This window comes from Arachis hypogaea, chromosome 15, assembly GCF_003086295.3.
Source record: "Arachis hypogaea cultivar Tifrunner chromosome 15, arahy.Tifrunner.gnm2.J5K5, whole genome shotgun sequence".
Classification (NCBI taxonomy): domain Eukaryota; kingdom Viridiplantae; phylum Streptophyta; class Magnoliopsida; order Fabales; family Fabaceae; genus Arachis; species Arachis hypogaea.
The window spans coordinates 150,074,956-150,147,044 of NC_092050.1; the positions used below are offsets into that span (position 1 = coordinate 150,074,956).

Consider the following 72,089-nt stretch of genomic DNA (forward strand, 5'->3'; position numbering starts at 1 on the left):
GTGGAATATGAGTTGATTCGGAGGAGCGAGGAGTATTTCTCGGTCTGCTACTTGAGGCATCCAAAGGAGAATTTTGGGCAGCTTGCAATAAGGCTGCTACCTCTTCCTCACTCATTCCAGAGTTGACTTGGTGCACCAATACCTTTCATAAACTACATACACCGTCCATCTTCTTCTCTAATGATTCAACCTTGTTGTTGTATTCAACTTTGACATGTCGAATCTCCTCATCCTTTTTAAGAGAGCTTTTTGTAATCGAAGCCCCATAACAACAAACTCGACCTGGTTGGTCATTTCCTAACACTCCTACAAATGCATCCTCATCATTTTTTCCTACCTCTATGCGGGTTTGAAGTTCAGCCTGTCAAAAGTGAGGAGCAATAAAATACAAAGCCGCATTAACTCAATATTAATAGAAATCACTATAGAATTTATATTGTACAAATCCAAATACAAATACAAACAACTCACAATTGTGCTTTGCATTTTAGCATCAATTTCTTTTCCTTTTTTACTTGTGCGAGTTGCTATAAAAACTTCAACTCGTGATGGTTCTTCACTGTTCTCTTTAGAGTCGCGCTAGAGTACATATAAAAAAATTTACATGAAGCATACTAACTAGAAAACTACAACCTGAATATAAATGAGAAATCACAAAAAAATAAGTTATATTACCAGCTGCTTGCGCACTATTCCAAAATTTGTGGAACCTATCCGGTGAAGACATGTTTGCTTTGACCTATTTTCAGCATTCTTAGTAGACACAGCCTAAATATAAACATGAAAAAGAGATGTTATTATTCTTAATAAACATATTTTCTTGTTTTTTCAAAATCACACTACCTTTTTTCCAAAACACCAAGTTTAATCACATAAAGAACTAAAAGACAATATTACCTTAACAGTCGAAAGACTCCAATACCGAATTAGTTTGCGAAATTGAACCTCAGGAATCTCTAACGATCGGTTCTTTATCATTTCTTTCTTTGTGTTGTACTTCAAGAAATGTTCCTTTTTTATTTCGCCTTTGTATTTTTTCCATGCACGACAAAATCCGTTCATTATCCACGGCTTTGAAGTTATTGGAAGAATGATTTTTTGCTAAACAAGACAACAAATTAGAATGTCAAAGGTTAGCATAAATAAAGTAACAAATAAATCTTAAAAAAATTATCTATAACAAATTAATAACAAATTAATAGATGTATTTAAATTAATAGACGTATTTAAATTCGCATGAACCAACCTTAAATATTGTCTTAATCCGTACAACACCAGCACCAAAGTAGTAGCGCAACAGAAGCAGAATTAGAAAGGTAGCAGCGGCAGCGAATAGCGATTCGGCAGCAGATAATCAGTACCACAGCAACATCAAAGCAATACCACAGGAGCAGCAGAATAAAAGAAGTGGTAGTAGTAGTGGATAGATAACTATCAAAAGCCTGTTGGAAAGCATAAAATTAAAATGCTCTTGAGAATTAAATTTTTTTCTTACTTTAAAACATAAAAAATACATGAATATAAACTCTTTTGAGAATTTTAATTCTCATCTTCAACTAGGGTGAGAGTGGCCCCTGACACTTGTCAGCCTATTTTTTTTTACCGAAAAAAATAGCCATCGTAGCATGTAGCAACCAACCAGCAATTAACACATTTTTTGATTATTTTTCGCTGTTATATAAACTGTTTTATGAATTACTAGTACTATTTCAATTTTGACTTAAAACTGGCAAGTATGTCTCAACTTTAATTTCTCTGAGATTAAAATATATCTAGGCTGTGATTTTTCAATAATCTAATTTTAGGTCTCCTGATAAGTATACTTTAAATACAATCATTCTCAAGCCATAAGGTAATCATAATAATAATAAACTTCTACCTAAGAAGAACTGTATTAATTAAACATGACTCCATCAAATACAAACAGCAAAGCATGAAAAATTATGCAACTCTCTTTTTCTGATCACAGCAATCATCTTGGAAAGACATGAGCAAGCAACTCAAAATCAGAGTGTTAATCCTGTAGTGCTCTTTTTTCACTTTCTTCTACATTCTGCAAGGAAAACATTTGAACATATATGGGCACAGATTCAGTACGCAAGAGATATTTGTGTACCGAAACGCCAAAAATTTGTTTGGCACACCGATCAGTCATAAAGTATCAAATAAAAATATTTGTTTTTTTCGAGTTTTTTTGGCAATTCTTTATAAAATAAAGGATCAGTTTTTTTAATTTTTTAAGTGAATATATTTAACTTAATTATTAAAGTTAGTTATACTCCGTATTTAATTAACTATTACTATCGTTTCTCTCTTCTTCCAGGTTCTCTTCCTCCCTTTTCTCTGCCGTCGGAAGCACCGCCCCTTCCATTATTTCTCCGTTCGCCGACAACGACCGAAACCTCCCCACCGCCTCTCCTACTCGCTCTATCGTCGCGCTGCCAACTCCTTCTCCCCACTCAATCATGGTGGCTTCGGCAGCGTCTTATCCGGCACGTCCGATTCAGGCCGCGGCCGCTGCTACCAGTCTTCTGGGCCGTGGAGAGGAAGAAACAGAAACAGCGAAACTCCTCCTACGATGGATCCACGGATTTTCGGGAGCAGGTGTTCTCGAACGGCGACGTTTACCAGGGGGAGATAAGGAAGGGGAAGTGTTGGGGGAGTGGGGTTTATTATTATAGTATGAGTGGAAGGTATGAAGGGGATTGGGTGGATGGGAAGTACGAGGGTTTTGGGGTGGAGACATGGCAAGAGGGGGCAGGTATAAAGGGTAGTTTAAGATGGGATTGAGTTACGGTTTCGGGGTTTATAAATTCTACACTGGGGATGTTTATGCCGGGAAGTGGTCGAGTGGGCAGAGCCATGGCTGTGGAGTTCATACTTGTGATGATGGGAGCACGCAAATATGTTGGGGAGTTCAAGTGGGGGATTAAGCATGGTCTTGGACACTACCATTTCAAAAAATTTCTTGAAAGAGTTGAAGGTGACATTAATATAACACGAGATACTTAATTCTAATTAATTTAAATTAACATATTTTTAATTTTTTGATATAAACCCACATATATTTTTGATATAACAATAATAATTATCAAAAAAAATAATATTTTTAAAGTAATTCCACTGACATAAAAGCTGCAAAAAATTATTAGCTAGCCAATCACATCAAATTATATTTAGAATGATCTTGACCGTTGGACTAAAAAATATAAAAGATCTAACGACTTCTCAATAAAAAAGCGCACCAATAATTTAAACAAATTTTTGCATTTCGGTACCAAGAAAAGGCCGGCTTACCGAATCCGTGCCCACATATATATACAATTTTGTTTTCTAACTATATATTTCTCCTCCATCTTGGTAACTAGTGAAGAAAATAAGGGCAAAGGGGTAATTCACTGAGAAAAATCAAAAGAAGGGTAAACCATGATTATATTCTTAGTACTTTCGGTCAGAGTTTGAGGAGGTTGATGCATGTGAGGCAGAAGACTCAAAAGGATATATATACAATCTCAATCTCAATGATGACACAATATAAGGAAATAACTCATACATGCTTTCTCCATTACAGTAAATGCTACTCAATATATACATAATATGTACAAAAGAATTTCACTCACTTTCTGGTTGTGGAAAATGGAAATAATGGCCACTAGCTAGTATAATATATAGTCAAAAACTTTAGAGACAAATATTTTACTAATATAAATTATTATAAATAATAATGATTGAAAGTTTTAATTTATTTTTTAATTATCTTTTAATATTTCAATAAAAAAAATTTATATGTTAACTTTTTGAAAATGTTAAAAGAATAAAAAAATTGAAGACTTTTTAAGAGAATAATTAGGGATATGAATAATTACAATATGTTACAAACTTTCACAAATTTTAATAATGAACATTATGTATTTAAATATATATTTTATACGAGTAATTAATTTGATATTAATTTTTGACATGTACCTAACATATTGATAATCATATATATCTTATGTATCTCCTCACATTGAAATTGAAATGTAATTTTTTTCCGCATAAACTTTTTCTTTTTTTCTGTTTTGCTCTATATCTAATTTTTTAATAAAAATTAAACTCTAAATATTTTAATTATAAAAATTCGGATATTATATCATAAAATTTTTTACTTTTTTAATATATAAATAATTATCTATCTAATAATATTAATGAATGTGAAATTGTATTTTTATAATAATAATAATAATAATTAATAACTATTATTTATTTAATATAGTATCGATATATGATAATTATTATTTAATTTAATAGATGTAAAGATGAAGTAAATATTTGAGGTTTTGATGACCTCAAACATGGATTCTGAGGTCTTGAAATGGTGCAGATTCTCTCCCTCTTTCTCAGTGTGTCCAATTCGAACTGAGATTTAAAAGCTTTTCAAAAGTGGTTTGTATTATAGTACCAACTAGACGACTCAACTTTATAAGTAGGTGAAATTTAATTTCACAGGGACATCGATGTGTATGTGTCAACGTACGTACGTATTCTTCGCAAATCTTATTTTTCATATATTTGCATGTCCCTATTATTGAAGAGCTAGTTTAGCACTTTAGCAGCATATATATCAGCGTACGTCTTGGGTTCAAAGATGGGAAATTACTAATTGTTTAGAGTGATTTTATTAATTAGTAATATCATACGGAAAATCAGTAAGTTTATTAGATTAATTTATTAATTATAATAATATATATGATATGAGACATTAATAATTTTTTAGGTTAAGTTTATCAATTATAGTAACATGTTAAGGAAAATTAGTAACTTTTAGATTAATTTGTTAATTATTATATTAAGACGGTCAGGGAAATTAATAATTTTATAAGATTTATTTTATTAATTATATTAGGTTGTTAAGAAAAATTAAACTAGTCATTTTTTAGAGTGATTTTATTCATTATAATAATATGATATGAGAAATTAGTAATTTTTTAGGGTAACTTTATTAATTATAATAAGATTTATAAAAAAAAATAGTAATTTTTTAGTAATTTTATTAATTATTAGTAAATCTTAGAATTATTCCGTGTTTGTTTATTATGTAAAAAATAGTATCCATCACAAATGAATGAAGGTGTTATCATAATAATATGATATTAAATTGATATGTATTAGATTATTATTAAGTTATTATATTATTATGCTAGTTATTATGATTTAACAAATTAAAAAAAAAAAGAAAAATAGTAGTCATCACAAGCAATGAAAAAATTACATTATCATTATGTTAAATATGATGATATCACAATGATCATTATTATTATTATTATTATTATTATTATTATTATTATTATTATTATTATTATTATTATTATTTCGTTTAATTGTTTAGAATTAACTATTAGGGTATACCCAACAGATGCGAGGGATGTCTGCAGCAAATTTCCTGCGGTGTCACAAACAGCAGCAATTCAGGGTGGATAGCTGCGATTCCTTTCCAAATCAGCCTACCGACGCCGAATCACTCTGATGTTGTGTCGAACCCACCAAGTCCGCTGCTAATCCCAATCCAACCAGTGATGATATAACCCAAATTCAATTCAGAAGACCCAAAATAACAAATCTGAGGAACCCGCCAACAATGAGAATGTAGAGTGCGCGAAACTGTTCCCTGCTCTACCGTGCACCACTCTTTCACCGTGGAGTCTCTTAGCTGCCGATCCACCCTTCTCCCCTGCCGTCGACTCTTCCCAAAATCAGATTCATAGCTTAGATTCTTCATCGCGCAAACACATAAGGGACTGAGAGGCACGAAATACATCTCTGCGCGTCAATCATTGCCGCCGTTCTCCTCCGGACACCAGTTCCAGCTGCATTGCGCTTTCCGTTGCCGGTGGGTCCATCGCCGATCAACTTCGTGGTTTACATAACTGGTATGTACAAAACCCCTATTTGTTAGTAAGATTCTAGCTTGTTCTTCGTTTGTTATCTCTGTCTCCCATATAATTTTTTTCCGTTTTATTTTTCTCTAAAAGTAACTGGTATCTGAAATGGTAGATCACAGGTTTGTGGGGGTACTTTTTCAACAATTTTGCCTAAAAATATAAGTCATAGAAATAAATTTGAAGTGACAACTACTTTTCATGTAGCAGAACCTACCACCAAATATTGAAGTGTGTAAGTTAAAGAATTTGATATTATACCATGATTATTTATGTTATTTAAAGGGCAATTTATAGAAATAAAATGATTGAAAGAAACCTTTACGCAAATACAACATTGGCAAACTGCAGATGAAAATGCAACAATCACAATTGTATGTAATCCGCAACACCCTCTAGCGGAACCTAAATACACGTAATTCGCTACACCTTGTCGCAAATTACGTAGAGAACCTGGCATCACATAAACTGCTACACCCTGTAGCAGTTTATGACCAAATGTGCAGAAAGCACCTATAGCAGATTATGAGTAGAGTGGCTCACTATATAAACCGCGTGAGGCTGTAGCGGATTTCATTTGAGGAAAGTGGAAAGAAACTTAGAGAGAGAAAGTAGAGAGAAGTGAGAGGATATTCTTGGAGCAGTGGAAGAATGGAGGATGAACAGCGGTTGTATCGGCTCGACGGCGTTGCTCACGTTGTCGAAACCATCAATGAAGAGGTAAATCTCTTTATTTTCTTTCAATTGGATAATAACTGTGTATTTTATTTAATATTAATGAAGTTATTTATTAATTAGAAAGATAGAGACTTAGTTTAGCTTTGGGTTTGAAAATCAAAATTTGAAATTTAAACTTTAAAATTTAAAATTAAATGTAGAGAATTTGGAATTTAAGTTGTGGATGGTAAATTAGTAATTTTGAAACCTAGGTAGTTTAGGACTTGAAACATAAGCTATGGTTTGGTGATGTCATTGTTAGAAATTAAGCCGGTGTTCTTTATTTCTAAGTATGCAGCCAACCCGATGTATTTATAGTGTCCGTAGGCAACAGAATATGCCGTTACATGATAGGATCATACCTTACTTGGAGAGGGTTGGGTTGTACCACCTGGCTAGGCTGAACGCACATTGGTTCTGGTTGGATGAGCCTCTGGTCAGCGCATTTATCGAGAGGTGGCGGCCTGAGACCCACACTTTTCATATGCCATTCGGAGAGTGTACTATCACGCTCCAGGATGTGGCATATCAGCTGGGACTGTCCGTGGATGGCCAAGCTGTTTCTGGGTGCTGACTTCCACCTGCACATCGTGGGGGCCAGACCGGAATGGGAGTGGTTCCAGGAGTTATTTGGTGATCTTCCGCCACCGGATAAGAGAAAGTTATACACGGTCCACTTCACATGGTTCCATGAGAGGTTCAGGGTGTTACCGGCTGATGCTTCCAAGGAGACCGTGCGCATATATGCACGTGCGTATATTATGATGCTTCTGTCGACACAGCTATTCATGGACAAGAGTGGTAATCGGGTCCACCCTTGCTGGTTGCCATATGTGGCGAGACTTGACGACATGGGCAGCTATAGCTAGGGCGCAGCTGCGTTGGCGTGGCTGTACTGATGCATGTGTAGGGTGGCAAACAGGAACGTCACCAACTTGGCTGGGCCCCCTACAGTTGCTACAGTCATGGATCTTTTGGCGGTCCCCCACATTGAGGCCGCAGGGTTTTGACGCTTTCTCTTTTCTGTTGGCATCCAGGTATAATTTAATACACGTATTCTTTCAAGTTATTAACGTTTTACATATGAAATTACATACGTATGTGATATTTCTGTCATTCAGATGGGCCACATACTTACCCACTTCTGATGGGAAGGAACAACAGCTTATTCAGTATCGTCTGGCATTGGATCAACTGTGTGATCGAGATGTAAGTCATTTGTTTTTGTTTTCAACATTTTATTAGTTCTTCCCCACTATTTGTATACATTGGTACAATGCTGACTTGTCTCCTTACTATTAGATTGTATGGGAGCCTTATGGTTCTCTGGACGTACTTGCAGTCATTCATCCGGAGATACTGACTGAGGAGCACAGTCGGTTATGGCAGGTGGTCACCAGTCTTATATACTTTGCAGTGATTGAGTAGCATCAGGTAGACAGGGTCGTTCCACAGCTAGGGGCGTACAGCATCTGCCTGAGCCAACCCTGAACATAGAGTATCTTCATAGTAAGGACGGCAGGGGTGGAGATAGATGGTTCCCCACTTACTATAGGACGTGGCATCAGCATTGAGACGAGCGAGTTTGTTCTGTGTTGAGTATCGAAAGAGTGGCTGATCCTGGTCCATCCGCTGAGTACCTGGACTGGTGGTACCGTGTTGCACATAGAATTCTGTCACCAGGGATTGTGTTCGCAGATTCCAGGCTCACGCAGGTTCCGAATGATGCTATACTCAGAGGGTCGTCACAGGCACCCATTAGAGCGGAGACGACGCATTGGTACACATGCCACTGATCGCGAGTGGCGCTGGCTCAACGACATGATACAGGAGGAGCAGGTTGGTGGTGATGATGGAGGCCAGGCAGATCATCGCCTTCGTCGATCTAGTGCTAGACGACGGGGTGCTCGTGCTGGACGAGCACCCTCTGTCCACCATGATGAGGAGGCTGGATCGTCCCGTGGTCACCCTACTGACACTCAGGTTGGTGGTACTGCGGAGGCTAGTATGGGTGGTACACGTTTTACTCACGTATCTAGCTCTCAGATACTGCATGAGTGTAGCATGCAGATGTTTTCTCGTCTTACTACCACTACTTTCACCATGGATTTGGACGATCAGCTGGCTGGACCACAGTTCTATGCAGAATTCGCTGAGATCATACGGGATGATGACGTTCATCAGTATCAGAGTCCGATTCCAGGCGGTCCGTCCGAGCCTCCGGAGTACAGGCCACAGCCAGCAGATGTGCCATCCCAGGTTTCTGAGTCCCAGCTCCCGGTTGACCTGAATGAGCCAGCAGGCAGCCTGTACGACACTTGGTTCGGCATGGGGGGGACGCCGCCATCTGCATTTGGAGCTGGGCTACAGGATGCTCCACCCGGAGATCGGTGAGCTACTAGAGTAAGGCGTCCGACTCGATGTGGCACAGGCTCGCACCTACTTGGTCCATTCGGGGTGACCATGATGATGATGGTGATCAGCAGTAGCACCCATTGTGTTAGTTCCGACCGTTATCATTGTATGAATTATGACTTATTTATTTTCTGTTAGTTTTAATGACTTGTGACAGTTATATTTGTATGACTTATGTAGTTAACTCAGATTGTGTTAATGCCTGCTGGCTATTATTTTTGTACGACTTATTGCTTATGACGATTACATTTTGTATCAATTCGTGCATTTTGCATCATGGTTTGTTACCCACAGGTATTCCTGGTTTTTTATATAGTGATCCACTCTCCTCATAACCTGCTACAGGGTGTAGCGAATTACGTGTATTTAGGTTCCGCTAGAGGGTGTCGCGGATTACATACAATTGCGATTGTTACATTTTCGTCTACAGTTTGCCAATGTTGTATTTGTTGGGAATAATACACCATTCCCCCTTGAGAAAATACATTTCACAGAGAAATAAAATAGACACAATCACAACACAAGAATTTAACGTGGAAAATCCCAATTACTGGAGAAAAAAAAAATCACGGCCGTTGGCAAATGACAACCAAAGAATATCACTATGTGAAAATTGTTATAACACATAGACTTCTTTCTCTCTAACACCGGCACCCCAGTACACCCACACTCTCAAAGCAAATATTTAACTACACCTCACAACACTCTCTAGTCAAAGAGTATAGAGGAAAAGAAAAGTCAGATACAAGCTTTAAGTGTTTCCGACTGGTGCAAAAAATATGGAGAACTTAGCCTTATATTTATAGCCTAGGTCACCCACTCCATTTGCTATCCTAAGCAATGTGGGACTAATTCAACCAAATCCTAACAATCTCCACCTTGATTGAAATAGTCACACATCTTCAGCTTCCATAGTCAACACCGACAATTCTTTGCTGCCATTGTCTATACCGACAATCATAGTTCAGAGAACTATCATACTCCACCATGAAAGTATACTCACTTGGAATTAGACCACTCCAAGCATTTCGCCTTGGTACAGATCGAAACCTTGCTGAAAATTCATGGTGCAACTTCCAAATTGGCTTTCTTGGAAGTTCTTCAGCCATCGACATAACTCCGCCACACACCTTGCATCTCAACGCCAACCAATGCCCGTGTGCAATTGTGGACCCGATTGCCACAACTTATCCTTATCCATGGCAGTGCGGCAATACCCTGAGGATACTTCTTATCTTCTAGAGAACATCATCTTCTCTCATAGAGAGAGCAATATTGCAAGTATCAGATTGAGAGTCTTTTTCTAAAACCGCATTACCTGGACAATTTCTCTTTACATGCCCAGGCTTTCCACATTTCCAGCATGTTACACTCCTTCCACGATTTCCTTTTCCATAATTGTCACTTCTAGCTACAAGCGCCAAATCTGATGAAGTGCTACCCTCATTTTTCATTCTTCTTTCTTCAGCAATGAGCTTACTGGCAACTTCTTCAAAATTCAGAGTTTCCTTCCCATACATTAAAACAGGTTTGATATAATCATAGGAAGAAGGAAGAGACAATATGAGCCTCAGTGCCTTATCTTCATCATCAATTTTCACTCCAATTACCTCTAATTCAGAGACAATACCATTGATAGCACTAAGATGGTCGGAGATTTTCACATTGTGATCCATGCGTAGATTATGGAACTGCTCCTTCAATAACAACCAATTTGAGATGCCCTTTGCCTGATACAACCCTTCGAGTTTATCCCAAAGTTCCTTGACTGTTTTCATTCCTTGCACATTTGTAAGAACATTCTTAGCCAAACACAGGAAAATAGCACTTGCAGCTCTCAAATCTAGTTCCTCCCATTCTTCATCCTTCATACCAGAGATCTTCTCCTTCAACGCCTTGTGCAAATATGATTGTATGAACACATCCTTGACTTGTATTTGCCACAAGCCAAAATTGATTCTTCCATCAAATTTCTCTATTTCAAGCTTCACAGCACTTGAATATCCTGACATTATTGCAACCGTATACTGGAATAGTATAACTCAACTGTAGATCGTGCACTAGGAAGAGTCCCTAGGAAAGAGAGGTGGATCACAATGGACACACTTAAATACCAAGTCTTTCCTTAGCCAGAACATTTCCAAACTGCACTCTCACAGTGTCACATTGCCTTCCAGCAACAACAACAGCAACCAAAGATCAACCTGAAGCCACAGGACAAAATTCTTTTCTGATGTGGAAGGTCAGACTAGGCTGCAACCACAGAGCATACTAAGAATAAATCCCACCGAACCGAAGCTCTGATACCACATGTTGGGAATAATACACCATTCTCCCTTGAGAAAATACCTTTCACAGAGAAATAAAATAGACACAATCACAACACAAGAATTTAACGTGAAAAACCCCAATTACTGGAGAAAAAAAAAAACCACGGCCGTTGGCAAATGACAACCAAAGAATATCATTATGTGAAAATTGTTACAACACATAGACTTCTTTCTCTCTAACACCGGCACCTCAGTACACCCACACTCTCAAAGCAAATATTTAACTACACCTCACAACACTCTCTAGTCAAAGAGTATAGAGGAAAAGAAAAGTCAGATACAAGCTTTAAGTGTTTTCGACTGGTGCAAAAAATATGGAGAACTTAGCCTCATATTTATAGCCTAGGCCACCCACTCCATTTGCTATCCTAAGGAATGTGAGACTAATTCAACCAAATCCTAACAGTATTCACGTAAAGGTTTCCTTTAATCATTTTATTTATGTAAATTGCCCTTATTTAAAATAGTGATTTAAAATTTGTGATGAATATGTCTATGCGCCACACATAGTTAGAGAATCTAGCTAGATGTTCCAAAGATATTTATCTACTCTTTAATTAATTAATTTTTGTTGGAGTAAAATTTTTTTTGGGTCTTATCTTTGATTTTGTTTTATTCCAGATAATTCGTAATTTATCGATTAAAAAATGATAAGTTATTTTCTATTTTTTCTTTCTTTTAGATGTATAAGCCTTTTTTATGAGATTCTTTAGCAATTTTTGACAGAATTTGATGACATATCAAGTTGGATTTTATAATGTGATTTCGCTTTTCTTATGTGGACTATAACTATTCAATTGAGATACTTGAACTCCTGTCTAATCAATAAAACGACGCAATGAATGGAAGTGCAAATTTCAACCAGCAATGGTATCATTGGATTCTGAAATAGAAGTATTTTTCTTGGTAAAGACTCACATGCAATTATTTTCATGTAAAATTGTTAGTTAAGAACCATTAGATAATTTGATATATTTGATAAAATTATTATCTAACGATTTTCAACTAATAAATTTATATAAAGACAACTGCATGTGAGTTTTTACCATTTTTCTTTTTAAAAGAAAAAATAGAAGTATTTAAAGCATATTAAAACTAACAATAAAAATCCACTTACATAATAGTAGCAGCAACAAAAAAAATTCTATCTTAATTTTTCGCTATTCTTGATTCTCACATTACAGCATACGCTTCACATTGTCATTTAAAATGCTCGAATTTTCTCCTCCTATTACCTCACTAACATTAATAGTCGAAACCATAAAATTTATCGTCTTCCTACTTCCACTATGTCGTTGAGATGTAGACTACTCTGCATCACTCAATTTTTTTCTTCTCTTAAGGGTTAGCATTTTCTCTGTTAGGTTTAATAATGAAAACTTTTTCACAATGCAATATCATTTTGCAAAGAGTTTCATTAACTAAAATTAATTATTTAAAAAATTAAAAAAAAATCTTAAATTATTGATTAGATAAAAGGTGTCGTACTTTATATATATAAGAGTGAAAATAAGTCAAACGATTTATAAAAATCTATAACTTAGTCTATATTTAATATGATTGACTCTCATATAATAGATCTAAGTTTATATTATTTAAAAATCTAAATTTATTAATAGACTAGACCTAACTCACAAATTAATTTTATAAGCCAGTCAGGTTTGCCTGAATATATTAAACATATATAAATAATTTTTATAATTAAAAAGTTATTGAATATTTAAATTTATTATATTTATTATAAATATTTTTTTATAGTTTAAATAATTTTAAAGTTTAGATACTCTTGTAAATATTAAATTTATTATACTACATATAAGTAGATTTTTTTGTGAAAAAAATTATCAGATCTTGCCAGAACAAACCATCAAACTCAATAACATACTAGATTTTGTACTTAAATACAATTGCATAATTTTCATGATATAGTTTTTTAGAAAATAATTCTATTTATATACGTAGAATTAGGGGTGTTCGAAACCGATTCGGACTGAACTAAACCGATGGACCGAACCGAAAAAATCGAAAACCGAAATAACCAAAAACCGAAAAAACCGAAAAAAGTGTTGATTTGTGGTTTTTTTGCAGTTCGGTTCGATTTTCGGTTCTTGCCACCAAAACCCTAACCGAACCGAACCGAACCGGTTCTTAACAAAACCCTAAAATTAAAACTACCCTAACCCAGTAACCCCACCCCCCAGACCCAAACGCGTTACCTTGCTGCGCGAGTCCCTCCCCGCTCCGCTCCCCCTCCCCCCATGGAAACCTAACCCCGCCGCCCAAACCCCAGATCGGAGCCACCACATCTCGCCCACTCACCCAGACGGCCAGACCCCCCACGGAGCTAGCCTGAGCCACCTACCTCCTTGATACTCGAAGGCCGAAGCCTTCCTCTTCCTCCAAATCTCACCTTCTTCACTCCTTGTCCTTGATACTCGAAGTCGAAGGCAGCTCCTCAAAGGAAGACGAAGACGAAGATGAAGACCCAGTCACCCACCCACCCACAGGACCTCCGACCTCACCACCTCCGACGTCACCGCCTCCACCCAGCAGCGTTTCTGGGTTCTGTAGGGTCACCTTACCACTTCCGACCTCGCCGCCTCCACCCAGAAAGCCTCCACCCAGCAGCGTTTCTGAGTTCTGTAGGGTCACCTCACCACCTCCGACCTCGCCTCCTCCACCCAGAAAGTCTCCCACCCAGCCACCGATTCAAGTGCATATGGAGCCCGAGCAATCTATTCAGGTAAACCTTACTGATGCATTGTTTCCTTGTTGGTATTGCTGCTTGCTGGTTATTGTTCAATGTTCAGTTTGTTCAGGTTAGGGTTATTGTTGCCTCGGATCCCATGTTTTGAATCTCGACAATAGATTCTTTCAAAATTTTATACTTTAGTTTAATCATCTTTTTTTGTACGTTAGGATCTAGGAGTTCAATTTTAATATAAAGATTGATAGAATTGAATAGATTTAACCTGAAAAATGATGTTAGGGATCTAGTTCAATTTTAATATAATCAATTAATCATTAACATAATTTAACCTGAAAAATAGTTTATAAGTAATGTTTACCATTTCATGTATGTTTCATATTGTTTTTGCCAAGTCAGAGTATTCAATTTGTTGGTATAATGGTATTGCTGTTTAGTGTTTAATTTGCCAAGTTTAATTTGTTCATTGCTTGTTCACATTATGAAGTTTTGTTCTGTTTGGTTTATTGTTGGTTTATTGCTGGTTCATTGCTTGTTTATTGTTTGGTTTATTGCTGTTTATCGCCAAGTTCAATTTGTTGGTATAATAGTTTATTGCTTGTTCATTGCTTGTTTGGTTCATTGCTGGTTTAATTTGAGATTATCAAGTTTTGTTCTGTTTAGTGTTTAATTTTCCAAGTTCAATTTGTTTGTTGCTTGTTCACATTATCAAGTTTTATTCTGTTTTGTTTATTACTGGTTATTGCTTGAATATTGCTGGTTATTGCTTGTTTATTGCTGGTTTAATTGTTCATTGCTTGTTCAGATTATCAAGTTTTGTTCTGTTTTGTTTACTGCTGGTTAATGGTTATTGCTTGTTTATGTAGTTTGACGTCAGTTCAAGTGAGAATATGGGTGACACTGGATTGCCTCCAGTTCCTATTCCGAATGAATCAACAAGCATCAGATCTCCGACTGCTTTGCCTCCTGTGCCAGATCCTCAACGAAACACAAGGAATTGGAGAAGTTAGAATTAGGTATGGTTAAGTTTCTACTTATAATTTTCTTTATTTTAGTCTAGTTTTTATTAATATATATTATTTGTTATGATTATTTCTTGTTTTATATATTTTGTAGAAGTTGCACCCACTCGTGATCCCAATGAAGAAGATTCTGGTGTTGAGTCTGATTAAAGTACATCTTATTAAGTTTTATGGTATGAATTGTTCTCCTTATATTATTATTATTATTATTATTATTATTATTATTATTATTATAATTATAATTATTGTTGTTGTTGTTCTTGTTGTTCTTATTATGTAACTGTTTTTTTTTTATTTCAGGTTGGTTTGCATTATGAAGTTTTAGCTATTTTGTTGGAGAAGACACCATAACTTTGCTATCAGTTTAATGACAATTTATTTTTATTTTCAGTTGTGTTGACTGTTGAGCTATTAAACTTCTTTAATTGTCGTATTTGAATTCTATTGTCGTTATATTTCATTAGATCAAGACTTTGTTAGCTATTGTGTATTTTGGCTTGTTGATTTCAATCTTATGATATTGCATAATAGTATGGTAGAATTTTTTTTATTTGATTGAAAAACCGAACAAACCGAACCAAACCAAACCGATTTTAATTGGTTTGGTTTGGTTCGGATGACCTTGAAAAAAAATCGAACCAAACCGAACCGCAGCTTAATTAAACGATCGGATCGGATGACTTTTCCTTCAAAAACCGAACCAAACCGCACCGCGAACACCCCTACGTAGAATGCAAAACAAATAATTCTATTTTATAATATCTAATTATTTCAACAATAATTAAAAATATAAATTAAAATATCTATATTTTAAATTAATTTTTTATTATTTTTCAAATATTTTTGTTAAAATTTAGGGTTTATATTAGTGAACGTCTGTAATAAATATGATCATGACAAAGAATTTAAGAATAATAATAAATTTTTTGTTGTTGACTTTAGAAGATGAAAATCACCAGAAATATATTAGGTATTAAGGGGTTAAAATTTTTAATTTAGATTTTCTCATTATTAGTCTTAGATTTGAAAAAAAAATTCTCAATATCAAATGTTTATTAATTAAAAAAAAATGTAGTGGGAGTACGTATTCCTCATCTAGCGCCCAATGAGTTCGTTCACGCTCTGCTAGGGTTTCATTGCGCCGCCTCCATGCAATGGTTACACCTTTCTTTGTCTTTTCTTCATCAAACTCTTTTCCATCTTCTTCTACTTTCTTTTCTTAATTTCTTTTCCACTTAGCTCCCTAATTTTTATTTTCTCTCCCAATTCATTCCTCTTTTAATTTATTCCGTTTTCTAATTCACTCATTCCATATATCTTATTTCTCTCTGGAATCATTAAATACCAATTCTAGTTTTCTCTACACCATGAGCAACAAATCAGAGACCCAGAACCCTCATATAATTGATAGTGATCAGGAAGATGATTTGATCGTTTTAGCTTATGAAGATGTTTCTGAAGGAATTCAAGTATGTACACGGAGTCTGTCCGGAAGAATTTTCTCAGATCGGATATTTTCCATAGGTACCATGGAAGGAGCTCTCTATGCAATATGGAATAAATCAGAAGGATTTAGAGTAGTCGAAAAATCCAGGAACCAGTTTCAATTTTTCTTTAAGAATGACTCTGATGTGACTCGAATTGAAAGGGGTTCATCTTGGTTATTCAAGAGTTTTGTTATTCATGTTCGTAGATGGAAGCAGTCAATAAACATGGAGGATAATCACATCTCTTCTGATCTTTTCCTGTATGGGCATAATTTTGGGGATTGCCTGAACAATACAAAACGCTTGAGGTTGGCCGAAAATTGGGTGGGAGACTTGGTCAAATTGAAGATGTTGCACTATTTGAAGTTAGAGGCAAAGATACACGCATGGTGAAGGCTAAAGTGGAACTGAACGGTGATAAAAGAGTGAGGGATACACTGAAATTGCTTGACCCTAATCAGAAAATGCTGGAAATTGGAGTACGCTATGAACGTATAGGTGTGTTCTGTACTTATCATCACTACAAGAAAAAATACCCATTCAGCCACACTTTTTTTAAGCTACATTTGAAAAGCGTAGCCTATTCATAGAATAGGCTACGCTTTTCTCCGTGTTGCCTTTTTATAAGAGAAAAGGATACACAAATGCGGCATCATTTAAAAAGCGTAGCCTTAGGTATTATAGAAATCACTTATAAAGCGTAGCCGTAGGTTGATATCTATAGGTTCACTTTTCGTATCAAAGGAGACGCTTTTAAAGGGTAGCCTATTTTTTAAGTTTTGGGTGCACTTAATAAAGTAAAAAAAATAAGACCTAAGGCTACACTTATATACAGTAACTATAGTATTAAAAAAAAAAAAACGAGACCTAAGGCTACACTTATATACAGTAGCTATAGTATATATAAAAAAAAGAGGGACCTAAGGCTACGCTTATAAAAAGTAGCTATGGTATACAATGTGGCTACGCTTTACAAGTGATGCAGTAGCGTTGAAAAGCGTAGCCTATTCTGGAAGAATGAAAGCTGAAAAGCGTAGCCTTTGGTCCTGGACAGCATCACTTGAAAAGCGTAGCCTATTCCCAAACGCCAAAAGCGTAGCCCTTGGTGCAGAAAAGCGTAGCCTTTGAGAATAGGCAATGGGCGAATAGGAATCACCCCAAAAAGCGTAGACGTAGCCCAAAAAGCGTAGCCGTAGCCTAAGGCATCATTTTTTTCACTTTTGGCTACACTTTTCAAGTGTACCTGAATGGGTGTTTTTCTTGTAGTGTATTGTGCAAAATTGTGGCATGAATCTAAGAACTGCCAATTTTTTATTGATGATTCTGCCCAAAACAATATCAAGGAAGATAGAGTTGGTGAATGGCTTAAGACAGATCAAGTCGGTAGGCATTTAACTGAAAAGAAAGCTTCCTTCAATCCTAACCAACCTCGGGATGGTTTTATTCCAGCTCAACCGAAGAAAAAATCTCTACCTGCTTGGCTTTTTGATAGTTTCTGAAAAATGAGTGTGCAAGATGATCAGAAAAAATAGAATAATGAAAAAATTGCTGCCAATTCGAGTTCTAGAGCAGAAAATGAGGGTGAATCAGAAAACATAGGTACTGCTATTGATACTAATTCTTCTTCTAATGCTTTGTTGGAGATATCCTATCCCATGAATAATGTCCAACACAATAACAATGTCATATCCAAGCTTAAAAAGGAGAACAAAACAAACCTGAAACAACTTGCCAGAAAGTCTGTGATAGGTTTCAAACGGAGGAGTAGAGGTAATGGTACTGAAGATATTTCAAAGAAAATTTGTCTCAATGATATTGTCTCTGATGCTATGACGGTGGAGGGTGCCAACCTTCAAGTGGCACCCAAAGAAATATGAAACTGCTCCCATGGAATTGTCTGGGTTTGGGGAGACCCCTGACAATCCACAATCTTAAAGGGATTTGCAAATCCTACTCTCTAGAGGTTGGTTTTATCTGTGAAACAAAAAATCAATCTCGACAAGTTAAAGGAAAATTAAGATCTTGTGGTTTCAAGGAATGGTTTATTGTGGATCCGGATGGATTATTAGGGGTTTGGCAATGGCATGGAGGGATGGTTGCACTGTTCAGATTTTACAGCATGGTAGATTCTTCATTGCGGCATCAGTTCTGACAGCTGGTTCTAATGATCCCTATGGTGTTCTAGGTGTTTATCTCAGTTCAAATGATCAACATAGAATGGCTCAATTTGCTGAATTAACTTCAGTCACCCAATAGTTCGATGGTAAGGTTGTGTTAATGGGTGATTTTAATGTCATTTCTAATCAATTGGAGAAAGAAGGTGGGGGTGCTAAATCTCCTTCTTCTATTGAAACCTTTAACAGTTTTATTGATGATAACTCCCTGATTGATATTGGTATGGTCGGAAGACCATTCACTTGGTCGAATAGGCGGAGGGGTGATGAGTTAATACAGAAAAGACTGGATCGATTCCTGTAGGAGTTGATTGGCAGCAACTTTATCCCAATGCAACGGTTCTTAGACTGTCAGAATCAGGCTCGGATCATTCCCCTCTTCTCTTAGACTCTAATATGAGAACTGAGAGATCTAAACGCCGATTCAAATTCCAAGAAAGATGGTGTTCCAATGATGAAATAAGGCAGATTGTTAGAGAGGTTTGGCACGAACAGATTGATGGTTCAGCCATGTATATCCTAGCTTAAAAAATAAAGCGTTGTCGGCATAAGATTGTCAGATGGCAGCAAGAACACATATCTAATTCAAAGGTGGAGATTGATTTACTACAATCTGAATTAGAGGAACTTCGTTTAGTAGGAATTCATGGAGGCGACATCATTTCAGACATAGAGGACAAACTTGAAAAAGCATTGCAAAATGAGGAATCTTATTGGAAAGATAAGTCTAGAGTCAAATGGCTCAAATCTGGTGATCAGAATACAGCTTTCTTCCATCAGAAATTTAGAAATCGAACCCGAAGGAATAGAATTTGGCAACTAACTGGCAATGATGGTGAAGTGGCTACTTCAAATGCTGGTATTGCTTCTGTGGCTGAATCTTATTTCAAGGACATATTTTCCTCCACTTGTCATGAGAACCCTGAACCTCTGTTTACTGATTCTGAACCTAAGGTTACAGCTCACATGAACCGTAGGCTTCAAAGACCAGTGACTATGGAGGAAGTGAAACGTACAACATTTAACATTCATCCTCAAAGTGCTCCAGGAGATGATGGTATGATAGCAAAATTTTTTCAAAGCTTCTGGAACATACTCAATGGTGATGTGTTTCGAGCAGTTAAGAGCTTCTTTTCAAGGGGCAGAATTTTAAAGGGTTTTAATCACACTCAGATCTGTCTTATTCCCAAGATTTCTAATGCTAAAGATATGACTCAGGTACGACCAATAAGCCTATCTTCAGTCTTTTACAAGATTATCTCCAAAGTATTTGTACATAGACTTCAGGGTCTGATGAATAGACTAATTAGCCCTACGCAGAGTGCTTTTATTAAAGGCAGATTACTTGAAGAACAAAAAAATGGGACTCGAAAATGAAATGGCGCTAAAATTAGATATGAGTAAGGCATATGATAGGGTGGAATGACACTTTCTTTGGTTTATATTGGAGAAGTTTAGTTTTGACTCCCGGTGGATCATGTGGATTCGAGAATTAGTGACAATTATTTCTTATTCTGTTATTGTGGAAGGATGACTTTATAGTTTCTTCAAACCAAATAGAGGTATTCGACAAAGAGATCCTCTATCCCCCTATTTTTTTCTTTTCTGTGCAGAAGGTCTCTCCTTCTTGCTACACAAGGCAGAACAAAACAAACTAATTCAGGGTCTTCAGATACATAGGCGATGTCCCAAGGTCAACCACCTCCTGTTTGCTGATGATTCCATCTTATTCTGCAAGGCTAATCCTGAAGCATGTTCAAATATCCTGCATTTATTGAATTCTTATGAAAGCATTAGTGGCCAGAGGGTAAATCTTAATAAATCTGCTGTATTCTTTAGCAACAACACTCCCTCCACTACTCATACACTACTGGCTAACTCTATGAATATTAATCATATTGGGGCTCAGAATAAATACCTTGGTTTGCCTTCTACAGTCTCTAAATCGAAAAAGGCTTCTTTTAGTATGATCAAAGAAAAGGTTCGGAAAAGAATCCAAGGGTGGAAGCGCAATCTTCTTTCGTCAGGTGGTAGACACGTATTGCTTAAAGCAGTGGGAGAAGCTATTCCTATTTATACATTGTCTTGCTTCAAGTTGCCTGATGGTTTAATTTTGGAAATTCACTCTCTACTTTTTCAGTTCTGGTGGGGACAAAAAGGTTCTGAAAGGCGGATGGCTTGGATTCGCTGGGACACTATGACTCGCCCACGAAAAGAAGGAGGCCTTGGATTTAAAGTTCTCAGAATCCAAAATCTGGCGCTTTTAGGCAAACAGTTTTGGCGACTTGTAACACAGCCTACTTCCTTATTATCCAAAATCCTAAGAGGTAAATACTTTAGCAATGGTAATGCTATAACGGCAAAAATTGGAGTCTTACCTTCTTGGGGATGGAGGAGCATACTGGAAGGCCAAAAGATTGTTGAAAAAGGTCTTAATTGGGCTATAGGTACTGGTGAGAATATCCGAACCTTTGAGGATCCTTGGCTGCCTCCTCCGTACCCTTTAATGATTTTTGACATGCCAAATAGACAGGCTATTTCTGAGTTAGTTCCAAGAGTTAAAGATCTAATTACTGAAGATAGGAATTGGAATCAGAATCTCATTCAAGAATTATTTCCCCAAGACGTTGCAAACATGATTTTGTCAATTAAAATTCAGCAGAGTAGGGACAAATTGCAATGGAATTTGAACAAATCCAAGCAATATGATACAGCTTCAGGTTACAGAATTGGCTATTTATTTTACCATCCGCCTCTGGAGCTTTGCCCTAATTATATGCAGCAGAAAAAGCCGCGGATTGATCTATAGAAGTTAAACTTGCCTCACAAAATTAAGCTATTTATCTGGAAAGCTCTCCATGGCCGACTTCCGGTGCTTGCTCAGATTCATCACCGCATCCCATCTATATCACCAATATGCCCCTGCTGTCATAAAGCAACGAAAACAGTCACTCATTGTTTGATCGATTGCTCTAGAATTAAAGACGTATGGTCTCAGAGTTATCTTCGTGACTGTCTTCCCCCTCAGAGTCCTAACGACTTTTGGACATGGTGGACTGCATCAATAGAGATACTTATCCCGTTGAAGAATGCTGACCGTAATCCTCAATTGCTTGCCATCATTTGCTGGAACTGTTGGAAAGCTCGCAACCAGTTGATTTTTGAAGGTTCTACTTCTATGCCGTCTGCCATTCTAGCAAGCTCTGTCAAGTTGCTCCGTGAAATCCAAAGAACTCCCAGTTTAGGTCGTCATCTCCATGAGGCAAGCTCTTAGTTGCATTCAATTTGATTTATCATTCTTTTTTCTTTAAGATTTTTCTCCGTTTTTCGACCACGCACTGTTGGATGAATACCTTCAATGTAGTGTTTTTGGAAAATCCCCACCTTTTATTATACTCTCCTACTTTTGGACATCTTTGTATTTCATTTTTCAATAATTAATGAAATATAACCTACTATCTTTAAAAAAAATACTAGTTGTCCTTTAACTTTCAGCCTTTTAATTTAAATAATATTATTTAATTAAATTTTAATTAAAACACATTCTTAGTTTGTAGATAAATATGTTGGTACTTAAAATTTCAAATATCAGAATTTCTCTAACTTTTTACCCACTTCATAAAGTAGTTACTTTATCATTTTTTCATTTTCTATGTACGTTCCTCTCTCTCCTAAGTTCTTTTTTTTCTCTGTCACACAAAAATTCTATAGAAGAGTACTACTATTTTATATGTAAATTTACTACTTCATATTTAATATTTATTATTATTATTATTATTATTATTATTATTATTATTATTGTTGTTGTTGTTGTTGTTATACTTCTTTTCAAATTTATAAATTCTATTCTAAATTCGAAAAGATTTCGTAATATCTATCTAATACATCCCACATCTGATTGATTGATTATTGATATTTGTTAGTTATATTTTTCTCATTTTTAATATTTTTACATTTTGATATACGAAAATAAAAGTATATGCGAATTACTTAATCATTTAGTCCTCTAAATATTTAGTTTGCAAATTTAGAATGAGCAATTCACAATAAAAAATTAATGACTATGTAAAAGGAAAAAAAATGTTGCAAAAAAAAAAATCACTTTTATTTCTCATAATTGCCTCCACGTATTAGAGATTTTGACGTTGATGGTTTAAAATTAAAACCACAATGTCTATAGTTTTTAACAATTTTTTTTATTATTAGTTAGATTTTTTCATTTTTTATTTGAACATTAACATTTTTTAAATTATTAAAATGTATGTTTATAATTTTTTTTTCAATTATAACACATCTAAAATTATTAAGTTATACAGAAAATATGTTTGAAACACATCCAAAATTATAAATCTAAAATTTAAATTTAAACATTAAAAATAAAATTAATTTTTATATCTTATTCGATAAAAACTCATCTAATATTTTTTTTCATAATAGCTAGATTTTGTCCGTTACTTATTTGAATATTAACGCTTTTAAAATTATTAAAATGTATGTTCGTAACAGTTGGTTTTTGTTTTTAACTGTAACACATCTAAAATTATTAAATGATACACAAAATATTTTTGAAACACATCTAAAATTATAAATCAGAAATTTAAATTTAAACGTTAAATATAAAATTAATTTTTTATATCTTATTCGATAAAAACTCATATAATATTTCTTATTTTTTTACTATTTGTTGGATTTTATCGTTACTTATTTATTGAACATTAACGCTTTTAAAATTATTAAAATGTATGTTTGTAAAAATTTGGTTATTCTTTTCAATTATTACACATCTAAAATTATTGATTTATATACAAAATATATTTGAAACATATCCAAAATCATAAATCTAATATTTAAATTTAAACGTTAAAAATAAAATTAATTTTTTATATCTTATTCGATAAAAATGCATCTAATATTTTTATTTTTTATTAATATTTTATAAAATATTAAAATAAATAATTAAATTAAATTTTTTAGATTTTATTCAATAAAAATATATCTAACATATTTTATCTTAGTATTAGTTAGGATTTTTTTTACTTATTTGGGCATTAGATATTATTCATTTTAATATCTTTATTAATTTATTGTTTAGTATTTTAGCTAATGTTCAAAGTGAATTTATTATAATGACCATAATTTTACTTCTAATTGTAGACATTAAGATCTCTAAGGATAACGACTTGGAAGCTTTAAGATCTCTTTTAAGAATTTCTGTAGCGTGGGTTAATAACCTTTAAAATTTATTTTTTTAATTTTAAAATTAAAATCTTTAATTTTACTGAATTTAATTTTTAGATGTGTATTTAAATAATAATCTGTTAATAATTAAAAATGTTAAAATTGAAACAAAAATTTTAAATTTTAAATTTTAGTTTTATTTACTTTATATTTTAGATGTGTATTTAATTTTAAAAAAATACTAAATTTATTTAGATATATTTGTTTTAATTTATTTTAAAATTATTACAATAAAAAACTAAATAAAAAATCACTTTTAAAAAATAGTTAATTGTACTGTGATAACAATAACATCTTAATTTAACCATAATAAATATATAAGAATTCTAGTTTTGTACATGGACACAAAACTAAAAATTTGAAAGAGTAGTACACCAAAAAAAACACAGATGTGGATGTCCATGTCAATGTCTGCAAGGACGATCTTTGGTTCTCCTTCCTTCATCCAAGTAATAATAGCACCCCAAAGTTGTTAAATTTTTTCCACACGTTTTGTAGAACTATGAAAATTTGAATTCACGGTAAGCTTTCACCTTTCACTATTTTTTTCTTCTTCTTCTTAGTTTTTTTTTTTTTATTTATAAATTAAACATCTTCATATTTTTAAATTAAATAATAAGAGTTCAAGTACATAAATGTATATTATGCAATAGTACAAAATAATAACATGAAAGTATCTAGATATTATACTATTGTGTAATATATTATGCAACAGGATAAAATAGAGATACTTTCTTAGATTAATAACTATCGTATTACTTTATTTATGATATGTTATCCAAATTAAAGTAGAAAGAAAATGAAAATTAAAAAAAAATAAAATAAACAATAAATATTTTTTAAAAAAATTTTTTATTTTCTTCAACAATGAGAAGAATTTATTTTTTTCCTTCTCTTAATCCCTTCTGGTTCATTAAACCATTAACATTACAGCTTGAACAGCTTATATATTATGTACTCTTGATGTACTTTCATTAAAAAATAATTACGATAATAAACCTATTATTGATAAAGAAATAATCTAAATAACAAAGATAATTAAAAAAACATCAACCAAGAGAACTCATTTTTAAGATTTTAAAACATATATTAAATATTTATTCAATTAATTAAATTCTCAAGTAATAAATCATCACATTATTAATTAAGAAGTTATTATTGTTATGAATATTATTTATTTGTTTATTATTGATAATTGATGGCAAAAGCAAAACATTTTTTTTATCAAAGATAAGAGATTCGAACCCGCAACCTCTTAATTGAGTATGGAGAGCCATTTGAGCTATTACTCATTGGCAAAGCAAAACATTATTTACATTAAAATTATTCTAGTATATTTATATTAGAGTGGTTATAATATTTTAAAAAAATTATTAAAATAATATTTTTTAAAAATTATTACTAAAAAATATTATCAAAATATTAAAAAAATATCATTTTAATTTTAATAATATTGACATATATCTTAGTCACCCGTAAGTATAAATATACTAGTGTCCACTCTTATATTATATCCCTAATAATAATTTGTTTATATATAAATAAATGATTAGAAATTTCCAAAATAAGAGAGGGCTTCACGAGTGGTGTCAGAAATGGTTAGGATAGTGAAATATCTTTTTCATTTTGAGGACACGTCCCTCCAGAAAGTAATGGGAGACAGATAATTGAGATTGAGATTTCACTGTTGAACTTGTTTATATTTTTCTTCTTCTTCTTCTTTTTGAGTTCCCATTGGTGGAAGAGTGGCAAGTTTCCACTTTAATTTCCTTATGCTTCTCCTATGCATGACTTTCCTTTAATTTATGTTACAACTTAAAACTTAATTATTAATTAAAAGGATAATAATCACATGCATTCATCCATTATAATCAATTAATTTTTTAAATAATAAATTTAAAAAATAATTATTTTTATTGAATTGATAATATACGATTAATTATTAGATAATATATGAAAATTAAATTCATATAATTATACCTGCTTGCCTTATTGTATTAAAACCTTAGTTAATAGTAAGTGCTTTTCAACCCTAAAATGAAATGTTAACATAGTCCTTTTCAAGTTTCCAAATGTATATAGTTTTGCATTAAAAAAAAAGAGAGTACAAATTTAATAGTCATGCATCACATATAATGCCAATATAAGATTCGTTAAAGCGAATCGCACTTTGAATTTCCATCGAAATGTTCTAATGAGTTAGCAATGAATTGATTAAAAATAATAACATTTATTTATTTATAACTATTCATCTTGCTTCGATTTTGCACAACCGCTTGCATGTTCTATTGGCATATTTTTTGTCATGTAACGCAGATTTTCACGAGGGATTGACACTTTGACAGTCTTCTTTTCTGTCATCTCTGAGATATTCTTAATCATTTAAATCAATGGAAAAAAAGAAAAGAAAAATAAAGGTAACACTTTAGTGTTTAGTCTTTAACTTAACACCTCAGTTATTGAAAATTTGAAAAACCCAAAAAAAAAAAATGTAATAAAAGTAACAAAAAGGTCACCATTCACCACCAACACACAAAACTATGTTTCAATAATGAATAAATCATAGTATCAAAATTTCTCCGTTTCTTCTCTCAAAAATGTATAATATGCCTCATTCTTCCTTCTCTTTTCTTTTATTTTTTTTTTATCAGATTCCAATGAACACATTTTCTCTAACAACAATGTTTCACCCTTTTCTGCAAAATGGCAAGAGGCCTAAATTGTGAGCTGCAAATTGAAAGCCTTATCATCAAACACATCACCGTTTTTTCTTCTTCTTCTTCTTCTTCTTCTTCATTCTCAATCTGTGACTCATTTTCTTGCATAACTACTCTCACACACTAAACAACACCCTTTTGTCTTTACAATGGGGAGAGCCACAAGGTGGTTGAAGAACTTGTTTGGGATAAGAAGAGACAAAGAACAACAACACAAACAAGAAAACTCAAACTATGGAGACCCCAGAAGCATGAAATTCTCTTCATCTTCTTCTACTACTTCTGCTGCTCAAAGAAATTCAAGTAATTCTAGAGTTCTGTGTCACAATCCAGCTACCATTCCACCAAACATTTCTCCAGCTGAAGCAGCTTGGTTGCAATCTTTCTACAATGAGACAGAGAAGGAGCAGAACAAGCATGCCATTGCTGTTGCTGCTGCTACTGCAGCTGCAGCTGATGCTGCTGTGGCAGCAGCACAGGCTGCAGTTGCAGTGGTTAGGCTCACCAGCCATGGAAGAGGTACCATGCTTGGTGCTGGACATGAGATTTGTGCTGCCACCAAGATTCAGACAGTGTTTAGAGGCTACTTGGTAAGAAGTTTTACTTTTTCTGCCTTTTTCTTGGTTTAATTGAAATTTTTCAGATGCAAATCCTTCAGATAAGGTTAGTGTTTGGTGGGGTTTGAAAATTGACTAAGCCTTCGACTATGATTTTGAAAGGTGCTAAAATGAGTTACAACATGATTTTTTAGTCCTATGATTTTGACAAAAGTGAAAAAATAAAGAGTTGAACCTTCAACATGATTTTTACTCTTAAGATTTGGAGAGATGCAAGACAAGAAAAAAGGTTGCTTTTAAACAAAACAGCTTAATCTCTAAAATTGATTTACCAAAAATTTTCACTTTCTAGCAGAATAATTTCAAGAGAAACTATCTACCATAAACCATTCTAGGTCAAATTTCAATTATGCCATAATTAATTGAGCCTAGAATGACTGTGAAACTGAAGCCAGATACCAGGAATTTGATGTGGAATGTTGCTCTATCTGCTGATTTTGCTCTCTAGTAGTGTGTGTTTTCCTTTTTTCTTTATTTTTTTGTGGAATGAATGATTGAAATTTGACATGAGTTTTTTCTGTTTTGTGTTTTGTTGTTGTGACTTGTGAATGTGAACAGGCAAGGAAAGCACTGAGAGCCTTAAAGGGATTGGTTAAGTTACAGGCACTTGTCAGAGGGTATTTAGTGAGGAAGCAAGCAACAGCAACACTGCATGGAATGCAGGCACTTATCAGAGCTCAAGCCACAGTGAGGTCTCAGAAAAAATCTCAAGCATTCATGGCCGGAAAGAATGATTCATATAGGTCTCAAATCCGTGCACGAAGATCCATGGTAATAAACACCTCAAATTGCAGCACTAGCCACAATTCACATTATACATGTCACTTGCATAGTACCTGCATTTAAACATTATGTGATTATGATTATGTCCTAATGCTTTTGTTACCTTAAAAATGTTTGTTTGTAGGAGAGATTTGATGACACTAGGAGTGAGTACACAGCTCCAACTCATAGTAGAAGGTTATCATCTTCATTTGATGCCACAATTAACAACAATAACAGTTTTGATGGTAGCCCCAAAATTGTGGAAGTGGACACTGGTATTAGGCCTAAGTCAAGGTCCCGGAGAACCAACACATCAATGTCGGATTTTGGTGACGACCCTTCGTTCCAAACAATTTCCTCTCCCCTTCCAATCCCATGTCGGACACCAGGGCGCTTGTCCATACCGGATCATTCGGATTGGGGGCTGACAGGGGAAGAGTGCAGATTCTCAACTGCACAAAGCACTCCAAGGTTTGCAACAAGCACTTGTAGTTGTGGATCAGTTGCAGCCATGACACCAAAGAGTGTGTGCAATGAGAGCTTTTTCTATGGGAATTATCCGAATTACATGGTGAGCACGCAGTCTTTCAAGGCAAAGTTGAGGTCTCATAGTGCTCCAAAGCAAAGGCCAGAGCCAGGGGGTGCAAGGAAGAGGCTTACCCTGAATGAGATGATGGAATCTAGGAACAGTTTGAGTGGGGTTAAGATGCAGAGGTCATGCTCACAGATTCAAGAAGCCATTAACTTCAAGAATGCTGTGATGGGTAGGCTTCACACTAGGGACGCAGACAGAAACCACTTCCAAAAGAGGAGGTGGTAATTGATGATGAAGCTTGACTTGATGAATAGATTTCATTTGTTAAGTGATGGCTTTCTGTTTCTGCACTATCAAAGTAGTAAGCATTTTGTCAAACACATGGTGGGTGGGAAACAGGGGAGTGTGTCACATATGAATATATGATAGTGTGACAAAAGGAGATTGTCCCCGTTGTTATATGAAAATTTTGCAATGGAATTTCATTTATATTATCATCATATATTCAAATCAAGGGATTAAAACTCTCTGCATCTTTTCTTTGAAATGTTTTGTTAGCAGTTCTTCCTGTGCTTTGTCTTTTTTATCATAACTTTAAACTGTATTGGGACCATAATGCAGTTTTAAATTCCCTGTAACTGATAAAAATAATTCTCAAACAAGATTAATACAAGAAATTAATTGCTTTCAAAGAAAAAAAAAATACTAGAAATTAATTGGAGGAACTTAATAACTTGCCTCCAAGAATAGGACTATTAGGAGATTTTTAGATATGATTGCATTAAAAAATACAAATGGATAGTGTTACAACATGAATAGGATTGTAATTTAGATATAATAATTTTATCATTGAAAATTCCATTAACTCGAAATTGTATTTATTTTTTGGAAAAATATATCGAACCAAGAAGTTACCAGCCAAAAACTAAATAAAACAAAATTAATTTATATTAATAATTAATTTTAAATTTTTTAAATTCAAAATTTAAAAAATTTAAAATTGATTAAGTAAACCTAATTAAAACCTATAAAAGTCTTCCTCTTCTCTCTCACATTAACCTACCCACCTCCAACAATCACACACACAGACTTCTCCGGCGACTTTCATGCTCTCCACGATGCCCTCAACAAGCGCATCCAAGACAATTGCTTCAACACGAAGTCCACCTTCGACTTTGTCACCGACGAAACCTTCTCCTCTTCCCTCCTCAACCACCTCCTTCAAACCCTATCCACCTTCAACCGCGGCATCACTCGCAAGAACGCGTTCGATTTCCTCATCACGCACCTCTGCAAGCTCAAGTGCATCGATGACGCGCTCCACATCATCGAATATATGGCACGTACCGACGCCAGAGGCTGCCGCCCCAGTACGACCACCTTCTATCCCGTCCTGAACATCCTATCGCGCCAGAAAGTCATAAACCACGCGCGGCGCGTGGTGGATTTCATGTCCATGCTTGGCGTGAATCTGGATCTGACGGGACACAACTACTTTCTCGTTGCACACTGCTACGCTGGAGACATGGTTGCCGCTGCCGGAGTTTTGAAGAAGATGGAGGAAGATGGGATTGGTTTGTATTCAACACACATGTTTGTAATTAGGGGTTTGTTGCAGATGTTGCTCTCTGCGTTTTGGGGTATTAGGTGCCGTTTTGATGATTAAAGAAACTGCAAACTACACAATTACAGAAATATAAAAAAAACATTCATTTAATATGAAAAAAAAATCGCAATACTTAACAAAAGAAATATCCAATTATATTTTAGTAAAAATAATTAAATATCTATAAAATTTAAAAAAAAATATAAAATTTTTAAAGAAATAGAGACATTCACATTTGCAATACAAAAAAATTCAAAAAATATATAAAAGAACATCCATTTAGTATGAAAAAGAAATATTCTGATACTTAGCAGAAGAAACATCCATATATATTAACTCGTAGAGATTTTGGATTCATCCAAAGGTATTTGGCTGATTTTTTGCTAATACCCTTTTGATTTTCTAGCATTGTTCTTATTTTTTTGTTTTTCACGATATCTGACAGCATTAAGGACTAATCCGTGACAGATCAGAGCTCCATTTAAGGGTGTGATTCGAACCTCTGACAATTATTTAAGCATACTAGTGAGCTAATTACTAGACTAACTCAACTTAATTTTGAAATTGTATTTATGTTATTATGTAATGTGTAGACACAATCACAAGAAGATATATTTAAGATGTAGAAACCAAAGCTTATCAATGCTATTTGTTTATTCTATACATTTAAATAGTTGTAAATTGTAATAGTAGTAAAGCTTACCAAAGTAATTATATTTTCAAACAAATGTTTATTTTTTATTATAACTAAATGTCGATTTAATAAGTTAACTTCATATTTTTTCAAAGACATCCTTAAGGTTGCATTTGTTGATAGATATGGGACACTAAAATAAAGATATAGAGGTATAAAATAATTATATTTGACAGTTGAAATATAGATAGAAATATTATGTTAAAGACATTGAATTAGTATATTTTATATCAATCATGATAGAAAAGACATAAAGATGCTAACAAAAAATATAATTTATTTTTTTATTATTTTTATTAATTTTTTAAAATTATTTTTATTATTATTATATTTTTTCTCAAACTTTTAAATGAAAAAAAATAAATTAATTAAATTTTTATAATTTGTTCTAATTTATTATTAAAAAGAAAACAAAACAAATTATTACTATCAAAAGAAATTAGCCTTAATGAGAATAAATTAGCCTTAATGAAAAAAGAAAAGCTACATTAATAAAAGAATGAAAAGAAAATAATTATTACTATCAAAAGTAATGTTTAAACTTACTATTCCAAAACAATTAAAAGTGCATGCTTAAAGTAAGGCAACATCGTTAAATTCTAACAAGACTTGTGGCTTGTGGGATATGATTGAGAGCATGAGTATACCAACTTTTAAATTAGTATCTTTCTGAAATATACCATCTCTAATCTTAGGTCTCATAAATTCCATATCTAATCTAATTATTGTGAACAAATGATTGGGGATCCGCGATTTGATTTGACTGTGATGGAATCTTTAATGTCAAATTCATCACCTGTCACCACCATCTACCTTTACTGCAATCAACAGTTTTTACTTCTTTTGAAATTTGAATATACATGCATATTTTAACAACAATTATAATTACTTATTTTTTATATAATAATTAAAATTAAGAATAAATTAATATTATTTTTTTAGAAAAGTATTATTAATTATGTTTAAAAATATATAAATATATGATAATAATTTTTTTATATTAAACTAATTTATTATTTTTTAATAATACTCTCTTCTTATCAAATTAGCTATCTTTATAAAAAAATAGCTATTTTTCACATTTTGAATTTATTGAAAATTTATATGTTCAATAATATATTTTTTTAAATATATTAAATTTCTAATAAACAAAAATTTGGAATAAAAAATTAATTTGAGAAAGAACAAAATTATATAGAATTTAAACTACAAAATGACCGAATCTCTTAGCTTATTCTATTAAAATGTGAAAGAAAGCATAATAAAATTCTTTTAGAAATGAATTTTTATGTGTTTTGCCTTGTCAGTTAATGAAACAAAATTATTAGAAAAGTACCAAAATAAAGCATTTAAATACTAAAGTTTGGTTTGGTAAAATTTTTAAAAACTAGTTTTTAAAAAATAATTTTTTAAAAATTATAGCATCTATGTTTATAAATTAAATTAAAAATAACTTTTAATAAGTACAAATAACAATAAGTATATTTGATAAAATAATTTTTAAAGTTTAAAAATATTATAATAGATATTAATGTAAAAATTAAATTTTAATATTAATGAATATATGAGATTTTAATTTTGATAAACACAAAATAATTTTAAAAAATTCTTTTTAAATATTTTTTAAAATATTTCTAATTTTTAAAACTACAAACATAAACACATAATATTTTTTTTATTTATTAAATACAAAATAAAGTACTTGTGTTTTGAAACTTGTTGAGTTTTGTAATTGTCCCTTTGATGGTTTTAAAACTTGTGGTGCTGTTTAATTTGTACGTTTTACCTTTTTAATCTTCTTGGATCTCCAATGAGAAACTGTTGATACACAGTAATATATATATGTGACAGGAAAAAAGAAAATGCAATCATAAACAAAGTGTATGCAACTATGCATCCTTTTGTTGATAGAGTGAGAACTATGGAGGTAATGTTCTATTTATTTATTCTTGGATCCTCTTACTTTCTGTATTCGATACAGATTTCATGTTTATCATGTCGTTGCATTTTACTGTGAAGGGCTTTGACAATTGCATGCTTAGCTTTTAAGTTTTTAATTACAATAACAACTTTTTTCTATTTTTTATTATCTGGAAACTGAAACTTCTTTTGCACTGTCAACCTTGAGTTATTCTTCATACCCAATTTTTACTATAGTAATATTAGAGAGATAAAAGAAAAATTTAAATTTATTTTATTTAATATTCATTAATTATTCAATTAATAAATGTTAATTAATAAATATTAAATAAAATAAATTTTAATTAATTTTAATTATTCAGCTAGTAAAGATATAATTTATAGTATATATGTTAAATTAATATATAATTACATTATATAAAAATTAATATTTAATTATATACTTTAAAATTTTAATATTTTTAAATTTGTTCCATGATATTTGTTACAACTAAAATCATCAACTATCATCAGTAAAATAAATTTTAATATTTTTAAATTTATTCTTCTTTATCTGATTCTCTTTAAAAAGACAATTAAGGTAGAAAAATATATTATAATATTTTTCATAGAAAATCGAGTGTATTATAAAAAAATACTTTTATTTTACTTGGGCTATTTTAATCTATAAATAAATTAGCTTATTATTTTTGTTTTAATCCATCCCATATAACAAGTTCATTACATATTCAACTATTTTTATGTTTATACTCTTTTATTTATTTAAAAAAAAATGCTATTTGCTAGTTGCTACTAATATTGCAATAAACATTATAATCTAGGTTTAATTATTCTTCATGTTCCTATAATTTTATTATATTTTCAATTAAGTTTTTATACTTTTTTTAATTAGATTCTTATACCATATAATTTTTTTTAATTTAGTCTCTGCCATAAAAAAATTTCGAAATAACAAAATATTCTGTTAAAAAAATGAATATTTTTACTATTAGGACAGAAGACCTAATTGAAGACACCTCCATATTTCAAAAATTTCAAAGAAACCCTTGTCATTTTGTCTCTCACTCACACCGTCCTTGTCCTAAGTTTTTCGCTGAGCTCCCGCCGGATCCGTCGCAAGGTCTCCTCCGCTTGGCATCCGTGGCGTGCTCGTCACTCTTTGTCTCATATTCTGTTCGTCCGCCATCACTAAACCCAACGCCTAGTGTGCTCCACTGCTCATGTCTCGTCGCGCCCTGCTTCCATTCCTCCCTTGCTGCCTGAACTACTGCTCGTCGTCCACGTTCTCTAGTATATTAGATAGAATAGGATATGCTCTTTGTGTAATGTAATCTAGAAGAATGGCATTGGCTGATTTTGTCTCAACACACAATTTTACCAATTTTTACATATCTAAATGACTTTTTTTGGTGATTCCAAATTAAAAAATAATGTTGTTCAATAATGTTATACTTATTATACATTTTGAAACAGCCACATTTCATAATATAATGTTATACTAACTCAAATTACTCTTTGTTTTTGTAGGGAGCACAGGTTCTGTTAACACTTTCATACTCATTCACATGCTCAAATTAAAGACGAGGCAAGTTCATAAAAAATTTTCCTTCTCTCCATTTTTTATGTGTATGAGATTCTGAAGGGTTTAAAAATAAATTTTAATTGTTCTTTATATGTCATTGCAAAAGTTAGTTCAACATCAACCAACCCAACACCTCACTTCGAAGGAATTGAGTATTGGAAAGATCCAGTTCAAACCTTCTAATTTGGGGGATCACCAAGTTGTCCAGAGTCAGAAAAGACTATTATGCCAACGTCATTAATCATTCCTTTTTGTGTATCAATTTTTTACCTTTTTTCTTTCTTAAATAAATTTTTTTAAGACACTGCATCTTCAAAATTATTTTAGTTTTTGAAATTGGGATATATTTTTGTGGCATGTGGAGAGGTGGTTTATAATACGAATTGAAAAAGTTTAGGGTCAGCACTTTTATTAAAATTTGACCAGCACTTAACCATAAAGAAAAAATAATCCTACACTATTAGATATCATCTCACACTATTAAAAACACTGATAATGGCTAATTGATGGCTACACATCACAAATTCTACTGGCCCCTAGCACTACTTCTCTGACTGGTGTGTATGTGAGGGCCTGCATTATGTAGTTTACAGATGGTGCATGGTTTTCAATTATTTTGGTTAGAGCTGTTGTGAAATTTTCTTTTCTCTTGGATTGGATGTAGCAATTGTGATGCTTAGATTTTTTCAATTGAAGCCTAAGATTGCAAATCTTCAGCTTCGATGCCAATTACTATTTTCTTTTATTGTTAGGATCTATATTAGTTTATATGGTAATTTTGATGGATTATTCATTTAGATGTATGCTAATTCTGTGTTTTGAGTTAAAATGTATATCTCGCTTTTAGGTTTATTCATTAGAGATTATCAATTCTTATTTTATCATTGTATAAATTCATTCTCTTTCCTATGTGTAATAAAGGAGTACCACTGCCAATGACGGATCCAGAAAATTTTGGTAGTGGGGGCAAAATTTATATAACATGATAATAATTTTTATAATAAAAATAATATGTGTATATAAAAAATTAAATATTAAATTATCTATTAACCACTATATATCTATGTATAAATACATGTATTGTTTAACTTATTTTTAATGTGTATTTTATATTTTAATATATATTTTATACAGATAATTATTTTTTATGTACATATAGCATGATTATTGTTATGATTATATTTTGTTATTGTAAAATATGATTAGCCTTTAAAATATCTAATATACAAACTAAAACACTAAAATAGTAATTTAAATAATAATATATAATTTAAAATTATATTCTTTTAGGTTTTATATTTTTAAAAAATTAAGTAATTTTTCTCTTAACACTACCATCAAAATTTCTCTCTTTCCATATATATTACTAAATAATTATTTAAAAATTCACTTCCCAACACAATTAGAAGCCGATTCTTATTGATATTCATAGTTAAAAAAGTTCTTTCAATTCATATAGTTGCTACGCAAAAATTAAAGCTAATTTGAAAATAAGATAAATAATATTCTTTTGAGTTGATTTTTAAAAAAGAACACTAATTTCGTTTAAATCTGAGAATTGATCATTCTAACAAATATCTAATATAAAATTTTTAAATTGATGATTAAGTACCAAAAATTGAATAAAAAATTATTGTGGGGTCAAATTTAATAATCTAATGGGGGCAAATAAATATTATTATCATATACTACTCAAAAAAATTTCAAATCGTAGTGGGGGCGCTTGCCCCCACACCATTGCACTTGGATCCGTCCCTGACCACTGCCATCAACTTAGATGGACAATTTATGAAATTTGAGGACAAATCTGATACCTCATCATCAAATCAGAATTTTGAACGATAAATTGAAAATAATAGGTTATTTTATTTCTATGTGTGTGTAAAAATTTCAGAAAAAGTAGAAGAGGAAAAATGAAAAGAAAAAATCTCAGTTCATATGAATCTATTATAAGTAGAAGATAAGAATATATAAGTAAATTACAATTTATTAATATTTTTTAGACGTTTAATATTAGTAGGGATTAAATTAAAAAATATATAATATAAAAGCTCAATTAAAAAAATATAGAGACTTAATTTAAAATTTAATAAAACTATTGAAATTGGTAGAATAATTAAATCTATAATCTATGCATACTAAGTTACTGATAATAATAATAATAATAATAATAATAATAATAATAATAATAATAATAATAATAATAATAATAATAATAATAATAATAATAATAATAATAATAATAATTTATTACTATTAATTTTTATAAAAAAATTGGGGAGATCATAATTTTCTTAGGGTCTTATAAATTTGTCATGAAAAAGTTTAGGGTCAATATTTTTATTAAAATTTGATCAGTATTTAATCACTAAAAAAAATTAATAATCTCATACTATTAAAAATTAAAAATATTAATAATAACTAATTGATAACTATAAATTACAAATTTTACTAATCTCCAAACACTCCTCATTTGCCACTGATGGAAATGGACAAATGGTGCATTATGTAAACCGTGATTATGTAATAAGCTATAAGACCGTTAGTCTCTAATGCGAGACTTTTGTGAGTTTTATTCTGTGACATTTTACTGACGGAAAATGTTAGGTAAATAATGATCATTTTGAACAATATAAACAACTACCAATTAAATAAAAATATACTACATTCTAATTTAATGTTATTAATTAAATTTAAGGTTAATTTATTTTTTTAATTTTATTAATTTATATTGTTCACATATTATTCAAAAATGTTATTAATTACCTATATTTTTTCTTTACTGAATAGTACTTTACTTGATTTTTTGTTGGTTAAAACTCTTTTCGGATAGGTGTTTTTAGTTAGGCTGCTCACAATAAAAATATCATTATAATAATGACAACAAAAACAATATCACTACAAAAACTAATTCGTATGGCCGATGAGAGAATTCAATTTTCTTCATAAGATTTTTTTTGGTACTTAGTCCTCTAACGTGAACTTTTTTTTTTAAGTATTTATTTTTCGAAACTCATAACAGATTAATCATTTTATTTGCAGAGATAAAGATCAAACTTCTGATCACATAATTAAAAGATGAGATGAGTTACTTTTACCATCACACAGAGAGTATGATTATACTATTGTGTTGTCTTTATTGAAACTCCCATACCTCTACCGCTTCAGTTCTTGTCAATTCATTTCATTCTTGATACGATAGAGACTGTGGACCACAAATTCCACAGAATTTCAAAGAAAAATGGAAAAGTAATGTAAGAGTAGGATCCGTTTACGTCACATGTGAGTTTTGATTAAGGTTCTGAAAGTCGAATTGGTTATCAAACCATTCTAATTACTGGTTCATTAGTTTATAAGTTTAATTAGTTTGACTGTAGTGAAATAAAAAAATTATTTTATAATAAAATAATAAATAAATACAATAAAATATAATTATAATCTCATATAAGTTTTAAAATATCATCCAAATTAAAAGTACTATATAAACCAGAATATTATGATCTCGTTCAAATACAAATTCAAAAGTCAAATAATAAAAACAACTAACCAAACATAAAACGCCAATATCCAATTGATTCAAGTTTATCATCAATCATCAAAATCCGCCATAACTTGCTATAGATTTGCTTCATTGATATCATCACATTCATTTCCACTATTTGGACTAGAAAAATCAAGTAGTGTAGCATAAAATGTACTATTACTACCACCACCACCACCTTGATTTAAATCAGCATCAATAATCTCAACAAACAACATCTAAAATTATCCAAAATTATTCAACAATTATTCAATTATTCAATTATTAATCATACTTCAAGCAATCAGCTTCAACAATTAATCATTTAATCATGCTTCAACAATTAATTTAATCATGCTTCAAGCAATCAGCTTCAAGCCTTCAACAATTAATCATGCTTCAAGATTTCAACAGCAAGGTTTAGAACTAACAATTAATCACTTTTGATGTGAAGAACATTCCAAACAATGTCCGAAAAAGATTCTAATAACTAGCAATCAGCTTCAACAATTAATCATGCTTCAAGATTTCAATAACAAGATTTAAAACCAACAATTAATCACTTTTGATGTGAAGAACATTCCAAACAGTGTCTGAAAAAGATTCTAATAACCAGCAATCAGTTTCAACAATTAATCATGCTTCAAGCAACCAACAGCAAAATTTAAAACCAACAATTAATCACTTTTTATGTGAAGAACATTCGAAATAGTGTCTGAAAAGGATTCTAATAACCAGTAATTATCTCCAACAATTAATCATGCCTCAACAATTATTATTACAATCAACAAAATTTATACCTAGGGTTAGAAACTGGAAACCTGAAAAATGGCAGAGCTGGCGGGGACAGTGGCGCGACGGAAAGTGTCGAACAGAGCTGGCACCGGCGGGAAGACACTGCGCGATGAAAAGTGGCACTGGCGGTGGCTACGATTTTCGAAGGCTGACTTCGCGACAGTTCGTGGCTGCGTGAACAGAATTGGGCAGCTGGCTGACGTTGGCTCAATGGATGTTGTGATGGCGATGGTGGCTGGACAAAAGTGGCGGTTGCTCAACGGAGCGTGACAGTGCCAGAGTGGAGAGGGGTGAGTGGGTCTGTGCTCTGTGGGTGACTAGGGTTCTCTTTGGCCCTTCTAGCATACAAAATGCAGCGTTTTGGGACAAATTTCAAAAACTGACCGAATCACGGTTCGATTCGACCGACCAGTTCGGCAAACCAACTTTGTTTTTAAATTTGACAGTTTTATCTTCTGTTCGAACTGTATTTGCCATTGGTTTTTAGTTTGACCGACCAATTCGAACCGATTTTTAAAACATTGGTTTTGATACTTGTATCACTCAATATCATTTATGCATAATACATTTCATCAATCTAACCATTAAATTGTACTATATTATTTTCATAATTAAACTCATCAAATATCAGAAAATTCATATATCAACAGATATATAATCTAAAACAAAAATTTAGGTGTCTAAATTTTTTGAATAACCAAATTTAATTAAATTATTTAAAAATAAAAATCTATTTGCGTGCTATTTTTCTCTCATTTAATGATTATCGCTGCTTCTTTTTCTTATGTTCCTTCTTTTTTTTTCAACATCGTTATCATTGTCACTGCCGTCATTATATCGTTGCTTCACCATTGCTTTCTTCTTCTTCTTCTTCTTCCTCCTCCTCATCATCATCCTCTTTTATTATCATTATCACTATCTTCATCTTTTTCTTCTTTTATAAATATTCAGAAAACTATAGTACAAAAATTTTAATGCATAATACATAAATTTTAGTGCACAGCACACAAAGTATACAATACAAAAATTTTATAAGAACCACATGTTTAAATATTGACACTCAACCAATAAAATACGCATAATACATAAATTTTGGTGTACAACACAAAAATCTTGTGGCATAGCATAAAAACTTTTTATGTGTAGTATAGAAATTTTTGTACCTATAATATTGACTCACTCAACAAACAAAATACAATCACAATAAAAATTGTACTATGTATAAAAATTTATGTGCTATAACGATAAATTTGTGTTATGTATAAAATTTTGTGTATTATTATACTTTAAAAATTTGTGTGCTATATCAATAAATTTTTATATTTTTTAACAAAAATTTATGTACTACAAAAAGTACGAAAAAAAAAAGTATAATGACGTATGCAAACATTTTTTTTTTTGCTAAACTTTGCGTTAACTTAATTACAGAAATATTTATACCCGTAGAATCACTCAATCTAAAATTCCTATTCGTTTTTTTAAGCATAATATACGTACACAAAAATTATTTGTACGTGAACAATAAAGTTAACTAGTCATGTATAAAATGACAAAGCTGATTGAATATTTAGAATAATTACTTAATACTTATGTATATACATCTCCATATTCTCAAATATCTGCTATTCATGTGGTGAGCTCCGGTAGTGTAATTCTCATCGTGTTATGATATCATAGGTAGTGCTAACTAATAACAAATTGTGAGGATACATTATTAAATTGGTCTCTATTTTTTGGCGTAATTTTGTTTTAGTTTTTAAAGTTTAAAGTGTTTTATTTGAATTCAAAAAAAAATTATTTAGTTTTAATATAATCACACCGTGAGGTCAAAGTTAAATAATTAACGGAATATCCTACATGACAGCAGTATAAGAATAAGATCGATAATCTGAAGAACAAGTACAAATTTCAAAGGCACAAAATCAATTGTGGATGCATCAATACACTTATTTATCATTTTTCTTACAATTTAAATGAAATATTTTCTATAAAATTAAGGAGAATGATAAATAAAAGTATTAATGCATCCACGGTTAATTTTGTACCTTTGGAGCTTGTACTTGTTCTCTAAATTATCGACCTTATTCTTGTACTGCTATCATATAAGATATTCCGTTAATTATTTAGCTTTGACCTCACGGTGGGACTAAATTGAAACTAAATGAAACTTTTTTGGATTCAAACATGACACTTTAAACCTTAAGGACCAAAACAAGATTATACCCAAACGTAAAGGACCAATTTAGTACTTTATCCCAAATTGTAATGATTAACTATAAATAAAAAAAAGAAATTAGTTGCACTAAAAGTTTATGTGAGTAACAGAGATGGGTGCTTCTCCTGATGAGATTAATGGATTCCAAAGTGGTCAACAATTTCATACTAACTCTATACCTTGATGGATATTTTGGAAAACGAATTCCAATCACCTAAAACTTATCGGCAAGTGTATCGAGTCGCATCAAGTAGTAAAACTCACTTAGAGTGAGGTCGATCTCACAAGGATTGATGGATCAAGCAACTTTAGTGGGTGATTAGTTTAGTCAAGCTAACATTGAGTGAATTGTGTGACGTTGATCAACAGAAAGTAAATTGCAGTGAAATATAAATGGCAGAAAGTAAATGACAATAAACGTAAAGGGCAAGGAATGTAAATTGGCAAAATCTTAAATGACAAAAAATGTAAATTGCATCAAATGTAAAGGGGGTGGGTGTTGGAAATTTAAAGAAAGCAGCAAGCAGAACTTGGAACAATTGCATACGAATTAAATTGCATGAAAAGTAAAAGGAATTGGGTGCTGGAAATTCAGAAATTAAGCAAGAGAATATAAGTAGCACTCAAACAGAGAAGTAACTTGCAACAGATCTTAAACAGAAAGCAGAATTGCTTGAAGAAGCAAATAGAAAGTAAATTCAACTCAATTGCAAAATCAAAATTTAAGGTTAAAGATCTCAGGAAATCAATGAGACTAGAAAACAAGTCTAGATCTCAATTCCTTCTTTGATCCAATAGCAAACAAGATGCAGGAAAATTTAAGATAAAAGCAATGAAAAGAACTTTGATTCAAATCACAATTCACTTGAAAGTTTGCAGAAGAAGAAAACAGAGAGAATTCTCAAGGTGAGATTGAAACAGAATTTCTTCAATTCTCAACCCAAGATTCAAAACAAAAATGAAAACTAAAAGAGAGCTCTCAAATCCTAATGCTCTTTGGTGAAGCCAGCCTCTAATGCTCTCTATTAGAGCCAACCTCCTTGCACTCTAATGGAGCTGACCTCCTCATGAAAATGAGAATGATGCCTTTATATAGGATTTTTACAAAATAAAATGAAATTGAAATGAAAAGCAAATTAAATGAAAATCCTAATTCTAGCTTGTTCTTGTGCCTTTGAGTGATGATGTGGGCTTTGCTTGCTTTAGATTTGAAGAGAGATGGGTTTGGTTGGCCTTGGTTTAATTGGTTTGGAGCATGGGTCAAGCTTGGTTCAAGTTGGTTTGGTGTGGGACACCTCCCAGGGCAATGCTCGGCTCTCACCAAGAGCGCAGCATTGGTGCTTATTTCCTTGGCCTTGTTTTGTTGCACGCAACTATGCTCCCTGGCTATGTCAATGTAGCGCTCCGCTCTCCCCAAGAGCGCAGCATCCTTGCTTCCTTGGTGAGTGATAAACCACTATTTTATGGTTTATCTTGTGCTCAATTGAGTGGTTTTTACCAACTCTTTACCCACTTATTCATACTATTTGCATGGTTTTACATTTGCCTTCCTAATTATGTGCTTTGATTGAAAACATGCTTCTTTGGCCTTTATATTGCTAATATTAATCCTCTCTTATCACCATTAGATGCATTGATATGTGTGTTAAGTGATTTCAGAGATTACAGGACAGGAATGGCTCAGAGGATGGAAAGGAAGCATGCAAAAGTGGAAGGAATACAAGAAGATGAAGAAGTTGTTAAGCTGTCCAGCCTGACCTCTTCACACTCAAACAGCTATAACTTTAGCTACAGAGGTCCAAACGACGCGGTTCTAGTTGCGTTGGAAAGCTAACGTCCGGGGCTTCGATTTAATATATAATATGCTATAGTTCCCCTGACGCTAGGCGACGCGACCGCGTGATTTATGCGGCCGCGTCGCAGTGACAGAAATCAGCGCATTTGAATTCGCAACCAGCAAATTCTGGGCTATTTCTGACCCAGTTTGCGGCCCAGAAAACACAGATTAGAGGCTATAAAGTGGGGGAATGCATCCATTCATAGGAGGCTTTCACATTCACAATTTTAGGAGTAGATGTAGTTTTTAGAGAGAGAGGTTCTTTCCTCTCTCTTAGGATTAGGATTTAGGACTTCTCTTAGTTTTAGGAGTGACTCTCAATCCCAGGTTTAATGTTCTTTTTATTTCTTTTCTCACTTTTGTTTATGACTCTTTATGATTGATTTTCTATTTTAATATATTTTGAGGTATTTCAGACTTATGATTGCTCTCTTTAATTTATGTTACTGTTGCTTCCCATCTGAAGGCATTTTTATTCCGATAAATTTACTTTTTTTCTTTTTGTCTTGGTTAAGAAAGCAGTAACTCAGGAGTTACCTTATCTCAACATAATTGATAACTGTTATCTTTTCTAATTGAACTGAACTTCAAATAATCCCAACCTTTTCTTAGGAAATAAATAGGATTCGAAGATTAAACTAATTAGTCCCTTGACTTTCCTTTGCTTTAGTAAAGGTCAACTAAGTGGAATTAAGATTCAACTTTCATTATTATTGATAAGGATAACTAAGTCTGGACTTCTAATTTCTTATACCTTGCCAAGAGATTTTATTATTATTACTTTATTTTACTTGTCATTTAAATATACCTGTGCCCATTGCCCAAACTCAACATTCCCCAGAAAACTCATAACCAATAATAAATACACCTCCCTGCAATTCCTTGAGAAGACGACCCGAGGTTTGAATACTCGGTTATCAATTTTAAAGGGGTTTGTTACTTGTGACACCCAAAACGTTTGTACGAAGGGATTTCTGTCGGTTTAGAGACTATATCTACAACGCGACTGTTTTTATGAACTTCTTTACTGGCAAAAATCCTTAACGTCAAAATGGCGCCGTTGCCGGGGAATTACAAACGTGTGCCTTATTATTGGTTATTGTAAATATTTTATTTTTGCTTGTTTATTTGTTTTTATTTTTGCCTTTTCTTAAGTTAAGAGGTTATTGGTTTTTATTTTAAAATTTTTATTTTATCTTATCTTATTTCAAAAATCAAATTTCAAAATTCAAATTTAAAATTTTTAAATTTCAAATTTCAAAAAATTCAAATTTCAAAAAAAAATTTAAAATTCAAAATTTCAAAATTTAATTTTCAAATTCAAAATTTAAATAACCTTTTAATTTAAATTTATTTTTATTTTCGTTTTGATTTTTTATTTGTTACTATGAACTCTCACGCCTTTGTCTATGAGTCTGGTTACAATTATGTTACAGGAAGAAGAAATTACAATGAGAACATGCATCAAGGTTGGAACAATCAAAGATGGGAGGAGCCACAAGGATTTGATCAACCCTCATGGCAACAACCACCTCCAATGGACTATCAACAACCACCACCATATGCCTATGAACCCTTTCCTCAACATAACTTTGGACCACCAAACTCACAAGCCCCTTTACACCATTTACCTCCATATGACCCTAACCCACATCCACCCCAACCTCCATTGGATAACAATACACTCATCTCTAACATCATTGGTCTCACCTCTACACTCCAAAATTTTATATCTCGCATGAACCAACCCTCTACCTCCAATATTCAACCCTCAAACTCTAGTGCACTTCCTTTTCAACCACATAATGATCTTTTCATCCCATCACCACCCTCCATGGAAGAGCACCCACATCCATCAATCCAAGAGCAAGATGATCCCAATTATGCTATTGATATGGAACAGGAAAGAAGGAATCATCTTCGCGAATTCATACTTCATAAAGAGCTAGAGGAGGCCCTACGGATAAAGGTAGGAGAGACCCTTGAAGGTGAAAGAGTAGTTGAAGGGAGTCGTCATGGAAAGAAAACCATCGAGGATGAGTACGATTTTATACTTAAACAACTGGACAAGGCAGCAATTATTAAAAAGGAAGAAGTGGTTGCAGACTTAAGATATGCTGTACCTCCATTGGAAAGTCCAATTATAGAACCTCCTTCCAAGGTGATTGAAATTAATGCTGAGGAGGGTGTACAACCTCCAAGGCATATCATAGTTGAAGACTTGGAAGAGGTTAGTCAAGAGATGGAGATTAAAGAAGAAGAGGTTGATATTGAAGAAACTTGCAAAGAGGTGGAAGTTGTCAAAGAGCACAAGGGAGTGGAGCTTGAAATCACCTTGCCAAAGTTATTGGAGACCCCTCCCCCTAAGTTACCATCATCCTTCACAACATTCAAGTGGGTAAAATTCATATCCCTTAGCTTTCTAATCCCACTTGAATATGGGCTACTGGAGACGGATGGTCAACTTAGAGCTCTTTGTGGCATTAAGAGTAAGAGGAAGATGGCCAGTGGTAAGAATTATCCTGCAAGGTTCATTATGGTTGGAAGCTTTAAGTTTAAACGCAAATGTTGGTATAAAGCTCAACTGAATGGGTCTAAGAAGCTGTTTGGATGTCTCAATGAGAATTCTGACTGTTCACCACCCAAGTGGAAAAATGATGATGATCAACAAGAAGATGGGTGCAAATGCAAGGTCTGGGACCCCGGAATTCAATCTAGAAATCAGCACTCTTGGGGCCTTGTCACTTGCTTTAACTTACTTGAAGGCTTTCTGCGCCTAGTTTGGGACCCCGGAGGCCATTGGAATCACAAACATTGGTGGAGATTCCTAGATGAGTTCAAGCATAAGCCGCCATGACAAGGAGCTCGCCAAATGTCCAACTTAAGGACTTTAACTAAAAGTGCTAGGTGGGAGACAACCCACCATGGTATGATCGTTCATTTTTCATTTTTATTTAGTTTTATTTGTTTTTGAGTTTTATTTTATTTTATTATATTAAACCTGGAGTTTTGCATCACATTCATATTAACACTGCATTCTGCATTTTTTTTTTCAGATTATCAAAAAAAAAAAAGGATTTTCGCACGCGACGCGACAGCGTCGCCGACGTGTCCGCGTCGTATGTGCGTTGTGAAGAAAAGAAAGTAAACAGAAAGTCACGCAAAAGTGTGGCTGGAGGCGCGCTAATGGCACAAACTGATCCACGCGACCGCGTCGCAGATGCGGCCGCGTCATTTGAAAAATAGCTTCCCCACGCGTCTGCGTCACCTACGCGAACGCGTGGCTCTGTGGAATCGACGTAAATGGGTGTATGGCAGAAAGTTGAGCTGGAGTTGGGCTGGACTCGTGCTGGAAGCCTAAGCCTCACCACGCGAACGCGTACCCCACGCGTCCGCGTCGTTTTTAAAAGATGGTCATTCACGCGATCGCATGCCCCACGCGATCGCGTCACTCAGAATTTTGGCAAAAGAGTTTCGAACAGAGAGTTGCGCGACCGCGAGGCTGCACTCGCGCCAATCGCACAAAACAGGCCACACGATCGCGTGACCCACGCGTCCGCGTCACCTGACCTTATCACGCACCACGCGACCGCGTCACCCACGCGACCGCGTCGCCAGCGTCGCACAACCTATCCAGATTAGTGCCAATTTTCTTATCTTTTCTTCTCCGAATCCTTATTCTCTTATCTTTTCTTATTTCTTTCTTCTTCCTTTCTTATTTTCTCTCACTCCCATTCTATTTTATTTAATTTATTTGCATACTTTCATTCATTGCATATTTTTATTTTTCTAAAATTATTATTGGTGTTCAAATATTCTTATTCAACTGTTACATCTTTTCTGGTATTTTCTTGATGCTTAGTGACTTGTTTAATTCTGATTGAGTAATATTATTTAAATCAATGCCAATCTTTTATATTTGTATTACTTTTGTATTGACATGAATTTATATTATCTCTCCTCCCCCACTCTCTTCCCCATTGTTGCAAATTTTGCACCATTGGTATGCCATGGCTTCTATTGTTTTCTCACTTACATGTTGAAACTTCCATGTAAATGAGACCCTTATCATTTGGCATTAATTCACCCATACTTCTTTTATTTTTTTATCTCTATTTCTGGGTTACTCTTCTTCCCTTTTTCTTTCAGGATGGCCATCCGGAAGGGAACCGGAAGACGTTTACATGGGGAGACAAACAAGTCCGTCAGCACAATCCTTGAAGAAAAGCATCAGTTGGAACAGCCCGTCCACCTACACATCTCAGCATGTACCAAGGACGGTGCAATCTTTAAGTGTGGGAGGTCGATACCGACTTCCATAGGTTAGTCACTTCATATTTTAGCACCAATGTTTAATTTTCTTTGTTAAATTAGTTGTTGCATTTGCATATTTGTTTGATTTTATGCATCTAGTTACTACTTGGTTAAAGTAATAAAATTCTTCTAAAGACCCTATTTTTTAAAATTTTCATAATTTAAATTGAAAATTTTTTTTGTTAAATTTGTTTGAAGTTGTATTTGGAACATGGTTTTTGAGCCAAAGAACACACAACCTGTGAGATTTTGAGCTTATTTACATGGTTACATTATTTAACCATAAATATTTTATTCTTGTGTGTTTACTTCTCTATAATTGTGATATTTACTTTGTTTCAGTCTATATGTCCAATATTTAGTGTATTTACATGCTTGTATATGATTGAGGCCATTATTTGATTTTAGCTCACTCATCCCAAATAAGCCTACCCTTTAAACCACCCTTGTTAGCCACTTTGAGCCTTGAAATCCCCATTTGTTCTATATCTTACCACATCACTAGCCTTAAGTAGAAAATAAAATAATTATCCCAATTGAATCTTTGGTTAGCTTAAGATAGTGTATTAATTAAGTGTGGGGAAACTGTGGGAACATGGGTTAATAAAGAAAAAGTATAATGTTTCTAATTTATTTGAATATCAGGAATTTGGGAACCTACTCATGAAAAACCAAAATAGAAAAATAATAGAAAATCCATGTGCATTGATAAGTTATGTTTGTTTCTATAAAAAAAAAAGGAAAAAGAGAAAAATCTAAAAATACTCAATAAATAAGTAAATAAGGGGACAAAATTACCCCAATATTAAGTTTAATAAAAGATCAATGCACATGTAATAAAAATTAAAGAAAAATTTGGTACATGGGTATAGAAATTATACAAAAGTGGGAATTTTGGGTAACTAGGCATGATTCTAGAGTTATATAGAGCATATGTATGTTAGGTGAAAGCTTAGGTTAATTAAAGATTCAATTTATAAAGCTCACTTAGCCATAAACATGTACCCTTACCCTTACCTTGGCCCCATTACAACCTTGAAAAGACCTCATGATGTTTGCATTTGTATGCTAAATATTTGTTGATTGGTTAGATGAAGAACAAATTTTAGAAAGCATGATTAGAGAAGAGTGGAGTGATTGACCCTAGACACTTGAGAGTTAGAGTGATATACACTACCAGTAAGGGTTCAGTGCTGAATTCTATGTTCCATGCTTTTATGAGCTATCTTCTTACAAGTTTACTTGCTTTTTATTGTATGATTTGAATTAGTGAAATCTGATTTATTTTTGTCTTGGAGAACTTATTTATTTTTAACCAAGTAGGTAGAAACATTTCTTTGCATGTAGTTGCATTCATATAGATAGGTTGCATTTCATACATTCTACCACTCCTCTTCATCTTTATAGCTTCTCTTGAGCTTGGCATGAGGACATGCTAATGTTTAAGTGTGGGGAGGTTGATAAACCACTATTTTATGGTTTATCTTGTGCTCAATTGAGTGTTTTTTATCAACTCTTTACCCACTTATTCATACTATTTGCATGGTTTTACATTTGCCTTCCTAATTATGTGCTTTGATTAAAAACATGCTTCTTTGGCCTTTATATTGCTAATATTAATCCTCTCTTATCACCATTAGATGCCTTGATATGTGTGTTAAGTGATTTCAGAGATTACAGGGCAGGAATGGCTCAGAGGATGGAAAAGAAGCATAAAAAAGTGGAAGGAATACAAGAAGATGAAGAAGTTGCTAAGCTGTCCAGCCTGACCTCTTCGCACTCAAACGGCTATAACTTTAGCTACAAAGGTCCAAACGACGCGATTCCAATTGCGTTGGAAAGCTAACATCCGGGGCTTCGATTTGATATATACTATACTATAGTTCCCCTGACGCTAGGTGACGCGACCGCGTGATCCATGCGGCCGCGTTGCAGTGACGGAAATCAGCGCATTTGAATTCGCAACCAGCGAATTCTGGGCTATTTCTGACCCAGTTTGCGGCCCAGAAAATACAGACTTTCACATTCACAATTTTAGGAGTAGATGTAGTTTTTAGAGAGAGAGGTTCTCTCCTCTCTCTTAGGATTAGGATTTAGGACTTCTCTTAGTTTTAGGAGTGACTCTCAATCCCAGGTTTAATGTTCTTTTTATTTCTTTTCTCACTTTTGTTCATGACTCTTTATGATTGATTTTCTATTTTAATATATTTTGAGGTATTTCAGACTTATGATTGCTCTCTTTAATTTATGTTACTGTTGCTTCCCATCTGAAGGCATTTTTATTCCGATAAATTTACTTTTTCCCTTTTTGTCTTGGTTAAGAAAGCAGTAACTCAGGAGTTACCTTATCTCAACATAATTGATAACTGTTATCTTTTCTAAATTGAACTGAACTTCAAATAATCCCAACCTTTTCTTAGGAAATAAATAGGATTCGAAGATTAAACTAATTAGTCCCTTGACTTTCCTTTGCTTTAGTAAAGGTCAACTAAGTGGAATTAAGATTCAACTTTCATTATTATTGATAAGGATAACTAAGTCTGGACTTCTAATTTCTTATACCTTGCCAAGAGATTTTATTATTATTACTTTATTTTACTTGTCATTTAAATATACCTGTGCCCATTGCCCAAACTCAACATTCCCCAGAAAACTCATAACCAATAATAAATACACCTCCCTGCAATTCCTTGAGAAGACGACCCGAGGTTTGAATACTCGGTTATCAATTTCAAAGGGGTTTGTTACTTGTGACACCCAAAACGTTTGTACGAAGGGATTTCTGTCGGTTTAGAGACTATATCTACAACGCGACTGTTTTTATGAACTTTTTTACTGGCAAAAATCCTTAACGTCAGTGAGGCTCCAGGTTCAAGCCTTGGTGAAAGCATTTGGGGAGCAATTTTCCTTGAATTTTCATGAAGAGAGCACGACAATGCTCTCCAAGGGAGCGCAGTGCTCTCCAAGTGAGCGCTACTTTGATGGGCTTCCCTTGGTCTCACTCTTCGAATCCTGGTGGTTGCACTTTGGTCTATTTTTACTTGTTTTTGGTCCTTAAAGATGCATTTCACTCATGCCTCAATTTCATGCCAAATATAGATTGCCATATATCGTTGGAAAGCTCTGAATGTCAGCTTTTCAGTGCAACTGAAAGCACATCAATCGGACATCTGTAGCTCAAGTTATAGCCCTTTGAAGGAGGCATGGTCATGCTGTGAGCGCCCAGATTTTAACTTAGCGAAAATTTTGCTTCCAAGCTCATTTTTGCATCACGATAATGCTTTGCTCTTGGCAAGAGCGGAGCTTTGTGTGCTGATTGCCAATCTCCTTTAATTTGGTCATGGGCCACGCTTTTAAAAGTGTGGCCTAAGGCTCTAAAGTGTGCTCAATCTTCAAAGTGTGCCCAAAATTTCTCTTTTCTTCTTTTTAGCTTATTTTGTGCTATTTTGCTTCTTTTTCCACTTATTTCCTACAAAATTTATAAAATTAAAAGATCAAGGAAATGTACCATTTAAGTACAAAAAGCATTCATTATTCAAGCACAAATCATCAATTTCTTGTATGAAAAAGTATAGAAAAACATGACATGGTGACATGTCATCACAACACCAAACTTAAACCTTGCTTGTCCCCAAGCAAGAAAAGAATCATGCAATAAAGATTGACAATCCAAGGTAAGAAGAATAGCAACTCAATGTTCATGGTAAGCTAGTTTTCTATGCATGCTACAATCACAAAAGAAATGTAATTGGTTGATACTTCTATCTAGCTCATTTTATGAAATCTTTTTCTTATAATACTTCCTTGAAACAAGCTTTTGATTTTCTTATTAGCTTCTCCTTTTGGGTGCTTTGCCCCATGAGTTGATAACAAAGCTACGACTTCTAAATGCTTTGTTTTCAAGTATTACCACTTGATACACAAGCACCACAAGCATTTAATTAGAGGACTTCATTAAGCTCATTTGTTTCTTTTCTTGACTCTCTAATCATTGATGCTCAGAGCCTTGAGCTTTGAGGGAGTGCATTTGTACTTTGAGCCTAACCTTGACTCTAAGTGTTTTGTTTTCAAGCATTTGGATTGATACATAAACACCACAAATACTTAACAAATTAATTGTCATTGGTACTCAGAGCCTTCAGCTTTCTCATTCTTTCCCTTTTTCTTTCTTACTTTATTTGCATTTACTTCCTTCAAGGTTTTCATGATTTCAAAAGATTTCATAAAATGTACTAGATGAAAACTTCAATTAAATAAAATCCAATGCGATTGAGCAACAATTAATCATACTAGCTTTCCAATACTTGTATGCACATGCTAAAATCTTCTTTAATTCCTTGTTTGTTTATGATCATGATGCTTTATTGCTTTTGAACTCACAAAACTCAAGTTGGTAGTCATAATGCCACAGCAACATGTTACAAATCAAGATTCAAGCTATGCTTTATTCATACACACATGTAAACAGAAAAGACGAAGACAATCATGCAATTTAAGTGCTGGAAACAAATGAGGAGAAAAGGAACTCTACAACCTTGTAGTTCATCTTCATTATTGTTGTCCTTTTTCCTCTATTCTTCCTCTTTCCCTTGCCAAACTCAGAATGCTTGCTCATCCTCAAGCAACAATTAGAACAATGGCTATGGGGCTAAGATGGATCATGAGTGTCTCACACAATGAAATGTTAGTAGTACATGTGTTTAAGCAAGCAAAAAAAAACAATGAAGAATAACTATCAAGGCACAGAGAAATAGAAACATTGTGATTGTAAGCATAAGAAGGTGTGCACAATACTTTGCATTAAGAATAAGTGGCACACCAAACTTAGTGTGACACTTTCACTTGGAATTGATGCAAGTATCTAGTAGATATGGGAACCAAATTTTTGTTGCATAGCAACACCAAACTTAGAATGTAATCATATGTCAATTTATTTGAATTAAAAATAAGCAAATGAGACTGTTATTTGTTAAGTACAATCACCAAGCCAAGAATCTGTCAGAATAAGGATCTTTTGGTGATGTACTAACAACGATAGTTAACAAGCAAACTAGAGGAAAACATTTAAAAACAGAAAAAAATGACTAAAGCAAGTAGAATGAAAAAGTGTCAAGTCAAAAGAGAAAAATAAAACTGCAGAGGCATTATGATTATGCAGACAAGTAGTGTTGCTTGAATGAATTGAATAGAAAATAAGTGGCACACCAAACTTAGAATCTTGGTGTGTCACTTTTATTTTTGATTTGATGCAATCATCCAAAAAGATTGAAAATAATTTGTTACAAGGCAACACCAAACTTAGAATGTAACCATATGCCAATTTATTAAATTTAAACAAAACAAAGAACGAAAACAAAGCAGAGAAGAGAAATTATACCTACGGTTGACATGTTGTTCACTTTCTTCCTCTTCTTCCAGTTTGTTAAGAGGAATGACCTCAAGGGGGGAGAAGATTCAGCTAGTGTCCCTTGTCTTGGCCTTTCCTCAGCAAGCTTCCTTTTGTAAATAGCTTGATTGAGCTTGCTTGCTGGATTAGGGACAGAATTGGTGCTCTTGCTAGTTGTCTTCACTTCTTTGATTTCAAGACATGGTTGCTGTGTGATTATTGGAGTTTTGTATTCATCAAGAGTTCCTTGCAATGGTGGTTCAATGAACTCTTCCTCTGTGCACTTCTCTACTTCACTTGAGTGTGAATTCTCTTGAGTATCTTCCTCCATTTCTTCTTCATGATTTTCCATTAATTCCTTTTGGAGGGAATCTTTATGTTTCATTGTCACCTCAAGTAGCTTTTGTGAATATGAAGCCACAGGTTCAAACACCTCCACAACCTCCTTTTCCATTGAACTTTTACTTGACACGGAGGCTTCCTCATCTTGTTTTTCCTCTTTCTTCTTTGCACTCAACAATTGAGCTAACAGCCCTTCCATGTTTGTGAGGGAGTTTTCAAATCTCAATGCCTCCTCTTTATATTTTTCAAACATGGTCTCAAGCTTTGAGAACCTTGAGTGGTTCATGGAAGTTTGTGTGGTGTTGAAGCATAGTCAAGTGATGATATCTTTGGATGAATATCATATGGAGCATTAGAATTTCCTTCCCAGCCACCATTAGAATCATGACTTTCATCATTTTGTGGTGGAAGAAAATATCCCATATGGTTTTCTTGCTCATCTTGTGTCTTTGAAGCAAATCTCCATGGATTGGAGTGCTTAGAATTTGTATTTTCTTAGTGATATTTCCAGCCACCATTAGAGATTAATGATGGTGGGTGATATCCCATAAAATTTTGTTTGACCATAAGATGAGTTGAACTCCATTTGTATTTTGTAAAATGCAATATCAATGAAAATTGAAATTCATGTCACAGAGAAAGAATTTCTTAGTGAGGCAATAGCTCAAACACCTTGCTATCAACTTAAAACAGAGAACAAAAACAAAGAAAATGCTTGATCTAGACTTCTCACCCACTTAAGTTGATCTAAATCAATCCCCGGCAACGACGCCAAAAATTTGATGGATATTTTGGAAAACGAATTTCAATCACCTAAAACTCACCGGCAAGTGTACCGGGTCGCATCAAGTAGTAAAACTCACTTAGAGTGAGGTCGATCCCACAGAAATTGATGGATCAAGCAACTTTAGTGGGTGATTAGTTTAGTCAAGCTAACATTGAGTGAATTGTGTGACGTTGATCAACAGAAAGTAAATTGCAGTGAAATATAAATGGCAGAAAGTAAATGACAATAAACGTAAAGGGCAAGGAATGTAAATTGGCAAAATCTTAAATGACAAAAAATATAAATTGCATCAAATGTAAAGGGGTTGGCTGCTGGAAATTTAAAGAAAGCAGCAAGCAGAACTTGGAACAATTGCATACGAATTAAATTGCATGAAAAGTAAAAGGAATTGGGTGCTAGAAATTCAGAAATTAAGCAAGAGAATATAAGTAGCACTCAAACAGAGAAGTAACTTGCAACAGATCTTAAACAGAAAGCAGAATTACTTGAAGAAGCAAACAGAAAGTAAATTCAACTCAATTGCAAAATCAAAATCAAAATTTAAGGTTGAAGATCTCAGGAAATCAATGAGACTAGAAAACAAGTCTAGATCTCAATTCCTTCCTTGATCCAATAGCAAACAAGATGCAGGAAAATTTAAGATGAAAGCAATGAAAAGAACTTTGATTCAAATCACAATTCACTTGAAAGTTTGCAGAAGAAGAAAACAGAGAGAATTCTCAAGGTGAGATTGAAACAGAATTTCTTCAATTCTCAACCCAAGATTCAAAACAAAAATGAAAACTAAGAGAGAGCTCTCAAATCCTAATGCTCCTTGGTGAAGCCAGCCTTTAATGCTCTCTATTAGAGCCAACCTCCTTGCTCTCTAATGGAGCTGATCTCCTCATGAAAATGAGAATGATGCCTTTATATAGGCTTTTTACAAAATAAAATGAAATTGAAATGAAAAATAAATTAAATGAAAATCCTAATTCTAGCTTGTTCTTGTGCCTTTGAGTGATGATGTGGGCTTTGCTTGCTTTGGATTTGAAGAGAGATGGGCTTGGTTGGCCTTGGTTTAATTGGTTTAGAGCATAGGTCAAGCTTGGTTCAAGTTGGTTTGGTGTGGGACACCTCCCAGGGCAATGCTCGGCTCTCACCAAGAGCACAGCATTGGTGCTTATTTCCGTGGCCTTGCTTTGTTGCACGCAACTATGCTCCCTGGCTATGTCAATGTAGCGCTTCGCTCTCCCCAAGAGCGCATCATCCTTGCTTCCTTGGTGAGGCTCCAGGTTCAAGCCTTGGTGAAAGCATTTGGGGAGCAATTTTCCTTGAATTTTCATGAAGAGAGCACGACAATGATCTCCAAGAGAGCGCAGCGCTCTCCAAGTGAGCGCTACTTTGATGGGCTTCCCTTGGTCTCCCTCTTCGAATTCTGGTGGTTGCTCTTTGGTCTATTTTTACTTGTTTTTGGTCCTTAAAGATGCATTTCACTCGTACCTCAATTTCATGCCAAATATGAATTGCCATATATCTTTGGAAAGCTCTGAATGTCAGCTTTCCAACGCAACTAGAAGCACATCAATTGGACATCTGTAGCTCAAGTTATAGCCCTTTGAAGGAGGCATGGTCATGCTGTGAGCGCCCAGATTTTAACTTAGCGAAAATTTTGCTTCCAAGCTCATTTTTGCATCACGATATTGCTCTGCTCTTGGCAAGAGCGGAACTTTGTGTTCTGATTGCCAATCTCCTTTAATTTGGTCATGGGCCACGCTTTTAAATGCGTGGCCTAAGGCTCCAAAGTGTGCTCAATCTTCAAAGTGTGCCCAAAATTCCTCTTTTCTTCTTTTTAGCTTATTTTGTGCTATTTTGCTTCTTTTTCCACTTATTTTCTACAAAATTTATAAAATTAAAAGATCAAGAAAATGTATCATTTAAGTACAAAAGCATTCATTATTCAAGCACAAATCATCAATTTCTTGTATGAAAAAGCATAGAAAAACATGACATAATGACAATGTCATCATACCTAAAATCAATTCGGACCGAAATCAAAAGTTCTGACCAAGAAGAGGTAAATGTTTTAATTTTAGACAATTTTTTGAGAATTTTTTTATAAAGAATAAAATTAGATTAAAAAAATAAAGATTATAACACTTTTTAGGCTTTTTTTTAATTCTACAAAAAACAGTCTTCACTCACTCTTCACTAAAATCTTTCTTTCACCATAGCATTATCCTAATTTTTTGGTGCACATTCACATATATATTGAGAATATACATAACATATATAATAAGAGTAAATGTTATATGCTTGTGGATCCTTTTTGTTTTTCTTTTTTTTAGGTTTACTATGTGTGTTATGTACATTTATTTTTTTAGTATTAAAACGGGCTAAAACCCCAGAACAAGTGGTTTTTTTTTGAACAAAAGAACAAGTGTTTATGTACATTAATATGTATATGAGTGGGCACCTATGTTTTTGTCATGTAAGTTTACACATTAAAAATGGCCTATATCGTTTTTTCTTTGATATCATGGCCCACAATTTTTGTTTATAATTTTTAGGCAGAAGTTGGCCCTATGTTGATATTTTGATCCAAAAAGGCATGTAGGCCATATCTAAAAAATAAAAAAAATAAAAACACGTCCAAATTTTGACCTAGTATATATAAACCTTTATTGTGTTTTTTTTTTAATGGTATTTTTTAGTTTGAGAAGTTAAGAATGAATTCATCCCACATTTAAACTCTATTTAAATTTTTTCTTTTATTTTTTTTATTGACCTCTGATGCATTGTTATTGTTGCCTATTGTAGTAGTGGGCTTTTTTTTTTTTTGTGATACTTGATAGCTTTTTATTAACATACAGAAACGGATCTTTTTCAATTCTTTTCATAAGAGTTAAGCATATATTAGGATAAGAATATTGTTGTGTGGCTTCAGATTCAGTTTAATTTGATTCTTTGAGAAATATAAACGGTGAAGCACGCAGTTGAGAAGCGCCAAGTTGAATGAATGAATTATTTGATCATATTGTATGGAGCAGAGATATATATGAGAGGAATTTGAATTAATTTATAAGATTATATATGGTTGTACATATGTATGTTGATGTGTATGATGAATTGATGATGTGATGATCAAAGATTGATCCATTCTGTGCCATCAACAAAGGAAAGAGAAAGAAAAGGCTTGGCTTCATCGTCAGTGAGTTCCCTTGACCATGATACCCTCCCAGCAAAGCTTGCTCCTGCTCCTGTGCATTTGTATTGTCCATAGAATACAGTCCTATACCCAATACATATATAGAATATTAAGAATGGGCTTTATAAAATTAAATAAATTCCATATATACAATCTGCCCTAGAAATTGAATTATAAAATTAACAAATGCATAACAATGTCTACTTATTAAGCGTATGTCTATCTAAGAATTAGATAAAACACTTGTTATATTATTAAATAAATAAAAAGATTATTAGTGCGTGTATGTCTTCTTTATTTCTTAATTAGAATCTTATGTGATCTTATCCAAATATGTATAGTGCTGTATGGGCTAACTAGTATATTAAATTCATCAAAATTTGAGTGTGTAATTTGATATATAGATCCAGCAACATAATAATTGAAAGTATAGTATGTATATATTCAAAAGAGCAAGATGACAAACAAGCCTTCACACCCATATGTACTTGTGTGAATTACACCATGTTTAGGGTGGTAAGTGATGAGTGTAGCACCGCCCCATTGTCCATCTAATTGTGCATCCATTAATATCACATTGTCCTTGGTATCAGTTTTTTTTTTTTTTTTTTTTTTTTTAAATTGATAAAAAAGAATTAGACAAATAATTATATTTTTTAAAATATAGTAGTTTTTTAAAATTTACTTAAATTTTTTACAAGATCTTTTTCTATTGATTTTATACTAAAATTCTTTTTTTTTGAAGTGAACAAAAATTAAACTCTAAAATTTTAAGTTTTTTTTTTTAATTTAAATTAATAAAAAATATGAATGATTCTATCTCTAAGATAACGTTTGGAAGAGAAACAGAGAGACAGAGATAAAAACTGAAATAAATCTCAATATTGTGTTTGGTGTAAAGTGGAAGATAGAGATTAAAATAAGAATGAAGCTCTAATTTAATTTGCACAAAAAGTTAAGTTGGAATTAATTAATTAAAATGTGATATTTTAGGTATAAAATATTATTAAAGTTTCAGCTTCCGTTTCTAAAAATTTTATTCTCCTGTGTCTCCACTTTTTAGAAGTATTGAAATACTAAAATTTTGGATACAAAGACTAAAATTTTAGTATCAGACTAACAAATATAATATTGAATCTCAATCTCCAAATCTCCGTCTCAGTACCTCAAAACAAACGTTACCTACCAGACATTCATCCTCCACTAGAATAAAGAAGAGTATTGAAGGCTAGCTAGTTGAATATATATAAGTATTAGGAAAATAAAAACATAAATTGCATTTATTTTTTGGGATTGGAACTGAGATTGAATATTGTATTTGATGAGCAAAGATTAAATTAAAATTTTAGTTTTGCCACACAAAATTTGAGTGCTATTAGTATTTTCAAAAAGTGAGAATACAGAAGATTGAAATTTCTAAGAGACGGAGACTGAAATTTTAATAACATTTTTTTTGAAAATACTCTTATTTAACATTTTAAATTCCAAATTTTTTTAAAATTTTTATATTTATCTTAAACTAAATACGATAATAAAACATAATTCAATGTTATATATTTTACACTAAATATAATAAAAAAAACTTAATTCAACCTCAATCCGTCAGTGTCTTCCAAACAAGGCATATATATAGAAGAGTAGATGTAATAATGCAATGGAAGAGGAAGCATATATAGGCATAGGTAGAGAGCAGAGTTGACATACAATTCACGATTAGGGTCACCCCAGTTATACCAGCCTTTGGGAATGATGATGTTGTCCATATATGTATAGGCGAATACCACGCGAGAAAAGGGACCCCATGCCCTTCCCAGGTATAGTGCCCCTGACCCCGTGACCTTACAGTTCACGAATGAGAACCCCGTGTCCTCCAACATGCTACTCCTCCCCTGCGCCGTTACTGCTCCCATATTCTGTGCTATTGCATGCACGTGACACCCCTATTCAAATATTCCAAGCAACATTTGTTCTTTCCTGTTAACTCCGGGCCAAAATTAATATTATTGGACCATATTATATTTTAATTAAATATTAATAATAGTAACCTCAAATAGAGAGAGAGCGTTTCCGAATATGAAATCAACAGAGCCTTCAATGTAACAATCCTTATAATAATGTCTTCCCATATGATCATAGAGTGTGTCCTGTGCACCCAAGAAACTGCATCCATAGAATGCTGCTGTGTCCGCTGAAATCCTGAATGCCACTGCCTGTTTCCCAATTGCTCCTGGTGCAGGGACTGGAGTAGTGTTCTGTGCACAATAAAGATGATCATCTTTTCATTAGTTTAATTAACTCTAATAGTAACTAATTAGAATGTAGTTAATTAATTATTAATTACCTTGAATGTGATGTTCTTTGCAATAAAATAAGGTGAATTAACAGCAAAAGTAGCAGAACCGTAGGTTCCCAATGGCCTCCCATTTGGGCCAAGTGTTTGTGCTGTGTCACCATATTGAACTATTGTTTTATCTGCACCTGCTCCTTCTATTGTTACGAACCATTTCAATTGAGGAATGCTCACTTTCTCCCTGGATATTATAGTATTCAATTTATCTAAATTTGCTGAAATTAAATGAAAATATCATATATATATATATATATATATATATATATATATATATATATATATATATATATATATATATATATATATATATATAATTCTTAGAGCATTTGAATAGGTAACGAAAAAGACACTATTGTGTAATAAGAAACAAAATTTGTCAGTTGTCACCTACCATTTTCCAACATTTTAATAAAGAACATAACACAATAATGCTGAATGTGGACAAACACTAAAATCCAAGTCTTAATTAATTCAAAAATACTATTCATACCTCAAATTAGCCACTAAAATCAGTTACTAAATTTATTTTCTATTTATATTTATATTTCAACATGTATTTAGTAACTGATTTTGGTATACATATAATACAATCGTAATTAAATACATCAACAAGATTCAAGAAGAGGCCACAAATTTGGTTAGCTGAGAATAATTATATGACAATTTAATGAGATATGTGAAACTATGTAATAGTTCTTACGTGTAAAGACCTGCATGAACCTTGATGAGGACTCTAACAAGATTAATGGAAGGAAGAGAATCAATGGCGTCTTGAATGGAAGTGAAGTCACCAAGTGCAGGGTTGTTATCAACATGCAAAGTGTAGGAAGCAAAGAGCTTGTTCTTTGCAGCCTTGAACATTGAATGATTGAGGTTACCAACAAAGTTGACCCATTTCATGAACTGTTCTTCCGAGAACTCTATCCTACTCATGTTGGACAATAATCCGTTCCTCAATCGAATTCCCTTTCTAGTGCCATCATCATGGTGCCGGCAATATGTACTTCTTGAATTTTGAACAACCATCACAAGGATTGCTATTGTAACACACAAAATGTAATGCGAATTTGAAATCGCCATAGAAAAAAAAAGGAACAAAAATGTTGGTCGCCTAACACAGTGTGTTATACTTTTGACCTAATGATGAAACTAAAAGAAAGAAAGTAAGGATTAATGGTTGAAGGCATTGATGTTTATATAGTAAGTTATGGTGGTTGTTTTAGGTGAAAAGTGAAGCTTATTGTTAAGAAGAGAGAAAAGAAAGAATGGAAATGAATGAGAGGTCACGGGTGCTTCTTCTACTGACATCCATGTTAGAAAGAGAAACAATCTAAGCCACATACAGGTCATGTTGATGCACTTTCTTGCATATAAAATAATAATAATAAAAAACTTAGCTTTTTGTCTCAATTAAATTATGTTTTTAGATATCTTCATGTAAAGTTGATAACTCAGAATTATTAGATGATGATTTAATTAAATTTATATATAAAAAACTCTTCACTATCTGAATTCAACAACCGGCGGATACATCAAAGATTAGCACTTCATCACAAGGAAAAGATAACTAATATTCTTAATTATTGTCTTCTTTTAAAAATGACAAGAAATTGATGTTTTATAAATGGATCCAATTATGTACTTTACATAAAAAAATTAAATTAATATTTAAGAAAATAAATTTAAATGAACGACATTATAAAAGAAAAAGGTATGTTTTTATTATATTAATTACATAGAACTCTAAACAATACAAAAGAGAAGAGGAAGATATACAAAATTAAGCCTTTGGGAAAAAAAAATAAGTTGAGATTTTTTATTCCTTTATTAAAATGCATTAGATGTATGTCTATTATTTTTCTTATGTCCAAATAATAATTATATTCAAATTTATTTATGAGCATAATAAACTATAGGCTTTCTGTATTTTCCACTACTTTTGATGTTGGATGACATTAATATTCTATTGTGTTTGGCCATTTTTCCTTTGTTGTTGATGTTTGTTTGATGCTGCCCGTGAGCTCCTCTTTCTCTTTCTGTTTGTGTGTGATCATAAATATATTCTTTTTATTGAGATAGGGATAATGGGTTGGTTCTGGTTAGGTTATGCACCAATGTGTAGCATTTCATGTGAAAAAAAATATATATATAATCAATTTTAAGGTTGCTTTTTAGCTTATGCATGCTGATAACACCTACCCTTAATTTGGACTCAAATTATTTTTTGAATAGTTAGATTAAGAAATTATCATAATTTGTGTTCAACACTCATTCCACCACTTTAAATTTTATATAGAATTTAATTAGAGAATGGATTTTTTCCGGTCAATATTAATATAACTAATTTTTTAAAATTATTTTTTATCTTATATTTTGAATTCTAAAATCTTTTTAAATCCTAAATTTTAAATTTTAACCCCCTAGATCCCAATCTTAAATTCCACCAAAATGAGTTTAAAAATATAATTTTATCATAAAAAATAACTAATATTAATTAATTAAAATTAGTTAATTTCTTGAATGATTAAAAATCAGTTTCTTATACTTATTGATATAGTTACTACTATAGCATTTAAATTGATTTTTTATATATACTAATTAAGTCTTAATGAGTAGTGTCAAACTGTCAATGAGAAATCCACTTTTAAATGCTAAAATAACATTATTGTTAATACAATTAGATTCTTGCTGTTGTTGTGTAGCTGATTAATGTTATTTGACCACTTGTAAATTGATTATTATTATAATACTATAGATTCCATACATGTATATATGTAGTGGGTGAATTTAGGGAAACTCTGTGGGCTATACCAATACCATGAAGGACATGGCACTATATATGGCAGAAACAGGAATTAATGGTTAGACAATTTAGGCCAAAGCTATAACCACAGTGATGTGAAAAAACTTTCCTTGAGACAAAACTATTTGTTAGTGTCATTTTGGGTCCAGATGATTCATACTCTTCCCTTTTTAATTTGCTTTTGTTATATGAAAGTACTCTTTCTATTTTGGTAAAAAAGGATGAAGTATGTGTATATGTTGTGTCTTTAACGTTATGTTTTTCTTCAAAAATATTTTTAATATTTAATTTTATTTCTAATATTTTTTATGTTATTTAAAATTACTATTGAATATTAATTTAATTTAAATATTAAGGACAAAATTAAAAATATATAAAAATAACTTTAACACAGATTAAAAATATTTAAAAATTAAATTAAATAAAATTAAATGTTAAAAATATTTTTAAAAAATTTACAAATATTAAAGACAAAAAATATACTAGGTTATAGTAGATTCTGGGCACTGTTATTTCGTCTTAATACTCTCCTAGCTTGCTCATTCTTTTTTATTATTATTATTATAAAAAATATCATTCATTATCTTTATATATAACATAGATTTTCTATTTAAATCAATTTTCAAATTTTAATTTCAAAATCTGGCATTTGAAAAGAGAAAGAAAAAAAATACGTTCAGAAAGTCATTAAGATTAACAGAAAATATTTAATGTATATCGTATGGGTATTGTTGCTTTAATGTTATATATCAAGGTGCGTGAAAATTATATTTTTTTAATTTCAGTTTTTTCCAATATTTAAAGTTGGAGTATATATTAATTAAAAAAAAAATGTTGACGGGTTATAATTAACATGAAAAAAATTATTTAGCGTGTGTGTATATATAATCAAACGCACATTAAATTAAAATGTTACAGCACAATTTAGTAGGACTATTATAAGAAATGAAACTACTAATAAAAGTGAGTTAATTAATGAGTAGTGTATATATAAACTTGGTTGCTTTGATTCGAAGGTATGGAGTAATAAAAAAAAAAGAGATCAAAAGAATGATTGTCGCAAGCGTTTCAGAAAAAGAAATGTTATCTAATAATCTGAACTCATGAAATTAAATGTTGTTTATGAAGTATATGATAATTATACAAAATTCTAACCTTAACTCCCTTCATTCTTCGAATATCATATGCCATGCGTGCATGGAACTTGTAATGACAAGCTATAGTTTAATTAATCAACTTTTATTTAAAAAATAACAACTAATTAATATGCTATTACGACAGTGACTTTCAAAATTAAAGGGCACATGCATGGTGCTTATGGAGAAAAATTAAAAGCAATGTTTAATGAGGCTAATAAGAGACAACCTACAAAATGATCCGTGATATGAATCAATCTAAAAAAAATCCAATCAGAAAGTCAAATACCCAATCTGTCCGTGATTATTGTATTTGATGTGTTCATACATACTCTCTATAGCTACAGCTCAAGATATAATTAGATAAGGGTGACTGCTGTCATACCCAATATTTGTGGGAGAGTTCATATCTATTTATATGGACTAATATAATATATAGAGGAGTGTTAACGAATCAGCAGATTTTGTGATTTATAGTCATTATTAGTCATCATCGATATTTTTAATGGTATAAGATTACATCTAATGATGTGGAATTACTCAATTTTCTTTTGATGGTTAAGTGTTAGCCAAATTTTAATAAAAGTGCTGGTCCCCTAGACTTTTTTTAATATAAATACGAGACGTTATTAATCTCACTCAATTAATAATTAAATAATTTAAAAAAATTAAAATTTAATATATTTTAAAAATATATTAAATATAATTTTTGTATAAATACCAATATATATATATATATATATATATATATATATATATATATATATATATATATTATTAGCTATATATGATTAGTTAAATATTATATTTTATTAAAATTAATATAAAATAAAAAAAAGAGAACATTTTCTTCTTTTTTTTAGAGAATATTTTTTTTTTCAAAAACAAAATACTCTTACCCTCAAAAAGGAACATCCTCACCTCAAATTTGAAGGCAATATTCATCGACAGCTCTAGCTACCACCACCCACGTTGACCACAGTCACATTTTTTCTATCTTTCACTCTTTTTATCTATCTCCATTACCGTCTCTCACGTCTTCTATGTAAACCCCGCAAAAATCGGTAAATTATTAGTTAATAAATTGAATTTTAATTAGGAAAGCTAAAAATACAAAACTAATATCAAAATAGGATAGAGCTCGTCGAAACAAAAATTTTGATACCAATTTCGAAAATTTGGCCCAAAAACAGACCAGAAAGGCCAAACCGGTTGAACCGGGCCCGTGGGTTCAACCGGACCCAAACACTTAAATGAGGCAGCAGCTCTTTTCTTCCTCATAAGCTGCTGCGACGCCATTACAGCAAGGGAGGGAGAGGAGATTCACAAACCCTCACCATTCCTTCCAACTACCATAACTTCCTCATCCGGGCTCCGATCGCCGCACCGTTTGCGGCCACGCGTCGGGCTCGTCGAGCTCTTCAATTCTATCCAAACAAAACAGTAAGTGAATCGGTTTTTCCTAGCCCCATTTCTGCTGGTATATGAATTTCGAGTTTAAGATTTGAGAAACTCAATTCCTTTATGATTTTTATGTTTTAGGGGTCCACTAGACTTGATTTCTTGTGGGTATTGCCCAAGGATCAGTGGGTAAAGGTAAGAGATCTCAAACCCTAATAAAATTTCTGAATTTAGGAATTTGGGTATTGAGTTGTTATGTTTGGATGTGTTAATTGTGGTTTAGGTAGTGTGTATGTGAATGTTGATGCTTGTTGGAGGCTTGTTGGTGATCAAGCTTGGTTTGGGGCTGTTTGTTTGAGTTTGGAGGGGCTGTAATTTTGAGTTGTGAGGCTGCCTTGGGTGAACTAAGTGATCGGCCAAGGTATGGTTTAAGTTTCGCACGTTTAATATTTACGGTGTTGTGAAAACTTAGGTTAGAGGAACCATAGGATAAGTTGAACTGTTAATTGCATTTAATGAGTAGTTTGTAATGTTGTTGGAGTAAATTGTTGATGAACATAGATTGGAATTTTGAGGTATTGATGTTATTAATTTCATGCTTTTGGACTTGCTTATAATGGGTTATATTGAAGTTGATATTGATGAATTATGGTTGGTGATTGTTAATAAATGGTTGTTATGTCAAGTTGATGGATTAACATGTATGAAGAATTGACTTATGTTAATGGCATTTAATTAGTATATGTTGATGGAAGGTTGATAAATATATGATGAGAATTGGTATAGGTGAAGAATTGATGTGAACAAAGGAAAAGTTATTGATGTATGAGGTAAAAGTGGATAATTTTGATGTTCTAGGTTGGTTGAGTTGATTAAAGCTTATATTGGTAATGGTTGTTGATGAATTGAGTTGATATGGTTTTACAATGCAAGTTTTAAATGGTAAGAAACTTAAGTTGGAGAAAAAGAGGTTTTGTTGAAAGTGGTTAAAACCAAATTTTGATGAACTTTAGACATCCATAATATTCTCCTCAAATTTTGGATTGGGTTGTGGTTTGTTGCAAATAAAAGATAGTTTCAAGAGCTTTTGATTGATATCAACTTTGTGGAAAACGGAATTTTGTGGAGAAAGTTATGGACGTTGCAAGTTTAGTGTTTAAATCTGAGTTCAGGGTGACCAAACCGGTTTTGAATGTTTTTAAACAAATTTTCCACTTCTAAACCTCCATTTTCTTCCTTTTAAGGCTTAAAGCATGGTTCTAGGTCCAGTAGGTAAAAGAAGCTAGGAAAATAAGATAACTTGAAGGTGAAGAAAGTTGTAAATAGTGGCTTTTATGAAGAAAATAAGGATGTTAATGAAGTTTAATGTTAAGGTTTGATACTTGATGATGTATTGATGATAATTGCCATGGCTTATGAATAATGATATCTGAGATACGAGTTTCCCTGGGTAAGAACTGTGGCTCGCCACCACGTGTTCCAGGTTGAATCTCGATACTCTGTTGACCCTACGTCGTAAGGGTGACCGGGCACGTATAAATTCCCGGGTATGGATAGCCCCCATTGAGTGATTATATGATGATTGAATGTGAACTCTATGCATAGACTCTTGGGGATGCGCGACGGGGGACAGTCTAAGGTTTTCGGACTTGTCGGGTTGGCTGGATAACCGACAGATGGGCCCCATCAGCCATAGGACAGACATGCATCATATGCATTTGTTTGTATTAATTGCTATGCATTTCCTGGGTATGCCTAATTGATATATATTACCTGCTATTTGTTATACTTGCTATTTGTACTATTTGATCATTACTTGTGCGTGAACTTGTTTGGTTGCTTGTTTCTGTTGCATTCTGAATGATGAAAGGATGGAGGAAACGGAGGAAATGGTTTGGTGTTAGGTTAAGCTTGAACTTGAGTAAGTTAGGCAGATTTAGAATACCTACCCCTGTTTATGGCTTCTGTTTAGTACTTAAGTTGGATAATTGAATAACGGAGTTCTAGGATTGCCTATGGCATTCTCAGGACCGTATTTTCTTATACGCGTGGCACTTTTACCATGCTGAGAACCTCCGGTTCTCATTCCATATTGTATTGTTGTTTTTCAGATGCAGGTCGAGAGGCTCCTCGCTAAGCGTCTGGATTCTGGAAAGCGGAGTAGTCCTTGGGTGTATTTTGCTTTCTATTTGTATATATGTATATATATGTGTAGCTTACTCTCCAAGTAACTTATGTATGCTGCTTCTCTTAGAGGTTGAGGGAGAGATAGGAGTTTACTTTGGTATTTTGGTATATTTTGGGGACACTTATGTATGTTTATATGTATATATGTATCCTCCGGCCAGCCTTAGCTTCGCAAGCTGAGTCAGAGGCTAGTTATGCTGTTCTTTGGCTTTTCTTTATCCCTTCGTTTATTGTTTTATCATGTTCCTATTAGGTTTCTTAGCACGCAAGTAATCCTATTCCTTGAGCGTTGCGCTTTTTATTTTGCGATTTTTGTTTACCCGCTCTGTTTCAAGGCTCCTAGTATATTATTTCTTTCAGTATTATATGTATATCCTTACTATTAAAGGTCTGTAATACCACACTACCTCTGTTCTATGACTTAAGCATAAAACACTGTGTAGTAGGGTGTTACATTCTACCTATGACCCCCTATTCGTACCGCCTCTATATTTGCCTCCTCCACCAACACCGTCGTGTCTCGCCATTGTTCGCCATGGCCACTGCATCCTCTGTCACTACACAATAGCACTCTATTTCTCCCTCTTGAGCTAGAAACACATAGCCAACAGTAATATTAGGTTAGGTTTTCATTCTTTAAACTGTTCTCTGATTTTAGACCGATATATCGTATGTATGTCATTTGGTACAAAAAAAAAATTTGTTTGATAAATAAGCATGAGTTAGGTCATTCATAGCACTATTATCTAAACTTGTTTTGCACCTCTAAAAAGGGTTCAAACTATGGATTGTATTTAGTTTTGAAGAAAATCTCATGTCATACGCTATTCAAGCTGTGATGTTAATGGTTTAATGAACCAGAAGAGAGAGAGGAAGAGTGAAAGTTGAGAGAGGGAGAAAGATTGGTTCTTCTCATTTTGAAAGTTTCAAATGAATGAAAACAGAAAATTGAAAAAAATATTTTGTGGCTAACCTTATGTACTCCTACTATAATTAATTACCATCAACATTAAAATAATAAAAAATAATAATCTAGGTAACACCCTCCCACAAGTTAGAATGGTATAAACTTAACAATCCTAGCTTGGAAACATTAGTAAGAAAAGGACTCGGTGACAGAGCTTTGATCAGAAAATTAACAAGTTGGTCTTTGGAACGAACTGGCATAAGATGAATGAGACCAGACAAATGCTTTTCACGAACAATGTGAGAGTCCACTTCAATGTGTTTGGTTCTCTCATGAAAGATGAAATTATTGACAATGTGAATGGTTGACTGATTGTCACAAAATAGAGTGATAGACTGTTGAAGCCGCAAACCAATGAAATCCATTAAGAAAGATAACCAACTAGCTTCACATGTGACAACAGCAAGAGACCTATATTCAACTTCTGCAGAGAACTTGGTAACGATGATTTGCTTCTTACTCTTCCAGCTAATGAGGGAGTTCCCAAGCATAAAGCAATAACTAGAAACGAAACGACGAGTATCGCCACAAGTAGCCCAGTCAGCGTCAGCAAATTCAGTGAGATGCAGATTAGAAGTAGAGGAGAAGAATAGACCAGTTGCAGGTTTGTCTTTTAAATATCGGAGTACGCGAAAAGCAGCCTATAGGTGAGAAGTGGTTGTACAGTCAAAAACTGGTTCAAACGTCCCACAACATAAGAGATATCGGGTCTAGTGTTTGTGAGGTAAAGGAGTCGACCGATGAGCTGTCTGTAGTGTTGTCTGTTAAAATGGTACCTAACTCTTTCGAGAATTTCTTACTCTAATCAAATGGGGTGAAGATAGGCTTGCAATCTTGATAACCAAAATCCTTGAGAAGGTCCATGGCGTACTTCCATTGATAAATGTGAATTGCAGAGTTAGAACGTGCTACTTCCGTTCCCAAGAAGTACTTGAGATTACCAAGATCCTTTATTTTGAATTTTTCATCCAAAATTTGCTTGATGGAATTGATTTTGCCAATGTCATCCCCGGTTAATACCAAGTCATCAACATATACTAGAATGGCAGTAAAGCTTTCAGATTGTTTCTTGATGAAGAGGGAATGATCATAAAAAAACTGTTTATAACCAGCATCAATAAGAGTCTGAGTGAGTTTAATATTCTATTGTCTGCTTGCTTGCTTAAGCCCATATAAAGACTTTTGTAATTTATAAACCAAACTTGGTTGTGACACGGCCAAACTGGGTAGTATCCTCATATAAACTTTCTTGTCCAAATCTCCGTGAAGGAAAGCAGTATTGACGTCCAGCTGTTTCAAATGTCATTTTTTTTGTCCCTGCTAATGCTAACATTACTCGTAGAGTAGTCATTTAGACAACTAGACTAAAAGTATCACCATAATTCATTCCTTACACTTGAGTGAATCTTTTTGTAACTAGCCTTGCTTTGTGCCTTTCTATGGTGCCATAGGGATTGAATTTTACCCGAAAAACTCATTTGCAACCCACAACCTTCTTGCCTTTTGAGAGTTTAATGAGACACCAAATTCTATTCTGATCTAGAGCTGTCAATTCAGCTTGTATTGCTTTTCTCCAACATTCATGTGCAGCCGCTTCCTCATAAGTGCCAGGTTCTGGATTTGAGGTGATGGCTAGAAAAATGGACTTATATTTTGGGGTTAATTTATCATATAATAAGTATTGTGAGATAGGATATAAAGAGTTAGAGTTAGCAAAGTTGCTAGAGTGAGCTGCGTGGATTATCATACAATGGTAGTCCTTCAAATAAGCAGGCGATTTCTTGACTCTTTCAGATTTTCTAGTGATGCAGTCATGTGTGATGTCATAGTTTTGTGATGCAGGTGTATTGTTAGTGCGTGGTGTGATAATGGGTGCAATGGTATGTAAGAAAATTGGTGAATGCATTGAGATTGAGAAATATTCATTTGAATATGTGAGTGTGGTATGTGTGGGTGATTGCAAATAATGTGTGGATGGTGTATCATATTAAAAAAAATCAATGCATTGTGAAGTACGAGTGGGTACCATAGAAATGTCAGTGCTAGTGGAATGTGAAAATGAAAAATGAGTTTCATAGAAAGTTACATTTTTAGATATAAAAATTTTCTTTGATTTTAAATCAATAAGTCAAAAATCTTTTGTTCCTAATTTAAAACCGAAAAAAGTTATTTTTTTGACTTTTGGGTCTAATTTTGTTCTTGAATTTGTTAATATAGAGGCATATACAAGAGAATCAAATACTCTTAAATATGAAATGTTAGATAAGTTACCATACAAAAGTTTATAAGGACTAGCATTATCCAGTTTAGTGTTTGGCAGTCTATTTAATGGTTCTTCTCATTTTAAAAATTTCAAATGAATGAAAACAAAAAAATAAAAAAATATTTTGTGACTAACCTTATGTACTTTTACTATAATTAATTACTATTAATATTGAACTAATAAAAAAAATAATAATCTAGGTAACCGATTTTTTCTTTTTTGGTAATTAGCAAGCTTGTAGTCAATTGGTTGAAATACATTTTAAAATAATTTTAGAAATTTATAAATAAAATCATCTTTAAAAGATGCAATTGAAGACAAAGTTGAGTAACAGATCTTTTTTTTTGGATTCCATGAAAAATCAACAAGATATAATACCACTATAATCGGATATGTATATCCTTGTTGCATTTGAGTATTTTTGCTCTAAAGATTTTTAAATTTGATAGATTATAATTGTTTAATTTATAATTTTCCTATTTTAAAATTTTTTTTGTAAAGTTAATTAGTATCTTAATTAATTATTTTTATTATTTATTTTTTGAATAGAATTTTATCATAAGCATAAACATCGATGATAATAAATTTTTATAGAAATTTATTGAATATGATGAGTTGTGTTTTGGGTATGATAGTAATTCTCACAAGGAGGAAGAAGACATTATCAATAATGAGGATAAAAATAGTGAATCTATAGATATGTCAAATTGTAGAAACAAAATTTAAGAAGTTGAGAAGTTAAACAAATTAAGTTATGATGACCTGTGGGATATTTTGTTTGACACTGTTAAATAATGTTGTAATTTTTATATAAATTATGCTAAAATGCACGATTTTATTGTGAGATTTGATGAAAAAAAGGCAAGATTTCAATGGAAACATTAATATGTGATAGATGGTTTGTAACAAAGAGGGTACACGAAGGAAAAAAGTACTTAGAGATGGAGAATAGAAAAAAAAGATCATAAACTAATCACACGTGTAATGTGTAAAGCAAAGAGACTTACAACCATAACCTCATCGCACCTAAATATATCCAATTTGTTCGAGCATATCGAACTATGACAGACACTGATAAAGCACAAGTTGATAGTTTGCACTTTTATAATGTTAGAATTTGTCGTATAATGGGGTTCATGGTCACGCAAAAAGAATTCATAAAGAAAGATCTATACAATCTATTACTTGATATTTATTCTGTTAGTTGAAATTTCTTAATACAGGTTGTTATTTCTCTTGTATAGAAAAGTTGCTAGTAGTGGGTTTTGTTGATATGCTGAGCTATATAGTTTGTTAGAATAGCAAGGCAATTCTGTTGGAAGTAGTATTTTATATAAATAGCAAACTGTAGTATTGTATTTTTTGAGTCTGATTACTATTCAATTTCAATTCTCAATTCCTTCTTGGTTTCTCTGTTATTGTTCTTCTCCATGCTTATATGCAATTTTCACATGGTGCGGTGAGCGTAGATGGAGGAACATGGAGATCCCGATTGAAGGATGAAAAACTTGCTCTCTGATTCACAATTTGTTAACGTGATTAGAGAAGGATGATGAGTCCATCTTTACAGTTGAAGTGCTTGTTCGCGGTTTTTGCTCCATGAATCTATTTTTCCCTTTTTTTTCTTTGTTTGATCTGAACGCCCTCTTTCACGCAATTTCTTCTCCATCCTCATACGCAAGTTTCTTCTCCATTTATCGAGACACCTTCAGTCCTGTAATAAAGCTAGGGACTTTGAGAGTGGTTGCAGCAGTGAAAGGGTGACACCTTAAACAAATTGATGTCAACATGGCGTTTTTGCATGGTGAACTCGATGAGGAGGTCTATATGAAGGTGCTTCCAGGTTTAGAAGTCTCACCAGGTCAAGTTTGCAAGCTTAAAAAGTCCTTGTATGGATTAAAACAAGCTAGTAGACAATGGAATTGCAAGCTCAAATCGGTTTTACTTGAGCTAAAATTCACTCCAAGGAAATCAGATTACAGCCTCTTCACCAAGATTACATCACGTGGATTTACAGCAATTCTAGTGTATGTAGATGACTAAGTATTGGCAGGTGATGACCTAAATGAAATTAACTCAGTTAAATATGTTCTTCATGAGAGATTTCGGATCAAAGACATGGGAGATTTGAAGTACTTCCTTTATCTCGAAGTGGCAA

The 72,089-nt window shown here is 32.9% G+C and overlaps 3 protein-coding genes and 1 long non-coding RNA gene across 4 annotated transcripts; 3 read left to right on the forward strand and 1 right to left on the reverse strand.

The window, feature by feature from the left end:
- The first annotated feature begins 26,373 nt into the window (after positions 1–26,373).
- LOC112751282 (protein IQ-domain 26) lies at positions 26,374–29,189 on the forward strand. The gene is made up of 3 exons (XM_025800363.3): positions 26,374–27,315; positions 27,901–28,113; positions 28,250–29,189. Exons 1-3 carry the CDS (start codon positions 26,875–26,877, stop codon positions 28,925–28,927), a joined length of 1,332 nt encoding a protein of 443 aa, XP_025656148.1. The 5' UTR covers positions 26,374–26,874; the 3' UTR covers positions 28,928–29,189.
- Positions 29,024–30,308, forward strand: LOC112749246 (pentatricopeptide repeat-containing protein At3g56030, mitochondrial-like). The gene is made up of 2 exons (XM_025797507.1): positions 29,024–29,045; positions 29,731–30,308. Exons 1-2 carry the CDS (start codon positions 29,024–29,026, stop codon positions 30,306–30,308), a joined length of 600 nt encoding a protein of 199 aa, XP_025653292.1.
- Positions 30,309–56,675: 26,367 nt separating this feature from the next.
- On the reverse strand, positions 56,676–60,532 carry LOC112751283 (probable pectinesterase 53). Its single transcript, XM_025800364.3, has 5 exons — positions 59,875–60,532; positions 59,166–59,355; positions 58,870–59,076; positions 58,529–58,764; positions 56,676–56,908 (listed from the first exon to the last, which is right to left on the reverse strand). The coding sequence occupies exons 1-5, from the start codon at positions 60,252–60,254 to the stop codon at positions 56,761–56,763; spliced, it is 1,161 nt and encodes a 386-aa protein (XP_025656149.1). The 5' UTR covers positions 60,255–60,532; the 3' UTR covers positions 56,676–56,760.
- A 3,860-nt stretch (positions 60,533–64,392) lies between these two features.
- LOC112751284 (uncharacterized) lies at positions 64,393–66,903 on the forward strand. Its single transcript, XR_003176340.3, has 4 exons — positions 64,393–64,556; positions 64,656–64,709; positions 64,798–64,935; positions 66,626–66,903. It is a non-coding gene; the product is annotated as an uncharacterized lncRNA (long non-coding RNA).
- The last annotated feature ends 5,186 nt before the right edge of the window (positions 66,904–72,089 follow it).

Coding starts and splice junctions, on each gene's coding strand:
- LOC112751283 (XM_025800364.3), bottom strand. CDS start 60,254: ATGGCGATTTCAAATTCGCATTACATTTTGTGTGTTACAATAGCAATC. Junction 59,356..59,874: donor GTTCATGCAGGTCTTTACAC/GTAAGAACTATT, acceptor TATAATATCCAG/GGAGAAAGTGAGCATTCCTC. Junction 58,765..58,869: donor ACGCTCTCTCTCTATTTGAG/GTTACTATTATT, acceptor ATATTTGAATAG/GGGTGTCACGTGCATGCAAT.
- LOC112749246 (XM_025797507.1), top strand. CDS start 29,024: ATGGTGGGTGGGAAACAGGGGA. Junction 29,046..29,730: donor GGTGGGTGGGAAACAGGGGA/GTGTGTCACATA, acceptor TCACACACACAG/ACTTCTCCGGCGACTTTCAT.
- LOC112751282 (XM_025800363.3), top strand. CDS start 26,875: ATGGGGAGAGCCACAAGGTGGTTGAAGAACTTGTTTGGGATAAGAAGA. Junction 27,316..27,900: donor CAGTGTTTAGAGGCTACTTG/GTAAGAAGTTTT, acceptor GAATGTGAACAG/GCAAGGAAAGCACTGAGAGC. Junction 28,114..28,249: donor TCCGTGCACGAAGATCCATG/GTAATAAACACC, acceptor GTTTGTTTGTAG/GAGAGATTTGATGACACTAG.